General features: G+C 34.2%; 2 protein-coding genes, 1 long non-coding RNA gene and 1 other non-coding gene across 4 annotated transcripts in view; 3 read left to right on the forward strand and 1 right to left on the reverse strand.

The window, feature by feature from the left end:
• Positions 1-12,709: 12,709 nt before the first annotated feature.
• CRK32 (cysteine-rich receptor-like protein kinase) lies at positions 12,710-20,402 on the forward strand. The gene is made up of 14 exons (XM_041006853.1): positions 12,710-13,089; positions 13,899-14,290; positions 14,916-15,023; positions 15,380-15,507; positions 15,912-16,125; positions 16,219-16,447; positions 16,606-16,759; positions 16,875-17,154; positions 17,776-17,886; positions 18,245-18,372; positions 18,777-18,990; positions 19,084-19,312; positions 19,472-19,625; positions 19,721-20,402. Exons 1-14 carry the CDS (start codon positions 12,710-12,712, stop codon positions 20,024-20,026), a joined length of 3,027 nt encoding a protein of 1,008 aa, XP_040862787.1. The 3' UTR covers positions 20,027-20,402.
• Positions 20,403-30,340: 9,938 nt separating this feature from the next.
• On the forward strand, positions 30,341-38,675 carry CRK33 (cysteine-rich receptor-like protein kinase). Its single transcript, XM_041006854.1, is given in 9 exon segments — positions 30,341-30,720; positions 36,109-36,503; positions 36,856-36,978; positions 37,151-37,278; positions 37,410-37,630; positions 37,719-37,943; positions 38,073-38,229; positions 38,317-38,526; positions 38,528-38,675. Coding segments are annotated over 9 exon segments (1,947 nt in total). The 3' UTR covers positions 38,636-38,675.
• Positions 38,676-42,433: 3,758 nt separating this feature from the next.
• LOC112998467 (small nucleolar RNA R71) lies at positions 42,434-42,540 on the reverse strand. The gene has a single exon (XR_003263569.1). It is a non-coding gene; the product is annotated as a small nucleolar RNA R71 (small nucleolar RNA).
• A 28,809-nt stretch (positions 42,541-71,349) lies between these two features.
• Positions 71,350-72,089, forward strand: part of LOC121173051 (uncharacterized) — a 9,071-nt gene continuing 8,331 nt past the window's right edge. The window contains exon 1 of the long non-coding RNA XR_005887182.1: positions 71,350-71,445. This is a non-coding gene — a long non-coding RNA (uncharacterized lncRNA). The remainder of the gene's footprint in view (positions 71,446-72,089) is intronic.

Genomic DNA, 72,089 nt, shown 5'->3' on the forward strand with positions numbered 1-72,089 from the left:
GTAACAACATGCTACAATTAAAAAACTAAATATTATTTTCCAAGCCCTAGCGCCCATTATAAGACCCGTGTTGTGAAGATGAAAACCACAATAGAGCTAATTCAACGAGAAATTTAAAATTCTGAATAGAACAAAAATATTGTAGCAAAAGGGGAACAAAGCAGTTAGAGTAAAGAAGCAATAAGGTGAGTAATTGGGGGACAGAGACTCGCCTTTGATTAGTGGAGATTGGAAATCGGCGGCGATGCGGTGAAAGGTTCAGAAGTTAGGGTTTTTTATTTTAGAGAAGAAGACACAACATGACACGGGAGAGGGAAATTGGATGACAAAAAGCGTGTAATCTTACTAATAAAATTTAAAGAAGGTCATCCCCGCTCTTGCGTTGTGTGCGTCACAGGATTTTCGTAAATTGAAAATATATTGTTTTCGTAAAGAAGGTAATCTTATACATGGGAGAGGGATTCTTGATATTTTAACTAGTAAATTTTTCATAAATTGAAAATATATTGTTTTCAATTTGAATATTTATTTCCGTAAAATGTTAATCATTGCAATTAAAATACTATCCTAATTATTCACAATGTCGAATAGATATGCGGTAAAAATATTTTGTTAATGCGCTGGATGTGCGGTTATGCTATAATCTGGTAAAATAGAATATTCATTACTTTGAAAAGCATATTGTAATTAATTAATGCAATATTGAATAATTGAGCGGTATCCACGTTCTATGTAATCCAACAAGTATTCATTTTTAATTATTTTCAATCAAGTACAATTTTTTTCAAAACAACTGTGAATATTTAAATCACATATTCAATATCTTTTACAACTTAAGATAACTGTATTTTTTATAATTTAAATCATTTTTAAATTTTAAATTTATTTAAAAATATATTTATAAATTTAATTCACTCTAAAAAATAAAAATAAAATATTTTTAGAATATTCTTAGATATTAATTTTGTTATAATTAAATTTACAGTAAGAATTTTTTAATATGTTTTTCAGATATAAATTTATTATTATGAATATATTTATTATTATGAAAATTCATTAATTTCAACAAATAATAATCCAAATTAATTATAAATATTCAAATCAATTAAACATTTACGTCATTGAATATTCATAAATAGTAATTCCAATCAATTATAATTATCCAACTTTAAAATATAATTATTAAATGCTTACCTTTTGAATTTATTATTGTTTATTAATTATTTTATTTTTTAATTAAAATATAATTAATAACGCAATATATGATTTTTTTTAAAATATATAAATAATTAAAAAAAGTTTATATTAACATCGGTTATTTGAAAATCGATGTCGTTAAGCACTTATAACATCGGTTTTTAAATAACTGATGTTAATAGGGCGATGTTAAAACTCATTTTTTTAGTAGTGTTTTGTGATTTTGAGTCACATACCACAAATCTCCACCTTGATTCCAAATCAACAAGTGTCTATATTGTGATTAAGGATGCACTTCTACTAATCTTCTTTAGGCTTCTTCAAAATTGATCAAGTCTAGGCAGTGCTTGAACTTGACACTAGATAGGGACTTTGTGAACATGTCAACAGGGTTTTCTTCTGTTGAAACCTTCTTCACCTTCACCTTCTCAAAATCAATCACATCTATGATGAAGTGTAGTTTCACATCTATATGTTTTGTCCTCTCATGGTAAATTTGGTGATTTGCTAAATGAATAGCACTTTGATTGTCACAGTGAATTGTGACACAGGATTGTGTTATTCCAAGTTCATTTACCATTTCTTTTAGCCAGATTGCTTCCTTAACTCCTTCAGCTAGAGCCATGTATTCTGCTTCAGTTGTTGAAAGAGCAACAACTGATTGTTGATTTGTTTTCCAACTGATTGCAGTTCCAAACAAAGTAAACACATATCCAGTTAAGGACTTCCTTGTGTCTACATTTCCTGCATAGTCTGCATCAACATAGCCTGTAATTGCTGCCTCGTGTGCTGTCTTTTTGTACCTTAATCAAGCTTTCAAAGATCCATTTAGGTACCTCAGTGTCCACTTCAAAGCCTCCCAGTGTGCACTACCAGGATCTCCCATGAACCTACTTATCATACTTACTACATGAGCCAAGTCAGGTCTGCTGCAAATCATTCTATACATTATGCTTCCAACACCACTGGCATAAGGTGTTTGATTCATTTTAGACCTTTCTTCAGTTGTCTCTGGTGCTTGAAGAACAAATAGCTTTGTATGATGGCCAAGTGGTGTGCTGACAGGTTTGCTTTGATGCATCCTAAACTTTTCCACCACTTTCTTGAGGTAATTTCTTTGGGACAAGAGTAGTTCACCCTTTGCTTTATCCCTATGAATATCAATCCCGAGTATCCTTCTAGTTGATCCTAGATCTTTCATCTCAAATTTTGTGTTCAAACTTTCCTTGAGTTGTCTAATCTCTTCCTTGTCAGCACTTGCTATGAGGATGTCATCCACATACAAGAGAAGTTAGAGAACACACACTTTCTTCCTTTTCAGGATATATACACAATTGTCATACATGTTTCTGATGAAACCATACTTGACCAAGAACTCATCAAACTTCAGATACCACATTCGAGGGCTTTGCTTCAGTCCATACAAAGATTTTTTCAACAAACACACCTTGTTCTCCCCTTCTTCAAAACCTTCAGGTTGATTCATGTAAATGATTTCCTTCAGATGTCCATGAAGAAAAGCAGTTTTAACATCTAGTTGTTTGAGTTCCAAATCATACTGATTTACTAGACCTAGTATGATTCTTATTGAACAATGCTTCATAACTAGTCAAAAAATCTCATTGTAATCAATTCCTTCAACCTGTGTAAAGCCTTTTGCTACCAGTCTTGCCTTGAATCTAGGTCTTTCTACTCCTGGAATACTTTTTTTCTTCTTGAAAATCCACTTACATCCAACAACCTTCTACTTCTTGGATTGATCCACAAGTATCCAGGCCTTGTTATTTCTTAAGGATTCCATTTCTTCATTCATTGCCTGAAGCCACAACTAACTGTCTTCACTTTCAATTGCTTCCCTCCAGGTCTTTGGTTCTGAATTTTGAATCTCCTCAACAACATTCAAGGCATAACAGATAATGTCAGCATGGTCATACCTCTTTGTAGGCTTTATCACCCTTTTTGCTCTATCTCTAACCAATTGATAATTGGACAAGTCATGCTGAGTAGACAAGTCTTCATTATCACCAATTACTGCTTGATCAGTGTGATCAATAGTATTTCCATTGCCATGATCTACAATCTCTAAATGCTCCACCTCAAACTTAGTACTATCATTACTTGTGTTGTTGTCCTTTTGATCCTTACTCAGCATTGTCATTCTGCTCCCTTCAAAGGTTACATTCATGCTTATAATACATTTTAACTCACTAGGTTCCAATTCCACAACTTGTACCCTTTAACTCCTTCAGGATTGCCAATGAACATACACTTTACAGCCCTTGCAGCAAGTTTTCCTTGTTTAACATGAGCAAAGGCTAGTAATCCAAACAACTTCAATTTTGAGTAATTAGAGGGTTCACCACTCCAAGCTTCCATTGGTGTCTTGAAGTTTAAAGTTGATGATGGACATCTGTTGATCACATAGGCTGCTGCGTTTGCAGCTTCTCCCAATAAGGTCTTTGGCAGTCCTACACTCAACAACATGCACCTCACTCTTTCCAAAATGGTCCTATTCATTCTTTCTACTGGACCATTCTGTTGTGGTGTGTGAGGGACTATTTTGTGTCTTTTGATGTACCTACTTTCCTGCAAAACTCATTGAATTATTCTGAAACAAACTCCAGGCCATTGTCAGTCCTTAAAAATTTTAGTTTTGTACCATATTGATTTCCAATAAGAATATGCCACTCTCTTAATTTTTGAAAAGCTTCTGACTTATTTTTCAAAACATACAACCATACTTTTCTTGAGAAATCATCTATGATGGTGAGAAAGTATGAGCTTCCACCATGAGTTTTCACTCTAGATGGTCTCCATAAATCAGAATGCACATACTCAAAAGGCCTAGATGAAACATGAATACCAGTACCAGAGCTTATTCTATGTGATTTACCAAGCACACAATGATCACAAAATTCAAGTTTATCTAGCTTATCAGCATCTAACAGATATCGGTCTCAAGTTCATGTAATCCCCTTTCACTAACATGACCTAATCTCAAATGTCAAAGTTTAGTTTTATCAATCAATGTATTACTAGCTACTGATGCATGTCTAATAATAGTGGAACCTTGAAGAATAAACAAGTCGTTACTTTTATTATTACCTTGGCAATGACTAAAGATCCATTTGAAACCTTAAGAACACCATTCAAAGTTCTAGTTGAATATCCTAGATCATCAAACATGTTTATGGAAATAAGATTTCTTTTGAGTTCAGGAATGTACCTTACATCTTGCAGTAGGTACTCTCTATTATCAAACATCTTCAGTCTCATAGTTCCAATGCCTTGTACATGCAAGGATAGTTGTCTCCTAGCAATACAGTTCCTGCTATTTTTAATTCCAAGGTTTCAAAATAGTCCTTCCTCGAGCTGCTGTGATATGAGCATCCAGAATCCATAATCTATTTTGTTTGTGTTTTGGTATTTAATGCTACTAAAACACCTTCACTCTCATAACCTTCAGAGGCTTCAACTATGTTAGCAGAGTCCATAAATCCTTTCTTGATCCTGTCTGGGCAGTCTTTCTTGAAATGACCAGTCTTGTGACAATTAAAGCATTTGAACTTTGCTTTCTGGCCATTCTTTGAATCCTTTGACCTTGATCTGGACTTCTTTCCTCTTGGTCCTTTCTTTTCACTCCTTCCCTTAGAAATATTAAGGCTTTCACCATTATCCTCATATTTGAAGTCTTGCTATTTTTGCATCTCCTTGGTCCTTATTGAGGTCTGGATTTCTTCTAGGGCAATGTCTTGATCTTTTCCATAAATGATTGCATCCTTGAAATGTTCAAAGGATTTTGGTAAGGAATTCAGAAGCAAAAGAGCTTTATCTTCCTCTTCAAGCTTTACTTCAATATTTTCCAAATCATCAAGGATCTTATTGAAGTCAGCAAATTGCTCAGTGACTGTTCTTGATTTTGTCATCTTGAAGGTGTACAGTTGTTGCTTCAAGCATAGCCGATTTGCAAGGGACTTTGTCATATACAAGGACTCCAGTTTCAACCACATTGAGGTTTTTGTCCTTTCTCTTGCAACTTCTCTTAAAGCTTTATCTCCCAGGCATAGAATGATTGCACTTCTGGCTTTATCAATCATTTCTGATTTCTCCTTTGAGCTTAGAGATTCAAACATCTTTTCTTCTCCTTTAAGAGCTTCTGCATAGCCATGTTGAATCAAGATTGTTTCCATCTTGATCCTCCATAACCCGAAGTCATTTTCCCCTGAGAACTTCTCAATATCGTACTTTGTTGTTCCAATCTTTCTTGATCTTTTTTCCCACAGATGGCGCCACTTGTTGGTTCTTTTAGCTGTTGGACTTGCACTAGATCAAAAAAAGAAAAAACAAGAACAAGCACAGCAAACCAAACAAGGACCCACACCAGTTTTACATGGTTCAACAGTGTGCCTACATCCACGAGAAATGGCAACTCATAATCATCACATTCGATCATGAAGATCACAAGTTCAATACAAGCAGCAACTAGCTTTGATCTCTCTCAGTTTCTTTCTAACAAAACCTCTCTCAATCTCCTAGCTCACTATCTCCTTGAACTCTCTCAGTTTCTACAACAACCCTCTGTTTTTCAACATCATGATCAAGCATATATGTACACTAGTTGCTGGCTCTAGGAAACAAGATTTTTCTTTGGCACCAAGTCACCAATTCAGTTATGACAACTGAATTCAGTTATGATAACTGAATTCAATTATGACATCAACAAATGAATTTTTCACATTTGTGGCTTTGGTAATTTTGCAGATACCACAATGTCTTTTTGTTTTTATCGATAAATGTTAGTTATTAATTGTTAGTCAAAAGTCGAGCTCACAACTTTTTTTCTCCCTCCTTTCTCCTTTTACTACCCAGCCAACCAAGGATGCATCCTTGAGTTATCCAGTCAATGCTTAAGTTAGCTAAGTGCTTTGCCACCTGAGGTTTGTTGTGTGCCTCCACATACGTGGTTTCTCCCCTATGCCCATTAGGGTATGGAGTCTGGTCTTGCATTTGTTAATGACCATTCACTTTTACTGAGGCAGATTCTTCTATGTTAGTTAAGGTTTAGACACCTGTTTCGAGTTCTAGAAAGTAATGACATTTTCAATTTGTTTAGGTTAGTGATACAAGTAGTTGATGTTCATTACCAAGAGGTACAGTTCATTTACAATGGAAAGTAAATTAAGAATTAAAATGTTGGGAAAGTCACTACCAAGAAGGAATGTGAGGGAGCCTGAAAGGTAGAGGAGCACTTGAAAGGATCGTGGTTAGGATGCTCACGATGATTTACATAATTATAATCCTACATAATAAATAATTAGATTATAAATGAATATTATAACTATAACTAATTTTTAAAATGAGTATAATTTGATATAACTAGTTATTATTTTTAAAATATGGATATATAACTAATTATGAATAAACAAATTATATCTAAAATCAATTCATAACTAGTCATGCATAAACAAAAAAAAATAAGTTATTTAAAATATTCATTTCAATAAAACAGTTATAGTTTTATAATATAATTATTTTTTAACTAAAAATAAGTTATTTGAAATACTCATACCTATAAAATTCATTATAATAGTTTTATACCTATTTTATATAATTAGTTATATTTAAAACCAATTATATAACTAGTTGTGAATAAATAAAAATAAGTTATTTAAAATATTTATTTCAATAAAATTAGTTATAGTTATTTTTTTAAAACTAGTTTTTTTTTTTTTTTTTTTTTACATCCCTAACGGCGCTCGCGCGAGCAGGTTGTTAAAGAATGGAAATTTCTGAGTGTATTTCTTGACAAGGAAAAATCTAGAATGGTAGTTCAGTGTCAGATTGGAATTGATATTATGAATGGATAATTTAAGAATTGTTTGCAATAGAACAAACTTTTAAACCCTGGCTTAAGTTTTGTCACCAAGGGGTTGGATGCTTTCTCCAAGGAAGAAAATCGGAAATTAATGAGCTTTCGATTGATGGAGTCTTTTGAACCCCATGTCCAAATGCCATCATAAAAAATAAATTAAAAATAAAATTATAAAAAATAAAAATATTATTTTAAATTTAGAAGATCAAAAATAAATTTGTCCCAATTTTAAGGCAATAAAAATATATTTTAAGCTAATATAATTAATCATCAAACAGTGAAGTAAAATTAATATAATAAACTAAATTTAAAATATATATCTAATCATTTACTCAATGAATATAATAATAAAAGATTTTTAATATTAATAATTATTATTTATATAAAATTGCATCACTAATAGAAATTTATTTTCTTGCAGTACTTTAGCATGTTGTACTTAAATTGTTGAAATTTATTTTTTACTAATAAATTCCCGATTAGTTAGTGTATGCATGCATACATTATTATTATTATTATTATTTTAAGAGATTACATAATTTTTCTTAATGCAATTCTGCTCGAATGGGTACATATTTAAGACTTAAATTCCACATTATCAGAGAATATTCAATTTGATGTGAAACAAAATACTTATTACATTTAATTAATGCAGGTAAATTCAAATAATTAATTTTTATAATTCATATACATGTGTGCAATGCCAAGTTGTAATTGTGCGATATGTTTGTATTTACTTGAATTATGGACTTGTTCATAACTTGATAATGACTGATGATGGACTCCATTACCTAATTATTTAACTGTTGATAAATTTTTTTATTCTTCAATTTACGACAACTTGGTAATTAATGAAGGATTTTATTAGTTCTTTAATGGCATTGACACTCCCTCGGCGGCTCGGCCCTCAATAGTAAATAGAATAGAAGCCATTCACAAAAGCACTTTCTACTTCTGTACATATAGCGTAGCTTATTAGTCATTAAACAGATTGTCACATAACATTGACTTTGTATAAAATTCACTAGCTAACAAGAGTTTCCGTTCGTGTGGCTTGTGTTTCTTAAATAAAATCAAAATTTATCTAAATTAATTATAGTTAACACATTATATTCCGTGTTGTTCTGAATTTGTACATGTGATATAACACGCAGTAAGGACAAATTGATAATAAATTTGCTTAAATACGCAAGCCTCCAATCATACATTTAATTTATTGATAAAATATGCATGTTATCAGTTGACTCTACTTAATTCGTTTAAATTAATATTGAAAATTAAATTAATTTAAATGTAAAGAATCAAATTATAAAAAATATATAAATAAATTAATAAACTAAAGGATAAATATTCAATTTTATCATTAAATTTATAGGTCACTCACAATTGTCTCTAAATTTACAAAAGGTGACAAATCTACCTCATCCTTAATTCTCATACGTTACCCAAAAAGACATATTTACGTGTCATGAGGCGACAAGTTTGAGAAGGAGATGGGAGAGTGTCACTGCTACGGCTGCTGTGGAGGTGATAAGAAGAAAGGAGGGGATTAAAATTTAGATAAAATATAGGGGTAGAGATGGAAAATGATAAAGAATAAAAAATAAAGGAAAAAAAATCTAACCGTTAATTAAATAATTAATAAATCTAATAGTTCTCACCACATCAGCAAACATGATAAACTTTCTGATGACAAATAGGCCTAGAGGTGTAAGTAGGCAATTCCCTTTAGGTTAACAAAGGAAATTAACATTAGAATAAATTTATTGCACTTGTTATAAATTTAATGACAGATTTTTAATTTTTTATCGTTTATGTTGTAAATTGTGAAAGTCTTACAAAATACAAATGAAAAGTGAATATTTATCAATTAAATTAAAAATTATAAATAATCCCAAAAAATTGATGGAATAAAACAACACAAGAGGTTTGAGTTTGAACCTCCACCTATCTTTAAATAAGCGTCACACTCTCTTTAAATTTTTCCTAAAAAAATTCTTATATATAAATATATATCAACAAAGATTAATCTAATTAATAAAGAACAAATTCATATTAAGATGAGGATTTAATTCTTGTCACGGATATAAAAATATTATTATGAGTAATTAATAAATATTTTAATAAATATTCTTTGAATCTTAAGGTCTATTATGATTTTTGTAAGCTTTCAAAATTCAACTTACCTAAATTTTCTCATGTAAGAAAAACTTAAGTTTATCTGTTTGCTCAAGCCTCCACTTTTTTCAGTCCATAAGTTATTTAATGAACACCTAAACCTTTGAACCTTTTTGTTAGATTTTTTTTATTTTTATGGATCAACTATTTTCTTGAAGACGTTTACCCGAAGAAACCTAGGTTATGATTGACAATGACGTGCAGCTCAATAGTAAGACTCTAAAGTAGAATATAATAGAGACCATCCACGAGATATACAACGCTACTTCTGTCAATAACATGGTTTAGGCTGTTCAGCCAATTTAATATTCCAGATATTGGCATGGTAATTTAATTTATGCATATCCTAAACTCTATTGCATTTAAAAAGATTATAATACAGCATTGACTTTGTATCCTATTCACTGTCAACATATTTCGCGAGGGTGGCTTGTGATTTTTAAACGAAATGAAATCTCGTCATTATTTTATCTAAATTACTATTTGATTAACGAATTTCATGTTGCATTTATTGTTACTGTTGTTTGCTTCTCATGGCATGGTTTGCCAAAGTACTCGAGAGATTAATATCCCAGCTGGATGGAGACATTTGTACGTTAATATCATGTATTCATGCTAGTCGTAATGCTAATTAAAAAATCATTGTCATCTAGTACTCTTAAATCTAGTTGATATCATAAATAGATCACCTCACAAAGCAAAATACTTTTTTTTTTTTTTCCATTAGTATATGCACGTCTTGCTGATGGCCGGGGGATGGCTTTCACATTATCAATTATGAATTCTCTTTGCCTTTAAAAGAAGACAAAACAAAAGACTTTTTAAAACACCTAAAGAGATGACGTTATTAAATTAGTTTATAATAAGTCAAACCTTAAAAAGGTTAAGCCGCCTATTTTTATTGATACTTTGTTGGAGATGGAACTAATTAAATTAATCACTATATCATGATTGTCACTATATGATCTATCAAGTATTAAAGATCATTTTCACTAATATAATTTTGTTTAATAAAAATTAAACAGTTAATCCTTGAGGTGCCTATAGAAATTATGAGTTCTAAGAAAAAAATTACATTCAAACATTAATTTATTACAAGTTGTCAAATTTTTATTTTTAATTTCTTGAAAGCTACAAATTTTTTTATCAGAGTTTTATAATTAATTATTTCTAACATTACACTTTTATTATATTAAATAATAAATTTATTATATATGTAGTACATTTTTACAAAAATTATTTTAAGATATAAAAATAATATCAAATACTTTCAATAATATATATATATATTGTTTACGTGATACTTTTATGGAATATGAATTTCTTTTGTATGCAGTCCTTGCAAAAAAAAAATATCCAAAAATAAATCAACATTAATATAATATTTTTCAGTTTATCCTTATCTAAAGTTTTCAATTTTTAGAATTAAAAAATACAATAATTGTGCTTTAATATGTCGAAAATTATTCAGATTGACTTTCAATAGATGCAAATTAATCTAATGTGTATGCAAAATAATCAATATGAAAAGAAATTTTAGTGAACTGTATAATCTTATAATCAACATTTTCACTAAAATATCCTTTTTATATATCAATCATAGAATTCTTTAACTTGCAAAAAAATATGAGTCATAGAATCATTTATTAAATTTAAAATTTATATTGATTTCAATAGCCTTTTGTTTAGGGAGAAGAGAAAAAGAGTCCAAAATAGATGCAGCATAGTTTTCTTAATTCTTTTATTTATTTATTTTTCATATCATGTATTAAATTTATATTATTTTCTATTATTTAGTCTATCTTTCTCCTCTAATACATCCATGCATCATTTTTCTATTTAAATAATACTATTGATTAAAATGTATTTATTCAATATATCATTTAAACAAAAAGAGAGATAAAAATGTGGACATATTTTATGTATATATATCCGTATGGGACGAGTGCTGAATCTTTTTATAATTTATACACATCATATCATAGGAAAGTCATTCATCTATTCAAGTATACGCCACATTTTCTAAGCACCCTTATAGCCTATAGGTGTTGACTACGCTTAATTTCTGGACTCATTGCTCATTATTTGGTCGACCGTCCACTCGATATCATCGTATGTTTGTTTCCTAAAATACTGTCTTATATAAAAAAAATACTTTATTAAGAACAAGCAAAATAATTTAAATAATTAATCTTAATTAATATTATCATAAATTTAATTAAATTTTATTTCAAAAATCATTCATAGAATTAATCGGGTTCTTTTTACTTCACGTAAAATTAATCGGTTTAAGTGGTGATCTGATGTAATGACATTATGTATAATGTAAGAAATATATTTTTTCAACAAAGGAATATGATTTTTCTTGTTTTTTGACACAATAAATGCATCCATTGTCACGGGAAATAAATAAGATATCATTTATAAATTTTACAATCGATTAAGATATAAATAAAAATGAGCAATGAATACATTTGACAGTCATTAATATATATTTCTTATAAGTAAAACAAAAAACAATATTACCATTTATTTCCGAGGGTATGTTCCTACAAAAGTTACCTGCAGAAAATTTCTTAGGAAATTATCGACGGGAGTTACCTGCTCAATTTTTCGTCCAAAATTGTTGACAAAATTACCTACGGAAAATTCCATCTGAAATTAGCGGTGGAAAGAAAAATCAGTCAGAAAATGTTACTATGCCTGTTTTACCTATGAATTTTTATTCGTTGGAAATCCATAGGAAAAACTCCATTACCGACATATTTTAACCTCCAGAAAATAATATTTTTCTTGTAGTATTAGAAACCCCATCTCTTGTTGTTCTGTAAAATAACAAAAGACATTGTCTACCATTCTCCACATGTAAATCTTCAGATATCTTTCTTCTGTATTATTAATACAAGCAAGGGTTATTATATTTGTACACTTATATTCCCTTTCATTTTACATTCAGTTCAGTTTTTTTATTTATTTTATCTTTCTGTATTTTTCATCACATTATTAATCATTTATTAATGTATTTTTTCTTTTACTTTTGAGTAGATGATCAATTTAATCCTTAAAAATATTATAATTCACTACACTTTAATCCTTGAATTCGACGAAATTAAAGAAATAAAACTCTCTGAAACTATAATTCGTTTCTCTAAATTCAATCATTTATTACCATTTAGTTTCTAAAAGTATATGTTAATACATCATTAAGTCTATATGTCATATGTAATTTTAGATTAAAGTGAGTAATAATTTACAATTGCAGATATTTTTTTAAAAGTTTCATTAATTCTAAGGAGTAAAGTTAGAGTAAATCTTGAGGAACTAAATTGATAATTTATTCTTTCTTTGTCTCTTCCTTGGACTCATACCCTCAGGCCAACCTCTAGCTTTTTCATATATATAAGTCAAATCCCAGTTCCTGATATACACTTTTCTGTGAGACCAAACACAAAGCTAAAAAAAATGCTGCAACTTAAGCTTCTTGCCCTAACTTTGATATGGTGGAGCTGTATTAACTTGGATTATGCAGCTGCAGCCACACGTGACACACGTCTAATTAATTCTGGGTGTAGCCCATTCAATGCTTCCAACACGCGTAGCTTCTTTGCAAATGTCAATGATTCGATCTCAGAGCTGAGAGGAGAAATCAGCAACCAAAGCCTGCACTTTGGCACATTCAAGAAATCCAGGGGAGATGTCAATACATATACTATGTTTCAATGCAGAAACTATCTCTCCAAAAATGACTGTCTTGCTTGCTTCAATAATGCCTCCATCCAAATCCGGGATATATGCAAAATTGCCAACGGCGCCAGAGTCATCTACAATGACTGCTTCCTAAGGTATGTATATATAAGCACAAGATATATATTTGGATTGCTTAATTTGCACTAACGTTTTTTGTAACTAGATATTTATAACAAAAGAAAGTAAGAAAATAAAATGAATTAATTAAGATGTTTTGATAAATTAAAATTGACTTTTTATTTATTTATGAGTTTTAGTTATTGATGATTAATTTACTTTGAAAATTTTGACTAATCACTTTTAATAAGGTGTTTTATTTTAATTATATTTATTTTCATGAATCCGATATTTTAGTTAAAGAGACAAAGTCTAATTACATCCGGACCAACAATATTGTTGGTAAATAGATAATCTTTTTTTTAAATACTAAAAGTGTTTATGATTTTTCTTCTTCTAAATACTAAGGCTTTACCAAGTTGGTCCAATGCTAAGTGAGATTTAAAGCAAACCTTTTAAAAAATTATTACCTTAAATAAAAATTATATGTTAGGTCTTTTTTGTTGACACATAAGATTTTTTTTTTATAAAAAATAATAACAATTTTTGTTGTTGTTAGACTTAAAACTTGAGCTTTAATTGTTTTATTATTGGGTTAATGTGAGACTTTTGCCTATTTAGTGAGAATGTCAGAAATTAATTTTGATTATATAACCATGTATAAATGGTAAAAATTATTTGACTATTTATTATAATTACACAATCAGTGTTGTTGAGTAATTGAGTTTAATATATTAAGATATACCCCATAGCTTGTGCTTAATATATAACAAATAATTGCATTTTGAGCATTAATTTGAGCATCATGGTCGATATTTATTTGATTTTGATGTTGGGTGTTCTCAAGGTATGAGAGCGAGAGGTTCTACCAACAGACCAATGAACTTGGCGGTGGGGTAACATGTGGGAACATCAGTTCAAATGCCACTAATTTAAAAGTAGTTGGACAACAAGTGCTAAATGATCTCCAACTAGCAACACCCAAAACTAAAGGTTTTTATGCAGCTACTAAGACAAAGGTGGATGGTGATAGAGCAATTTATGCCATTGCACAGTGTGTTGAATCTGCCACACAGACTAAATGTCTGGATTGCATGCAAGTCGGATTCAATAACTTACAAAGTTGCCTTCCCAACACAGATGGTACAGCATATGATGCTGGCTGTTTCATGAGATACTCCATGACACCCTTGTTTGCTGATAATCAAACCATTGACATCAGACCCTATTTAAAAGAAGGTAGGATTATTGCAATAATCCCCTTTACTTTAGTTTTTGTATATTTAAACAAATTAAAATTGGATTGATTATAGTTTTTAAAACATTTCTATTATAATTATAAAAATATGGTTTTAATACGTTTTGACTCTTGGTAAATATTGCATTTTTTATTTTATTCCTTTAAAAATCGTTAATTTTAACCCTCATAAATATATTTTTTTAAATGATCACTAATATCTTTTTGTGATGACTTAGTGATAGTATACATCTAGGGATCTGATAAAAAAAGAAAAAAAAATACATCTTAGAAATATATTAGGTCAATTATCACTCTTGTATAACATGGTTATATGCATATCATGTCATTGATAAATATAAATAATGATTTATTTTTTATAATATTTAAAAATTTAATTCTATCATATGTAGGAACTAATCAATATATTAAATTTAAAAATATAAATATTTTTATTTTGAAAGATTTTACACCATTTTATTGATTTTATCATTTTTAGTATGGATTTTAAAACATAAGAAATAAAATAAAAATAAATGGCCAAATGATTAAAAAACATGTCTTTAATTTTTGTGCGCAAGCTCCTCGTTTGGAACTGATGCCAATTTCTTTACTGTATTGTAGGAGGTTCAAGCAAGAAGTGGGCTATAATAGGTGGAGTTGTTGGAGGTGTTGTTCTCCTCCTATTGTTGTTTGCCCTACAATGGTCTAGAAAAACAAAGAAAGTTCACAGGGGTAAGTAAATGTGGGAAGTCTTCCATTAATGCTTGTTATTAATTAGTTCATGATTAATGCTTTCCCAATCGAAATTATATAATAATGATAAGTAATACGAAAAAGATTTTTCCAAAGCAATTTGTTCTTCAACATCTGCTATTTGCATCTAATAATTAACTCTGCAATCATAACTTCTTCATTTTATTTCCTAATTTCCTTCATGATTGGTTTTGATTATTTTGTAGATATAATATTTTTAAAAAAAAATATTTTTTTATTAAAAATAATTTCAATTGTAAATTATGCATAAGCTAATCTTAAATAAATCCTTCATTTACTTGTTACAAAATTAAAAGTCGAGTGTTCCTTAGCAGGTGACATATTGGGAGCAACTGAGTTGAAAGGTCCAGTTAACTACAAGTTTAAAGATTTGAAAGTTGCAACAAAAAATTTCAGTGCTGAAAATAAACTTGGAGAAGGAGGTTTTGGCGCTGTATATAAGGTAAATTAATGTTATATTTTTCAATATCATAACGGTAGGCATGTTGGAAGACAGGTTTTTTAAGCTGTCAATTATCCTATTTTATTTGAGAATTTTTTTATATTTATAAATAATTACAAAAATATTATCTTATTTTACTTTATTTCCTAATTACATTAAAAATAACAATTTTATTTTCCCAATTATTTTTACTAATTTTTAAGGATGTGAAATGAATTGAAGTTTAAATAAATTAAGATTTTGTAATTATTTTTAAAACAAAATATTAAAAGAAAAACATTTTTTAAAGAAAAAAACAGACCCTAAAATTTCGAAGACCAAAGAATAAATACTTAGAGCTATAGTTATATAAACAGAGAAGAACAAAATTCTTCCATTTATAAAGCATGCATGCTATCAAACAGGGTACTTTGAAGAATGGAAAAATTGTTGCCATCAAGAAACTAGTGTTGGGGAAATCAAGCAAGATGGAGGATGATTTTGAAAGTGAAGTGAAACTTATAAGTAATGTTCATCATCGGAATCTCGTTAGACTTCTTGGTTGTTGTACCAAAGGCCAAGAGAGAATCCTGGTTTACGAATACATGGCAAATAGTAGTCTTGACAAATTCTTGTTTGGTAACTTATCCTAACCTTTAATAGAAATATATTTAATATATTTATCATTTTACCTCTCTTTTCAACAATCTAAGTTTCTAAAATTAACAACAGGTGACAAAGGTGTCCTCAATTGGAAACAACGGTATGATATAATTTTAGGCACAGCAAGAGGACTAGCATATCTACATGAGGAATTTCATGTGTCCATTATACATAGAGATATAAAGACTGCTAATATCCTCTTAGATGATGATCTTCAGCCCAAAATTGCTGATTTTGGGTTGGCTAGGCTTCTTCCACGGGATCGTTCCCATCTTAGTACAAAATTTGCAGGAACATTGTAAGTAAAAAACAATGTCATTCACATTAATTTCTTGACCTTTATTGAGCAACAAGTTGTAGCAAAAGAGATAAATTAATTACTAAAATTAATGGAACATGGTAATATAATAATTGTTGTTTTATTAATATGGACTATACATAATATGCACTTGTCAGGGGATACACAGCACCTGAGTATGCAATGCAAGGTCAATTATCAGAGAAGGCTGATACCTACAGCTATGGAATTGTAGTCCTAGAAATCATAAGTGGTCAAAAGAGTACTGATGTGAAGATTGATGAGGAGGGTCGTGAGTACCTTCTTCAACGAGTAAGTTGCTATATATAACTAAGAATTGCTAGTTTTTCATGATAATATTTTACTATATGAGTATATGAAACATTTGATTTGGACGTACGTAACAGGCATGGAAACTGTATGAGAGAGGCATCTCCAACTAGCAACACCCAAAACTAAAGGTTTTTATGCAGCTACTAAGACAAAGGTGGATGGTGATAGAGCAATTTATGCCATTGCACAGTGTGTTGAATCTGCCACACAGACTAAATGTCTGGATTGCATGCAAGTCGGATTCAATAACTTACAAAGTTGCCTTCCCAACACAGATGGTACAGCATATGATGCTGGCTGTTTCATGAGATACTCCATGACACCCTTGTTTGCTGATAATCAAACCATTGACATCAGACCCTATTTAAAAGAAGGTAGGATTATTGCAATAATCCCCTTTACTTTAGTTTTTGTATATTTAAACAAATTAAAATTGGATTGATTATAGTTTTTAAAACATTTCTATTATAATTATAAAAATATGGTTTTAATACGTTTTGACTCTTGGTAAATATTGCATTTTTTATTTTATTCCTTTAAAAATCGTTAATTTTAACCCTCATAAATATATTTTTTTAAATGATCACTAATATTTTTTTTTGATACTTAGTGATAGTATACATCTAGGGATCTGATAAAAAAAGAAAAAAAAATACATCTTAGAAATATATTAGGTCAATTATCACTCTTGTATAACATGGTTATATGCATATCATGTCATTGATAAATATAAATAATGATTTATTTTTTATAATATTTAAAAATTTAATTCTATCATATGTAGGAACTAATCAATATATTAAATTTAAAAATATAAATATTTTTATTTTGAAAGATTTTACACCATTTTATTGATTTTATCATTTTTAGTATGGATTTTAAAACATAAGAAATAAAATAAAAATAAATGGCCAAATGATTAAAAAACATGTCTTTAATTTTTGTGCGCAAGCTCCTCGTTTGGAACTGATGCCAATTTCTTTACTGTATTGTAGGAGGTTCAAGCAAGAAGTGGGCTATAATAGGTGGAGTTGTTGGAGGTGTTGTTCTCCTCCTATTGTTGTTTGCCCTACAATGGTCTAGAAAAACAAAGAAAGTTCACAGGGGTAAGTAAATGTGGGAAGTCTTCCATTAATGCTTGTTATTAATTAGTTCATGATTAATGCTTTCCCAATCGAAATTATATAATAATGATAAGTAATACGAAAAAGATTTTTCCAAAGCAATTTGTTCTTCAACATCTGCTATTTGCATCTAATAATTAACTCTGCAATCATAACTTCTTCATTTTATTTCCTAATTTCCTTCATGATTGGTTTTGATTATTTTGTAGATATAATATTTTTTAAAAAAAAATATTTTTTTTATTAAAAATAATTTCAATTGTAAATTATGCATAAGCTAATCTTAAATAAATCCTTCATTTACTTGTTACAAAATTAAAAGTCGAGTGTTCCTTAGCAGGTGACATATTGGGAGCAACTGAGTTGAAAGGTCCAGTTAACTACAAGTTTAAAGATTTGAAAGTTGCAACAAAAAATTTCAGTGCTGAAAATAAACTTGGAGAAGGAGGTTTTGGCGCTGTATATAAGGTAAATTAATGTTATATTTTTCAATATCATAACGGTAGGCATGTTGGAAGACAGGTTTTTTAAGCTGTCAATTATCCTATTTTATTTGAGAATTTTTTTATATTTATAAATAATTACAAAAATATTATCTTATTTTACTTTATTTCCTAATTACATTAAAAATAACAATTTTATTTTCCCAATTATTTTTACTAATTTTTAAGGATGTGAAATGAATTGAAGTTTAAATAAATTAAGATTTTGTAATTATTTTTAAAACAAAATATTAAAAGAAAAACATTTTTTAAAGAAAAAAACAGACCCTAAAATTTCGAAGACCAAAGAATAAATACTTAGAGCTATAGTTATATAAACAGAGAAGAACAAAATTCTTCCATTTATAAAGCATGCATGCTATCAAACAGGGTACTTTGAAGAATGGAAAAATTGTTGCCATCAAGAAACTAGTGTTGGGGAAATCAAGCAAGATGGAGGATGATTTTGAAAGTGAAGTGAAACTTATAAGTAATGTTCATCATCGGAATCTCGTTAGACTTCTTGGTTGTTGTACCAAAGGCCAAGAGAGAATCCTGGTTTACGAATACATGGCAAATAGTAGTCTTGACAAATTCTTGTTTGGTAACTTATCCTAACCTTTAATAGAAATATATTTAATATATTTATCATTTTACCTCTCTTTTCAACAATCTAAGTTTCTAAAATTAACAACAGGTGACAAAGGTGTCCTCAATTGGAAACAACGGTATGATATAATTTTAGGCACAGCAAGAGGACTAGCATATCTACATGAGGAATTTCATGTGTCCATTATACATAGAGATATAAAGACTGCTAATATCCTCTTAGATGATGATCTTCAGCCCAAAATTGCTGATTTTGGGTTGGCTAGGCTTCTTCCACGGGATCGTTCCCATCTTAGTACAAAATTTGCAGGAACATTGTAAGTAAAAAACAATGTCATTCACATTAATTTCTTGACCTTTATTGAGCAACAAGTTGTAGCAAAAGAGATAAATTAATTACTAAAATTAATGGAACATGGTAATATAATAATTGTTGTTTTATTAACTATGGACTATACATAATATGCACTTGTCAGGGGATACACAGCACCTGAGTATGCAATGCAAGGTCAATTATCAGAGAAGGCTGATACCTACAGCTATGGAATTGTAGTCCTAGAAATCATAAGTGGTCAAAAGAGTACTGATGTGAAGATTGATGAGGAGGGTCGTGAGTACCTTCTTCAACGAGTAAGTTGCTATATATAACTAAGAATTGCTAGTTTTTCATGATAATATTTTACTATATGAGTATATGAAACATTTGATTTGGACGTACGTAACAGGCATGGAAACTGTATGAGAGAGGCATGCAGTTATCACTTGTCGACAAGGAAATAGACCCTAATGAATATGATGCAGAAGAAATGAAAAAAATCATAGAAATTGCATTATTATGCACTCAAGCAACAGCTGCAATGAGGCCAACAATGTCTGAATTAATAGTGCTGCTCAAAAGCAAGAGCTTAGTGGAGCACCTGCGACCAACTATGCCTGTGTTTGTTGAAACGAATATGATGAATCGGGAAGGCATGTCTGCTGGTGGTTCATCTAATGCTACTGCCTCCATTTCTGTTTTATCAGCTCGATGATTATGGGATAGCAAAGGGTCTTGAATTCTTCATCACTTCATCCAATAAGTGAACAGAATAAACTTTTCAATATGCACTTGCACAGAACAATAAGAGTAAAATGAATTATGTTTTTCTCGCTAATTAAAATTAATTTATATATAAGTTAATTGACTTATATATAAATTAATTTTGATTTTTGAAAAAACTTAATACATTTTATTTTTTTATAAGCATTTATTGGAAAATTGATTCAAATAGGACTTATATATAGATTGCTTTTCACTTCAGTTGTTTATCAATGATACCGTCCATGTGTGATGCTATAAATATTCTCTAGTTTCCTTGGTTCATTCTGTAAAAAAAAAAAAAAAAAACAAGTTTCCTCGGTTCAATATCTCCCAAGTGTTTTAGTTTAATTTGATTCCTCTATATATTAGTTGATTTTGTATTATTCTCAACGAATAAGATTTCTTATTTACTTCTTTTATTTAGTTTAAAAGAGTTAAATCCATTGTGTATGGTTGAAAAGTGTATAGGTTTAGATTATTATTAGACTACTAACAAATTATTGATCCGATTAATATCATACTTGATTTTCTTAATAAGTAAAATTTTAAATTTAAATTTTGTGAATGAAATAATATGATTAAAAAAATCTCACTAAAAATAATTAGTCAATAATAATCGATAAAGATTAATCATATATTAATAAAATTGATAAATACTCTACTTCATATCACCGTGAAAGAAACTACATGTCATGGTGAAAGAAAATACTAGTAAACTTGAAAGTTTCAACTTAATTATTACATTTCTATTCTAGAAGACTTTATATAGAACTCCTGTCTAAAACTCTAAAGTAATTGTGTTTGTCATCAGGGACAGACCTAGAAGAAGTTAATGAGAGGGGAGCTGGAATTTTTTTTCTTGTTTTATAATATATATTCATCTGATTTTTAGCAAATAATTGTTTATTAGATAATCACTTTAATACAAATATTTATTAGTTTTGGTTAAGTTTCACTAATCCCCATTAATAGCATATAAACAGTCCACATAAAAGAATAAAAATCCAATATAGGATGCAAGCCATTGCTCATTCAATAAAAAAAATATATTAAATGTTGGCAATGCATAAACCAGATCAACCACTCCTGTCTCCATCTAAAGTTGTCCCTGCTTGCACATGTCTCCCCCCTTGGCATGTGATATATTTTGTAATACCACATAATATATTACACTAAGATGAGTGTTACATGTCCATATTTTTATTCACCCTTATTATATAATGTTTTTTAATTTTTATGATATTCTAAAATTATCATATTTTAAGATTTAAAATTAAAAAATTATTTATTCTCACTGAAAATAATCTGATCCTAAAACTCGTTTACTATGCACAAGGATTACTCATCTCTAATTAAGTTACTTTTCTTGTATATATTTTCATATACTGGTTTATCTTTTCCAAAAGAATTACTAGCAATGCCTTTTTAACAAGAAATTGCTACATAGTAAAGAACTTAATTTAATCATCACATGGTCATGGTTCAAACCAATTTTTAAGGATATACTTTTAATTTAAGAAAATGAATATTAACAACACTCAAATATTATATGTATATATAATATATTGAGATTAGTTGAGACCATAGTAATTCTATACTATGTAATAATTTTTATTTTTTAACACATTTTTTATATTATTGATTATGTGCGGTTTCACTCTTTATTATTAATTTAAGGAATTTTACTCATAATTTTATTGTTATCATAAAATTTTAATTAATAAGAAAGAGAGTGTAATGAATAGTATGTTATTAATCCTTGTTTTTACAAAACTGATCATCAATTTCTTTTCAAATAAAGTAAAATAAAAACTCAAAAATAACACAACATGTTTTAATATATTTTTAAAATAGTTTTTATTGAAAAAACTAAGTTACCAGTGATTGTTTTTCTTTAAAAATGGTAATTATTTTATTTTTATAATATTTTAAGTAATTTGAAAAATAAAAAAATATTTAATATTTATATAGATCAAATAATAAAATGGCATTCCTCTAAAAATGATATGTTGAATGGTCGTCCATCTCAACCGTGCTCGATCCGGGACATCGTTGGGATTTGTTCCTTTTCATATCACAACCATTTAGAATTATATATATATATATATATATATATATATATATGAAGAACATTAACGTATTACAGAGGGGATGAAATGAAATGGTAGCAGTGGTAACATGTTAGTAAGGCATTGAAGCAGTTTGTAAGCACTTTCCACTAATTATATGTCCATAACGTGCCTTAGGTGACTATTACAAAAAGTAGTTTTAACATCGACTTATTAACATCGGTTTTGATAAAATTGATGTTAAATTAAACACGGTGACATATTTATAAATAAAATATCCTTCTTAACATTGGTTTTTCAAAAAATCGATGTTAATTCATACACATTAACATCGGTTTTTGAAAAACCGATGTTAACTAATGATGTTAACATCGGTTTTTGGAAAACCGACACGTTAACATCGATTTTTTAGAAAACCAATGTTAACATATCACACGTTAACATTAATTTTTGAAAAACTGATGTTAACATCGATTTTTGAAAAATCAATGTTAACGTGTGATATGTTAACATCGATTTTTCAAAAAATCGATGTTAATGCATACACCTTAACATCGGTATTTGAAATACCGATGTTAATATAAACTTTTTTTTAATTATTTATATATTTTTTAAAAAATCATATATATTGCGTTATTAATTAAATTTTAATTAAAAAATATAATAATTAATAAACAATAATAAATTCAAAAAGTAAACATTTAAAAATTAAATTAAATTTTTAAAATGAATTTCGTAATTTCAATTTTATTATTTCATGACTATCATTTAAATATGACACACATTTATATAAATTATTTGATATTATTTAATTTGAAAATTAAAAAAAAACTATTTTTAATAATAGAGTTTAACTTTTATAGAATTTTTATAGAATGTTGGTAAAAATAATTATATCGTTAAAAAATTAAAATTTATTATTAATATATTTTTATTTAATTATTATAAAAATAAAAAATTAGTTTTTTTCTTCTTAAAAAGGTAAATGGAGAATATTGTTTAAAAATTCTATGAAATCTTACTATATTTATATTATCGTATTATCTTTAAATTTAAAGTAAATTAAAATATTTGTATATATTAATTTGATTTATTGAAAATATATGTTACAGTGATTTAATTTAAATAATTATAGTTATTTCATATATTTGTAGGATTTAAAAAAAATAATATTTTTATCATTTTTAAACAAATTTTTCAGAAAATAAAAATATTTTCATGAGACACAAAAATTATGTTTTAAGTCTTTAAATTTAGAATTAATTATAATCCACATGTAATTTATTTTTATTTCATTTATCAATTTTTTTTATTAATTTTAACCTCATTTGTTAATTTATTTTTATTACGTTGTTCAAATGTTAGTCCAAATATGTAGTCTTTTTTTAGTATAGTCGAAATATGCTAGTATGTCGCTCCAAACACTACTAATCAAAATACTCAGTTTTCCTAATTTCTTTCTAGTATTAATTTTTTTTTTCTAATTTTCCTTAGGTGTGAAATGTTCTGGAAATTATTATTCTATGGTAGGTTTTTTTTTTAATATATATCTCGTTGTCGTGTGTGGTTAGTAGTAGGTTTTTTTTTTTTTCAGTCTTCTAGACTTTCATTTGAAAGAGTTTTTTTCTTTTTTTTTGTTTTCGTTTTTTTTATAATTTGTTTTGGTTTCCGTGGAACTGCACATATTAGCATTTTAGTTTAGTTTATTCTCCAGTAAAAGTTGTCTATTGGATAATTTATTCATTATTAGATTAGATGACAGAGTAATAAAATTTGTTATTTATTTACTATTTATTGGATACTTCAAGGGTACTATGTAATAATTTTTCACTATGTTCGGAGGCCTAGGAGAGAAACTAGCAAAAGTAAGCTAGTAGCAACAATTGTTACGGAGGAATAAAAAACATGAATATTTTAATAAGCTTGATATTTATTGCCTAAATTAATTACATTATAAAAATATTGTTTATTTTTTAAAATGAGAAATGTCATGTGAAATGGGAGAAGGCCCATTTAATAGCTGGGTCCAGAGCCCCAAACTTTTAGTTTGAAAGAGGGAATTGGAAACGGTGGTAGAAGCAAAGTGAGGTTTAGGGTTTCTCCTTCCATTCTTTAGTGTTTACAGAGAGAGAGAGAGAGTAAGAGAGAGCAATGAGAGAGAAAAGTCTTTTATTGATCATAAATAAAAACTTGCAAACAAAGCAGTGATATGTATAAACGTGTAAGCTACATTAATTCTCTTAAGAAATGATAACTGGGGTTGCTGATTAAAGTTAATAGTACCTAAATATTTAGGTACATTTTGGCTTATTTGGTGTTAGTGATCCATTGCCACTCTCTCAAGTATTATTTTTAATTTTTAATTATATATAAAATGATTATAACTTACTTTTAATAAATTTCTCTTTCATAAGAACAATTCTCATTTTAAAAATGTATAAACTCTAACTTTACGTCATACAATCATATATAAATATTTAAGATTAATTAAAAGTTACATGACTACTTATAATTACAGTACATTTATCAATTAAAACAAGAGTATTGAGGGAAAATGAAAAAATTGTTGTAAAATGTATGAATGAAACTGATAGTAAATTAAATTGTGGAAATATTAATTGGGAAAAAAAATGAAATTTACGGGATTGAAAAAAATTTAAGCATGTACCTTGAAGGAAATTTTGAGAGAGTAGTGGGATAGTGGTTATGGGATTTTTACTTGTGAAGAGGTATTTATATCTCATGGAAATAATTTTTCTGCAAAAATATTGATAGAATGTGAACTTATATCTTTTCCAAGAATAGAATATATTTAGTATTTATTTTTTTTATGAAAATATTTATTTTTTTATGACATCATAACAAATGTGAGATAATTTTGTTTGGTCTTATATTTTTTAGAATAATTAAATAATTCGCGAAACAAACATGTATTTTGAAAAGGATTTTTCCCTCATGCTTCTTGAATTTCACTCCAAAAATTTTAATTTTCTTAATAAAAAAAGGTCAATTATGTTTTTTGTTTTTCACCTGGATGTTCTTACGTGCGTTAAAAAAAAAAAACATTTGACCAGAAGGTTGCTTAGTCCATCACCACAAGTATAATTCTCATTTACTACTTTTGGGACTCTAATGACGTGTCTTAATATTATATTATAGTAACATTTTTAATTGAAAATGGAAATAGATTAGTTTTGATAACCTGAGTCCAAGATGCCAATGATGACGTCTGACGAGGGAGCAGAGTTGTAGACCGTGTTTGGGTGGTGGATTTTGACAGGGGTATTTTGGTCCTTAAGGAAATCCCAAGACCGGATTGTGTGGAGGAGCTTCAAATCTAATCAGAATTATTCAAACTCTTATTATTAGGCCCTGAACTTGATGGATTTTAGTATATATAATGTAATGTCATAATGAAATAGAAAACATAAAATTCCTCCATGAATAACGAAAACGAAAATTGAACTTGATGTAATACTTCCTTTAGAGGTTTATCTTAATTAATGTAATACTTCCTTTAGTCCTTTATTTTAGAGGTTTATTTTAACTAGTGTAATATTTTAATGTTCCTCATATTCAACACTAGTGCTTTGAAAGGACTTGATGATACTTTACAATCTAAATCCAAGGCTGCTGCTAGGTGGATTGTTGTTAAGGTACGTGATTTAAATAAAACTTCTACTTATATATATTTTATGTGTGTGTATACTAATTATAGTTAACGTTTAATTAATATCCAAATTTCATTATGTATTTAGTGTAATAGATAAAAAAGAATCACTGAATGTGGCTACTATGTGATGCACTGGATGTCCACGATAATCTTAGGATCTTTCAGGAATAATTGGGAGACGGTAATTGTTTATTTCAAACAAAGTTGGTTTTCTTATAATTGTTATTACATTATTAATTTATTTTTTTATTTGATCAAGCAATATTTTAATGAAGTTAGACCATTGGAAGCAGAGAGATTCAAGGCACTTCGCATCCAGTGGGTACAGTATTATCTAAAAGTTAGAAATCAAGCATAGGATGTTAGGCAACTATGTAACTTTAGGTTACTTAATTAGTTTACATACTTTGCATTACATTTTTTATAATTGTTGTTTCATTTTAACATTGAATAACCTTTGTTAATAGTTAGTTTTTTGCTAAAACCTATTTGAAAGCAGAATGCAAATAATATATGTTGTGTGCTATGTGGTTTGATTTTAAATTTACAGGTTAAATTTTGATTTTTTTGTAAAAACAAAGATATTATTTTAAAAAAAAATTTCTGAAAACAACATCAGTTTTCTGTTAACATCGATTTTTTTAAAAAACCGATGTTAACTGTCAACATTAACACATTCGTTAACATCGATTTTTTTTTTTTTACAGAAAATCAATGTTAACTTTCAACATTAATATATATTTTTTGGGTGTAATTCATATTAGCAACATCGGTTATTTATATAACCGATGTTGATAATTTTACGTTAACATCGATTTTTTAGAAACCGGTATTAACGATAATACTATCAACGTCGGTACTTTCAACATCGATTCAAAAATCGATGTAGAAAACATATTTTCTAATAGTGGGTATTCAACCGATCTAATTAATCAACATATTTGCATGTAAACAGAATATCATACAGCATTGACTTTGCATGATATGATATTCACTACACCAAGACTTTTCGTTTGGGTTGTTTGTAAGTTTTTTTTTTTTTTAAATATCATGATTGTCTCAATTATACGTGGTACTATTGATTAACATATTTTCATGTTATTCTAAATTTGTACACATGGTATGAACGACACGCAGTAAGGATAAATTAATCATAAACTTGCTTAAAACACATACGTTTAATGTATTGATAAAATATACTATCACATGATTTTGAACTTAATGCATTTCAATTTATATTGGAAATTAAATATTTTAAATTCTAAATATTAAAATTAAATTTTTAAAATTTATATGCATAAAGTAATTATTAATAATAATAATAATAATAATAATAATAATAATAATAATAATAATAATAATAATAATAAATATATTATAAATAATAATACAATTTAAAAATATTAATTTTATCTCTAATCAAATTTAATTTAAAATTAAATAATTTAGTTGATAATAATTAATCCAATAATAATATGTATAAAGTACGGTTTTTATCTACAAGTACCATGCATGGCATGTTTTTTTTCCCTGCAAAATATTTTCATATTTTATTATCTTTTCAATTATTTTAAGAAAAAAAACTAACGAACTCAAAAAAAAAAAAAAAATAGTGCAATCGTAATTGTTGTCATTTAATTATCTCAAAACATAAACCATGTGAAAACATATACAATAATTGAGTTATATCGTCACAATATTTATCAATTTAGTACATTGATTAAGAGGGTCATAAGCTTTATATACCTATATGTTGTAGATTTACCATATATACTCTATTAGTTATTTAATCAGCCCCTGGACCTTTTGCTTAGAATTTTTTTTATGGATCAACAATTTTCTTCATGACGTTTAACCCCCCCCGCCCCCCCTCAAAAAAAAAAAAAAAAAAAACTAGGTTATGACATTGACGTGCCCCTCATTAATATAGTAATATTCTAAAGTAGAATTGAGATCATTCACGAGGCAATTTCTACTTCTGTCCATAACGTGCGTGGCTTAGGCTGTTCGCCAACCTAATTAATCAAGATATGTTTGCATTGTAGTTTAATCTGTAAATAACCTAAATTCTTTAATGTAAACATACAACATTGACTTCATATCATATTGACTTCCAACAATTCCGCTTGCGTGGCTTAAGTTTTTATAAAACAAAATATCATAATTTATCTAAATTATTTTTGAGCAACATTTATCTAAATTTTATTTAACACATTTCATGTTATTCTAAAGTTGTGCACATCGTATAACCGGTGCCGCCGGCTCGCAGAAAGGAAAAAGTATATACTTGCTTATATCGCATAAGTAATAGCCTCCAAATTTGACATACATATACAAAGTCCTCAATTTATGAATTTGGGTGACACAGCATATAAATAATTTAATTAATTATCTAACAAAATTTAAAACAGTTAGATGAAAAAGATTTCTAAAATAATCTATTTTATTTTCCTTTGATCAAAGGTAAGATTAAAATACCGATCATATTACATTTATTGTTACTGCATGCGCCGTAATTTGTTTCTCATGGCTAGCTAGCCAAAGTACTCGAGCATTCTCTGGATGGAAACATCCATGCATTTTGTTTCTTGTTCTCCAGCTAATGCTGAAATCATACTTCAGGTACTAAGATGATTATTACAATATTAAAGAGATTTAATTCAATTAATTGAATAAAATATGTGAGTGTTATAAATTTCTTAGTGTCATTTTTTATTTTTATAAATAAAAAATTATTACAATATAAAATGCTACGCCACCCGGCCGGTACAATTAAAAACTAGCTAGTTGATACCATAAACAGATCAGCTCAAAAAGCAAATGACTTTTTCAAAATGTCTGACGTTATTGAATACTTTTTTATTCTTAAATTAATTTCAGTATTTTTGTTCAATTTAGTATTATAAATTAAAATTTACACTCTTTAGTCTATCAAATTCGGAAAATAAATTTTTTGAGTCCCTCCCGCAGTAAAAGTGATCGTCACAAATTATGTATCTAAACAGTCAAAAATAGTTAGAATGAAAAGATTAAAATAAATATTTTAAAAATTTTGAAGAACTAAATAATATAAATTTTAATTTGATCGATTAAAAACGATATATTTTAAATTTGAGGGACTAAAAATATATTTTAGTCTAAATAATATTATTGATTAAAATGTTTGTTTAACATGTCATTTATAAAAGAAAGTGACATAATTAAAAATGATGTAAACGTATATTTTACGTATAAATACAAGTATGAGAAGCCTTCAGGTTTTAGACATAATAGGATAATCATTCCCATAATGAAGTAAGTAAACGATAATGGCGGCTCTTACACTGTATTATTTTTCTATAAAATAATAATATTATTGATAAAAATGTTTATTTAACATATCATTTAAAAGAAAGTGACATAAAAATTGTGTACAAATATTGTATGTATAAATGCAAGTATGAAGCTAAGCGTGCAGCTTTTAGATATCATAGAATAATCCCCATGAAGAAGTAGTACGTAAATGATAATGGTGGCTCTAACACTGTGTATTATTTTTTTTTTATAAATAAAATTATTGATTAAAATTTTTATTTAACATATCATTTAAAGGAAAACGACATGTATTAAATTAAATTAAGGTGACATAAAAATGGTGCAAACCTTAAACATATTTTATGTACAAATACAAGTATGAGAAGCGTGCAGTTTTTAGACATTACAGGATAATCATTAGGTACGATAATAATTAATCCTCAAATTTTCTAATCATCTTTGTGGGTGTCACACAAAAAACAAATGTTGTTGACTACGCTTAGTTTCTAGAGTCATTGCTCATTAATTGGTCCACTCAAAATTACTGGTTAATGTAACTTCTATTCTTTTTTTAACTGCATTGTATAATAAATTTCATTGACAAAATAGTTATTGTGTAAAAATTGGTAAAACATTTTTCTCAAATTTTTTTTGATAAAACATTGATATATGAACAGTTTAAAAAGAAGAGTAATACTATCATTTATCTTTAATAATAATTTTTTTCCTAAAAAAATCTACAACTACGCTGTTGTTAGTACTATGAAGGTGGATACCAGCCAATTAATCCGTGTGATGACTGTTGACTACGCCTCATAGGTGCAGGATGATTCGATGTCATCATAATTAAATCCTTCGTGAAAATTGGAAGTTTATAACCAGATATTTGTTTGGGAGTTAGTAAAACATTGAATTAGTTGTATTTTTGTCTTCTAATTTAGTCATTTCATGACAGGTAAAAGAAAAGTATAGTCATTTCATGATTTTGGTTTCACATTTTTAATTTCACAACTTAGTCCATTATTTTTAAAATTGAAGAAATTTAGTTCTTTTGTATATTTATCATCTATTAAACTTCTTCCTTCTTATATATAGCTAACACAAATTTATCCTTAGTCGTCCATGGTCCACCCATGCATGGACATCATCAAAAACTACTTTTTTTTCATTAAGACCTATATGAAACTCATCTTTTGAACCCTAGTTTGAGAATCACAAGAGTAATATAATGCAATTCAAGTTCGTAGCCTTAACCTTTTTGGTGTTTTGGTCACGCTGGAGCTTTGAGGGTGCAGTAGGAGACCCTCAACTCTTTTTACTAGTATCAGAGTGCAGTGGATTCGGGGTACCCAACTTGTCCAACTTCTACCAAAATCTAAACGCAAGTTTTGCAGACCTGAGAGCACAGGTGAGCAACAATAGCAAGCACTTTGCCACGGCTCAATCAGTCACCGGAACAAGCCCCGTCTATGCTATGTTTCAATGCGTCAACTACCTCTCCATCACTGATTGCGCCACCTGCTTAGCTGCCGCCGCCGCCGAAATCCGCAACTGCTATACTGGAACCAACAACGGTGCCCGTGTCGTTTATGACGGCTGCTTCCTCAGGTACACATCCATCTAATTAATGTTTGTTAAATAACCCATCATTGGAAAAAGAGTTTTCACAACAGATTTTAACACATTCAAAAAGACGATTTTGAATTGTCTTAGTCAATGTCGTGGAAAGTTAAAATTTTTCAGGATGAATCTTTAAAAATTATTTTAGAAAAATTATCATTTTAAGAAAATTTTTATGTTATTTAGAAAAGTGATATTCTAAGATGGTTTTCACCCAAAACTGTTTTAGACTTTTTTTTTTAAAATTAAAAAAATTGAAAATTCTAGGATGATTATCCCAAAAATCATAATTTTTCAAAAAACCATTTTAAAATGTCTTTTTAAAAAAAAAAATGAACTAAAGATTTTAAGACAATTTTTCCTTAAATTGTCTTAAAATATAAATATTTTAAGACATTTTTTTAAATAACCATCTTAGAATGTTTTTTTTTTTAATTTTTGTTATCATATACACAAACTCTAAATAAAAAAATGAGATTTAGTTAGATAACGTTCTCAAGCAGAAATAGTTATTCATAATTTTCATAAATAATTAAAAAATATATGAGATACCATGCCATATAATGTTCACAAGCATAAATAGTTCTTCATAATTTTCACAATATGATTCAATACCAAATTTACATACTTTTTCTATCAGATGCTAAAATTAAACTTGAGGTTAGAATCCTATAGGTGTTAACGCATTTGTAGTGTACTGTATCTATTCACCATTAAGTTATAAAGTAACAGAAATTTTGGATCCACTTTTCCAGGAAAAGGTGAAGGAAGCAAATAATTAGAAGAATGAAAACTAACAACACATATATCATTAGATACTTCTTATTCTAAATTTAACATTTACATTCATTTTAGTATTCAGTAAGACACTACCGAAAAAAATTATCTGAAGTTATTTTTTTTTGGCTAAATGATTAACGTTACAATGAATATATTCATAACAACAAAAGAAAGAAAAAAAATCTCCAGGAGGCCATTCCCAAACTCCAAGCATGTTGCAAACCGAATAATGGGAGTGTTAAACTGCACAAAGATGGGGATAATACAACAACAATGACTTAATTACAAAATGTTGGATTTCAAAGTATTAACAAAGAATGAACAACTGGCCCTATTATTTAGGTGAAACAAGTGAAATTAAAAATAAATAAATTGATCTTCAACTTCATCTAATTTGAACATTTAACCTGTTGATTTAAAATTCATTGACAAAGTACTAACTAGATTTAAATTTAAATTCATGCTTTGGCATTTGTCTGTACCAAGCTAGGAATACCGTTTTGGGCTATGTAAGGATAATGAGCTTTTGTGTCAATGCCACCATTGTCTATAGCATAACCAAATGCATTGAAGTAAAAGCCTCCAGCACAACCATTAATTGCTAGCAGGGTCACAATCCACGACTTGTTGTGCAGATAGGGAAACAAGATTCCTAGACCTAGTAACTATTTTGTTTATTCCTTCGATGGCCACTGAAAGCGCATTGGCTTTCTAATAAAATAACATGTTAAATCAGTCCAACAAAAACATATATTTGGTTAATGTGGTAAAATGAAACTATTTTTCTGGTCGCATCTTATTGAAAAAGTAAGCAATTTTTTTTTTTATGAAACTCAATGACTTTGCTTTTAGCTGTTTCACAAAATATTTATTGTGTTTGGATTAATACATTTTGAGAATAAAAAAATTATATATTTTTTTGAAAAATGATTTTTAATTCTAAGAGTTAGAACATCATATCATATGTAGCCGGCTACAGTGAATAACACAACTCATTTTGTCACTTAATTGAAAATAAAAGGAATATTTTTTAACAGAAATTTAAGACATCAAAAAGTTATTTCTTTAATTTTATAGCATATTGTTGAGATGCACCTATATGAAAAAATATATATACATGTAATCATATATAATATCACATACAGTATAATATCACATGTGGGGTTAACAACAACCACAATTTTTTTTTAACCATCATATTAATTTTTTTTTCAAGTTTTCGCAAAAACTTACTACACTATCATGTTTAATATTTTAAAAAAAATAAATAAATGCATGATTTTAATAAATTATAACAAATTTAACAATAATAACATTTCATTAAATAGGTCGGTCCGTTAAATTTAAAAAGCTTTTTGGATCATCTAAAGCTAGATCTTTTTAATTAAATAAATTTAAATAAAAATCTTGATTTAATTATACTAAATTTTACACCCTAGTGAGTGTTGTGTGCTCTATTTTTAGTCTTAAACTATAAATATGCTATATGCATGGAGTGAAATGAAGAATCTCACCTTTTGAGCCGTGAGATGAAGAAATGACTACTGGAGTGACTCCAAAATTTTGTGTACCACAACCTGGCTATGTCTTCAAGTACCAGAACCTCTGCAGTATTGGCATCATGCAAAATGTAGATATATTATGCTTTACAAAGTCATGCAGAAAATGATGATTGGAAAATCACAGCTTCATATATTAGGATAATAAGCCACAATGAATAGGATAATGATGCAAAGAAATAAAAATGAATCCAAAAACATTAGATCATGTTTTTGAGAGTAATGAATCTCACGTCAGGTCACTTAAGCGGTAAACTAATCTCTCCGCTTCGAAACTGTAAGCGGAGAAATAAAAATGAATCCAAAAAGAAATAGTTTTAGCTAGTCACCCATGTGTAACCAAACTGTTTCAAAAATGAATCCAAACAGCCATAGAAATTGAAGCAGGTTCTTGGAATATTACAATCAAATAAAAATCGGCATAATTTCAGAACATTCAACTAACCTTCTCCTGAACTTCCCACATCATTCCATTCTAAATTTCATTATAACGAAAGGAGTCAGAGAGAAAACAGAAACCAAAAAAAAAAAAAAAAGCAAAGAATGTCACAAAGCAAAATTCCTTCATAAATAATATTTTATACACCACACCACACCTAAATATGTAAAGCAGAGAATTAGCCTAGCTCAAAATTATCACTCATTTTACTCGAATCATAGGCAATACTATTCAAAACAATATAACCAATAAAAACCAGCAACTCACAATCACTGACTAAAGGCTTCCCATAACTATTGAAAATCAAAGCATTTTGCGTTAATCAAATCAAACAACATCAGCAAAAATCAATAACCTAGCTATAATTAACGAAAAGAAATAAAATAATAAAATAATTAGATACGCGTGAAACACACGCTTGTCCACAATCAATAATTGAATTGAGAAGAAAAAAAGCCAGATCCAAACATCAATAAAAGTTCAATACTCTACAATCAAAAAATCAGAAGCGCAATCTAAGCAGATCTAAATAAAATAGTAAAGTCAAAACCATTGGCAATAGATCGACAAGGAAAAGCTGCAATAGGAAAAAAAAGAAGAAAAGATTAGTTTACCTCTAAGGAGGTACTGTAAGCCGCAAACATTAGTTTTGAGAGCAATATCCAAATCGAAACTGTAAATTCCCACTTCGAAGAACACAAGCTTGTTCCTCTCTGCCTCCACTGAACCCCAGTGATATCCTCCTTCGATAACGACATCCCCGCCTCCGCTGGGACATTATGGTCCTTCACCACCACCTTTGGTGGCTTCGTAGGCTGTCTTCACCGCCGCCGGAGATACAGCAACGGCAGCAGCAACAACAACGCCAAGCCAAGAACGGACCCCACAATGATTGCGACAATGGGGCCAGTGGAGAAAAGTTTCATTTTTGGTCTCAGTCTCGGTCTTGTGGCGAGTGTTTTGAGAAGATGTGCTGTTGATTTGGAGCTCTTTGGAGAGAGCGGTGGCGAGAGGTTGCTGGAACTTATCGAGCTTGTCGATGAGGTCGAGGACGGAGGGTTTGGAGCGAAGAACCTCTTCCTGCTCCTTGTTCAAGGGCTTGCCCTGGGTGACGGTGCTCCTCTTCCATGACGAGGATGCAATTCAGCTTCTTCCTTGGGTGATAGGGTTTGTGTTGGCTCGGAAGTGAGAACGATTGAATAATGTGTAAGGGCGTTGTTGAGAGAGAGGCATGCCTTATGAAAAAGTGAAATGCATCTTCTAAGATGGTTCTTGAAGAAACCGGCCTAGTAATGCGTTTTGCATCTTCCAAGACGGTTCTTGAAGAAATCGGCCTAGTAATGCAATACGGCTTTAAGAAAATCATCTCTAAAAAATTATAATTATTTATAAAAATGTCACCACCTTTTTTTTAAGACCGTTTTTGTATAACTGTCGTGAATCTGCCATAGTCCAAAATGTTTTTTTAGTAGTGCATTCTTATGGCTCCTAATTCAAATATGATTATTTGACACTCATATGGTGTGTATACACTATGATATGGCTAAAATGAGTAAGACTAGCTGCATCACTGGTCCTATAAAATGTAGGATGGAGTTTTAAACATGTAAAAACAAAAAGCAGTACACCAAAGAGTGTGTAGATCAAATGTAATTGCTTATTTCAACTTAACTTGATAGGATGGGCCTTTCTAGGTCGAAATAGATGGTTTTTAACATTAAATAACTTTGATTTTAATTAATATTAGATTTATTTAATATTTCTTAAAATATTAGATGATAACAAATCCATGAATGTCATTCACTAGAGTCATTATACATTATAAAGTTTGCAGTCTATCGAGGTATTAATAATGAAATATCAAGTTTATGTTTTTCTTCTTTATATAACTTTTAGTATATTCTTAGGAGTAGAAATAGCTTTGTAACATAACTAGCTAGTGGTGTTGAGTTCAAGTTTAAGATATACAAATGTCTTAAATATAAAAAAAAAATTGTCACTTATAATAATTTTACCTCAAACATAGATTATTTCTCTTTATAAATGTTACCTTCTTCCAGTAAAAAATACATGTTGTTTATAAAAAAAAAAAAACCAAAACTTAGACTTCTCTATATATATTGTTCTCGTTTTAAGCATAGATAGACATTTCTCTTAATTTTTCTTGTTTTCTTTTTTTTTTCTCCTTTTTATTGTCCAAATAAGTTAAAGGTTAAATTTAACATAAATTATCAACAAGCTAGGTGTTTATAGATTATTGAGGCCGTGTGAATTATGGATTTTAGATGTTTTCGTCACAAGAACATGTGGGTTGGCAGTTCATGAAACTAAGTTAGAATTGACTTTGATGTTATTGCTTTCAAATGTATTTTACTGTTGAGGTACGAGACCAGTGACTTCTTCGATCGAAGAGAACATCTTAGAAGCCACATGCACACTTTGTGGAAATCAGACTGCAGATGACAACACTGCTTTTTGTTTACATGAACACAAATAACCAATAAGATGTTTATATATAGATGATTGAGAATGTGGATTAGTTTTTCTTATGTCTTCATCACAAGTTTATTATTTGATACTTTCAAACGTGTTGTTAAGGTATGAGAGCGATGACTTCTTTCGCGAGACCACTCTTGCTGGCAACAGTATGAGTTGTGGAAATCAGACAGCAGTTGAAGCCACTGCTTTTAGTACATCTACACAACAATTGCTAATGAACCTCCAAATTGCAACACCGAAAATTACTGGTTTCTTTGCAGCTACCAAGACACAAGTGATTGGCGGTGCAATCTATGCCATTGCACAATGTGCTGAAACTTTCACACGAGACACTTGTTTGAATTGTTTGTCAATTGAACAGAGCGACATACAAGGTTGTCTTCCCAATACAAATGGTAGGGCATTTGATCCTCCTGGCTGCTTTATGAGATACTCGGACACACCCTTCTTTGCTGATAACCAAACCATTGATATCAGTCCCTTCTTAAAACAAGGTACAAATGCCATAACTCCATTTAATAGATGTTGACTTGAATGAACAAAAATGGGTTAGTGGTGTGCCATCTCTTATTGTATAATGAGAAAGGCTAGTAGCACATATCTAATTCACTTTTTAATTTTGGAAGAAATATATCAAAATCACTTTAAATTTTTTTGAGACGTACTGAATTAATGTAGCTCAGTCATGATTTTGATATTTCTAACAAATTTTAATCAATAGCAGAGAATGCATTAGAAAGAGTCTGTTAGAAAAACTTGTTTCTAGTACTTTTCGGGCCAACATCTTGAACGGACACATCATTTGGAATATTTGAGGTCAACTTCTTTTCTGTCTTGCAGGACGAGGAGGTTCAATGAGGAAGTGGGTCGTTATTGGTGGTAGTGTTGCAGGTGCACTCCTTGCTGGGATCCTTCTTATATTATTACCCTGGCATAAAAGATTCCAAAGTCCCACGAGAGTTCCTAGAGGTATATAATAAGACCATTTGGATTTTGGAAAGTCTTTATGTGATGCTTTGCATCCGACTATTACCAAAGTATCATGTCTAAAAATATCATTGTTCTCCTAAACATAGATGAATTCATTTCTTTATTTATATTTATATATAAAGTAAAATCAAACTTATATTTCACTTAGCAGGTATCATATTGGGAGCAACTGAGTTGAAAGATGCAACCAAGTACAGGTACAGTGACTTGAAAGCTGCAACAAAAAATTTTAGTGAGAAAAATAAACTAGGAGAAGGAGGCTTTGGAACTGTATACAAGGTAAACTTGAGTTGTTCCTCCTCACATTTCAATCCTGCTTAAGAAGGAAATACTACTTATAAGCTAAACATCTAATGATAAAGATAAATCACTTTCAAGAAGAATTTTTTATTTCTAATGCTATTGAATAGGGGACGATGAAAAACGGGAAAGTTGTTGCTGTAAAAAAGTTACTTTCAGGAAAAGGCAACAACATAGACGACAATTTTGAAAGTGAAGTAACGCTCATCAGTAATGTTCATCACAAAAATTTGGTTCGGCTACTTGGTTATTGCAGCAAAGGCCAAGACAGAATTCTTGTTTATGAGTACATGGCAAACAACAGCCTTGACAAATTCTTATCTGGTAAAATGTTAATTTGCAATAGAAGCAACTTGTGTAAGTTTTCTTTTCTTTACCTCTAAAGTGTTGAACATATAAACATGGGAATCAGATAAAAGAAAAGGTTCACTCAACTGGAGACAACGCTATGATATAATTTTGGGCACAGCACGGGGATTGGCTTATCTACATGAGGATTTTCATATTCCTATCATACATAGAGATATTAAGAGTGGCAATATCCTCTTGGACGAAGAATTTCAACCCAAAATTTCTGATTTTGGATTGGTGAAACTCCTACCAGGGGACCAATCTCATCTTAGCACAAGATTTGCTGGGACATTGTAAGTTAAAATAAATTACCAATGCTTCACCTTGAAAATTTTAAAAAGTAAAATATACTGGCCCCACATGCAGAATAGTCTAATAATTTCTTAACTTTATATGTGACATAAATGTTATGCACTTGTCAGGGGATACACAGCACCTGAATATGCACTCCAAGGTCAATTATCAGAAAAGGCTGATACATACAGCTATGGAATTGTAGTATTAGAAATCATAAGTGGTCAAAAGAGTACTGATGTCGAAGTTGATGATGATGGTTATGAAGAATATCTTCTTCGACGAGTAAGGAATTTCCCATTAATATATACTGAAAATTGGTTGTTTTGTTATAATATTTTACTATATGACTCATGGTTTTGTTTACAACAGGCATGGAAGTTGTATGAGAAAGGCATGCACTTGGAGTTAGTGGACAAAAGCTTAGACCCAAATAACTATGACGCGGAAGAGGTTAAGAAAGTTATAGACATTGCTTTGTTGTGTACTCAAGCATCGGCAACAATGAGGCCAGCCATGTCTGAAGTAGTAGTCCAACTCAGTAGCAATGACTTACTTGAGCATCTGAGACCTTTGATGCCTATATATCTTTATTGAGATGAAATTAAGGCCCCAAAAAGAAATTTGTGCTTCTATTGGTTCCTCTATGACTAATGATACTGCCTCCAATTATATAGCACTTGCTCGATGATTTAGTATATGATGTAAAAAAAAATTTGTTCAGTTCATTATTAAAGGTGGTTATTATAGTTATTTGGAAATCTTATTTTAAAGAGAAAATTTTTGTACATTGCCATTCATTCCTAAGGTTTTGTTGATTAGTGTATATATAGAGTACTCTTAATATCTCTATAAGTACAATACCTACTGTTAAAGCCTATAAATACAAGTTAATGGTTTATGCCTACAATTTTTCAAAGGTAAGCATAAATTAAGGATTTTTACCTACGGCTGGAGGTTATAGGTATAATTAAGTTAAAGTTTTTACCTATAGTTGGAATTTGTAGATATAAGTTGACTTTTACCTACCCACATTGTGAATTGTAGGAATTGCATATAGTGACAATCAAATATAATTGTAGATGAAAGTAAATCCATAGGTAAAATCTATACTTATAGATTATAATCTGTCATTGTATGTCCCTCAAAGTTGACGACCAAAATATTCATAGGTCAATGTCTTTAATACATTCACCTACATATTTTTAACATCTAGTGATGGGTTTTGTCCGTAGACATAGATCATTTTTCTTATTGTGAGTGCTTGAGTAGGAAGGAAACAAGGAGGAAATTGAGACTACGGAAGACTTATTTTATTCAACAATAAAACAAGTGCTAATAGAAGGACAAATTAACAAGTGAACAACTAATTTACAAATTTCTTTTAAAAAAAAAACAATTTACAGATGGTGCCTACAGAAGATAAAATAGCTTTATGTCCAATTAATCAACACGACTTTTATTTCCTAAAAGTTAGCATAAAAATCTGATCTACCGTGGTTTGTTAAGACAAGACTTGTAGCCTAACTTGTTTGAAAATTGCAAAATGTAAAACCATTTTAAAAAAAGCTGAAAAAGTTGAGGTGTACCAATAAGGTGTTTCCATGGTTGTCGTCCATCCCCTTTATCCTTGGGGTTTTCTTGGCTCTTCCCCTTTGTCTGCCAAGCTAATATCAACCTCCCCACCCTCTTCTTTGAAATCTTTTGCGCAGATCATCTCTAAACTCCTAGTTATTCCTCTTCACCTCCTTCCAAAGCCTTGCTTCAAAGGTGATGTGCTAGCTATCAAAATCTCAGAAATAAGATACTAGTTTCCATGGCAGGTATTGCAGATTGTAGCAATGTGTTTCATGGTAGGCTTTTTCTTTCAAAGTGCTCCTCACCCATCAAGATTGCATATCTTCGGTCAAAGCTCTTGGAAATCGATTGGGTCATGGTCTAGGGTCCCTCTTGGAAAGGGATATTATGAGCTTGTCTTCTCCTCTGCCGAAGACCTCAACATTATCAAATTGATGTATTACATTGGCCTTCACATAGGCTTTTTGCGCTTGCTAGCATGGACTCCAGATTTCAACCCGAATCTCATCAAGCAGACCCATGCTCAATGTTGGGTTAGATTCCATGGGTTGCTGATGTGTCATTATTTTCTCCTATTTCTTAACCCTTTTTGTCACAATTTTAATTACTGATTAGTCTTAATTGTCAAATTAATTATGCAGTTTTATCATTTGGGACTACTTGACTAATTTTGTGTTTTTAATTTAATTTCAGGAGAATTATAAGCAATTGGGCTTGGACTTGAAGAGAGCAGACAATTTTATTTTATCAAATCTTATCTTATCCAGATTTTATTTCATCTAGATTTTATTTTGTCCAGATTTTATTTCATCCAATCTTATCTTATCTTGTCTAGATTTTCTTTTATTTCATTTATGGGCTTGGACTTAAAACATATTTGTAAGCTTTGGGGCTGAGGACTTATATAACAGCACCAGGGTTTTAGTTTAGAGAGTTTTGGGGAGAGGAGAATAATTTTAAGGTTTTGCAATTCCAGTTTTTATTGTTCACGCACACTATTCACGTTGCAATAAAATTCTTTTTTTTGCAATTTCATTTTCTGCTGATTAATGGAAGGCTAAGTCTCTAGCGTTATTTTCTCTTGAGGATCAAGCACAACTCTCTTTGAGGTTTTGTTATCATTATTGAATTCTGATCAATTTTTCCTCTTCACCAATTGCTCTGTAATTGTTGCTATTAATCCATGCATGCTTAGTGCTTGATTAATTGTCTCTGCGCTTAATTTACGTTCATGCTTAATGATAAGTTTCGTTCATCATTAATTGGTGTATGTGTTGCTTAATCACATAATGATAGCCTTATGTTAATTTTTGCTTAATAAGTTAATTTAGGGTTGGATTAAGTGGTTGAACTGATTAGGGATAAATCCTCGTAACCTAGGATAAGAGACTTGCTTGTGAATCAAGGGGAAACAACATGTTTTAATTCTGTTATTTCTTTAATTCAAATTTGCTTGCAGTTTAATTTACACAAACAAACAAACTCCCCAATTCGTTACTGTTTTATTACTATCTGTTATGAACGTTTGGTTGACCATTGCTCGTTGGGAGACGACCTAGGATCACTTCCTAGATACTGCATTTTTAATGTTTATTTGATTTGGGTACGGTCTCGATCAAATTTGGCGCCATTGCCGAGGAGCAGTGGGCCAAAGGTTCATAATAGTGTTTAGTTGTTTTGTGTGTAGCTCTGTCGTTTAGGTTGTGAGTGTGAGTTGTTTTATTTTGTGTAGCATTCTGTTTTGCATTTCATTCGTGTCCCCTGTTTAGCGACTGTTTTAGCAACTGTTTCAGTTTATGTTTTGCTGTGAACAGTGATTAACGACTGGGAACTAGCGACTGATTTTGCAATTTAATTAGCAATTTTTGTTTTGATAGTTAGAGTTGTTATTTTGGCTGATTTTTTGTGTGATAGTTTCTTTTGATCCATATTTTGTGGGAAAAATATCAAGAGGACTTGGTGTGGCAGTATTTGAGAGAGACAAAAAATTTGGGAACTTGTTTTTAGCAAAACTTAAAACGGCCATAACTTTTGCTCCGGGTATCAGAATGACTATTATTATATATGCATTTGGGGTAGAAAACAATTTCCCATATTATGGCAACCTGCTTTAGCCAATTGGGGTCTCCCAAACTCAAAAAATCAACTGTTTACTAACTTTGCTTAGGTAGTTTTTATAGTTAGCCTTTGAATTTATATTTGAAATTTTTTGTGCTATCTTTTCATGGTTTTAAGGTGTTGCTCACAAAATTTCAGCTCATTTGGATATCATTTGACTATAGTTGTAGTTTTAACCCTCCCTTAGTACTTATTTGAGAGATACATGATTTGCTGCACATAGTGCATGACTAGGGGCAATCTAGGTGATTTATAACTCTTTGATCCTAAAATAGATAGAACCTTTCATAGATTAGTTAGGCATAGTGTGCATCCTGATCATTCTATGCATTTTGAGCATTTTGAGTATTTTGTTGCTGGTGATTCTAAATATTCTGATTTTGAGCATTCGACTACTAATTTTCATACTGAGAACATGGCTCAACCTCCACCTCGTGAGAGGACTCTTAGGGAGATGGCTGCACCTGATTTCACTTATGAAAGCTTGTGCATTCAATATCCTGATGAGGGTGTTCCATATGTTCTCAAGACTAGACTAATACATTTGCTGCCCAAGTTTCATGGTCTTGCAGGTGAAGATCCTCATAAGCATCTTAAGGAGTTCCATATTGTCTGTTCCACCATGAAGCCCCCTGATGTCCAGGAAGATCATATCTTTCGAAAGGCTTTTCCTCATTCTTTGGAGGGAATGGCAAAAGATTGGCTGTACTATCTTGCTTCCAGATCCATCTCCAGCTGGGATGACCTTAAGAGAGTGTTCTTGGAGAAATTCTTCCCTGCATCTAGGACCACTGCCATCAGAAAAGACATTTCAGGCATTAGGCAACTTAGTGGAGAGAGCTTGTATGAGTACTGGGAAAGATTCAAGAAATTGTGTACAAGCTGTCCTCACTACCAGATTTCTGAGCAACTCCTTCTGCAATATTTCTATGAGGGACTTAGCAACATGGAGAGAAGTATGAATGATGCTGCCAGTGGTGGAGCTCTTGGTGATATGACTCCTGCTGAGGCTAGGAATTTGATTGAGAAGATGGCTTCCAACTCCCAACAATTCAGTGCAAGAAATGATGCTATTGTCCTTAGAGGAGTCTATGAGGTGGCCACAGATTCATCTTCATCTGCTGAAAATGAAAAGCTTGAGGGAAAACTTGATGCCTTGGTCAACCTAGTGACTCAGCTTGCCATGAATAAGAAATCTGCATCTGCACCTATTGCAAGAGTCTGTGGCCTATGTTCTTCTGTAGATCACCATATAGATCTCTATCCTTCTTTGCAGCAATCTGGAGTCAATGAGCAACCTAAAGCTTATGCTGCAAACATTTATAATAGAGCCCCTCAGCAGCAAAACCAACAACAACAAAATAATTATGATCTTTCAAGCAACAAATACAATTTAGGTTGGAGGAATCATCCAAATTTGAGATGGACAAGTCCTCCACATCAACAACAGCCTGTCCCTCCTTTCCAAAATGCTGCTGGTCCAAGCAAGCCATATGTTCCTCCTTCAATGCAACAACAATAGCAGCAACAACAAAGACAACAAGCAACTAAGGCCCCTCCTCAACCTTCCTTAGAAGAGTTAGTGAGGCAAATGACCATCCAGAATATGCAATTTCAGCAAGAGACAAAAGCCTCCATTCAGAGTCTGACAAATTAGATGGGGCAGATGGCTACTCAGTTGAACCAAGCTCAGTCCCAAAATTTTGACAAATTGCCTTCACAAACTGTGCAGAATCCGAAAAATGTGAGTGCCATTACCTTAAGGTCTGGTTAGCAAATTCAAGTGCCTCCACCAATAGCAGCACCTGCACCTGAACCTGTCAAGCTTCATTCTGCACCTGAAAAAGAGGATGAGATAGTTGCACAAAAGAAAAAGCTTCCTGATCATGAGGGAGCTAACAAAAATTTTCATGCAGGTGGACCTTCTTCTAGTAGTTATGAGTTGCAACAGCCTCTTATCCTTCTTCCATTTCCACCTAGAGCAATTCCAAACAAAAAAATGGAAGAAGTGGAAAAGGAGATCTTGGAGACCTTTAGGAAAATAGAGGTGAACATACCTCTGCTAGATGCCATCAAGCAGATTCCAAGATATGCCAAGTTTCTAAAGGAGCTGTGCACCCACAAAAGGAAGCTCAAAGGAAATGAAAGGATTAGCATGACCAAAAATGTGTCAGCATTGATAGGTAAATCTGTTCCTCACATTCCTGAGAAATGTAAGGACCCAAGTACTTTCTGTATACCTTGCATTATTGGGAACAATAAATTTGAGAATGCCATGCTAGATCTAGGAGCATCAGTTAGTGTCATGCCTCTTTCCATTTTCAATTCTTTATCTCTTGGACCTTTGCAATCTACAGATGTGGTGATTCATTTGGCAAATAGAAGTGTTGCTTACCCCGCAGGTTTCATAGAGGATGTGCTGGTTCGGGTTGGTGAACTTATTTTTCCTGTTGATTTTTATGTTCTTAATATGGAAGAGGGATTTTTCATGGCTCAGTTCCAATTATTTTAGGTAGGCCATTTATGAAAATAGCCTGAACCAAGATAGATGTTTATGCTGGCACATTGTCTATGGAATTTGGTGATATTGTTGTTCATTTTAACATTCTTGATGCCATGAAACATCCATCTGAGGATCATTCTATTTTTCGTGCTAAGATAATTGATCAGATTGTTGATGATTATATGTTTGATTTTGTTTCTGTTCTTCATGGTAGGAAACATCCATTTTTATCTGATCTACATACTTGTCATTCCTTATGCATTGAATCTGAATCTGAGTTTGAATTTGATCCTGTATCTGATTTTTATGCTGATAGAGAATTTGAATTTGAGTCTAGTTCTGATTTTCTGGGTGTTGTACCTCTTGATGTTGATTTTTTAGAGTCAGAATGCACTAACCATGTTGCAAGAAGTACATACACTTCTGACTTGCTTTATGAGGTATAGGCTGAGGAACCTTCTTCTTCTCCTACCCCGGTTCCTCCCACTGTTCAGCCACCACCCACACCAGAGTTGAAGCCCTTGCCAGCAACCCTCAAGTATACTTACTTGGAGGACAAAGAAAAATTTCCATTGATCATATCTGCCTCCCTTGCTGCTGAGCAAGAGGAGAAGTTGTTGCTAGTGCTCAAGAAGCACAAGAAAGCCATTGGATGGACTTTAACAGACATTCCTGGTATTAGCCCATCTATCTGCATGCATAGGATACTTTTAGAGGATGGAGCTAAGCCAGTGAGGCAGCCACAACGGTGACTCAACCCCGTCATTTTAGATGTGGTGAAAAAGGAAGTGACCAAGCTCTTACAAGTTGGAATCATCTACCTTATTTCTGACAGCCAGTGGGTGAGTCTAGTCCAAGTGGTTCCTAAGTAGACAGGCCTCACAGTGATTAAGAATGAAAGGGATGAGCTTATCCCCACAAGAGTGCAGAACAATTGGCGAGTCATCATTGATTATAGAAGGCTAAACCAGGTAACCAGAAAAGATCATTTTCCCCTGCCATTCATTAATCAAATGCTTGAGCGCTTGGTAGGTAAGTCTCATTACTGTTTTCTTGATGGTTTTTCTGGTTATTTACAAATTCATATTGCTCTTGAGGATCAAGAAAAGACCACATTCACCTATCCCTTTGACACTTTTGCCTATAGGAGGATGCCCTTTGGCCTATGCAACGCCCCTGGTACCTTCCAGCGGTGTATGCTTAGCATTTTCAGTGATTTTTTAGAGAGTTGCATAGAGGTGTTTATGGATGACTTTACTATTTATGGATCCTCTTTTGATGCATGTTTGGATAGTCTGGATAGAGTTCTTAATAGGTGCATTGAAACTAACCTTGTGCTGAATTTTGAAAAATGTCACTTCATGGTAGAACAAGGTATAGTTTTAGGGCATATTATTTCCAGTAGGGGCATAGAGGTAGATCCTGCCAAAATAGTTGTTATTTCACAATTGCCTTACCCCTCTTGCGTGCGAGAGGTTCATTCTTTTCTTGGTCATGCAGGGTTTTATAGGCACTTTATCAAGGACTTTAGCAAAGTGGCCCTTCCATTATCCAATCTGCTGTAAAAGAAGGTGGAGTTTGATTTTTATGACCGATGCAAAGAGGCTTTTGATTGCCTCAAGCGTGCGGTGACTACCACCCCTATCATTCAGGCACCTGATTGGATAGCCCCATTTGAGCTAATGTGGGATGCATCCAATTACGCATTGGGGGGTTGTCCTTGCTCAAAAGATTGACAAACTGCCTCGGGTGATCTACTACGCTTCCAAAACTTTGGATGCTGCTCAAGCAAATTACACTACCACAGAGAAGGAGCTATTAGCGATAGTTTTTGCTCTTGAGAAATTTCGTTCATATTTGCTTGGTACTCGTGTTATTGTTTATACTGACCATGCAGCTCTGAAGTACCTGTTGAAGAAGGCTGAATCAAAGCCTAGATTGATCAGGTGGATGCTTTGGCTCTAAGAGTTTGATTTGGAGATCCGTGATTGGAGCGGTGCACAGAACCTCATGGTTGACCACCTGAGTAGGATTGAGCGTGCGTCTGAGGACTCACCCATTCAGGATGATTTTCCAGATGACCATTTGTACATTCTGTATAACATTTTTTATTCCTTCCCCATTCCTTGGTTTTCTAATATTGTGAATTATTTGGTTGCTTCTGTTTTTCCTCCCTTGGCATCTAAAGCTCAAAATGATAAAATTAAGAGCGATGATAAGCATTATATTTGGGATGATCCCTATTTGTGGAAGTTGTGCAGTGACCAGGTTATTAGGAGATGCATTCCAGACCATGAGATCGACTCGGTCCTGCAATTCTGTCATTGTTCCGCACCAAGTGGCCATCTTGGCATATAGAGGACAGCTCGTAAGGTGCTTGACTGCGGTTTCTATTGGCCCACCATCTTCAAGGATGCGTGGAGAATCTGTAGCACTTGTGAGGCTTGTTAGAGAGCAGGCGGCTCACTTTCATGGAGACAACAAATGCCTCAACAAACCATGTTGTTCTGTGAGGTGTTTGATGTCTGGGGTATAGATTTTATGGGGCCTTTCCCTGTCTCTTTTGGTTTTGTTTATATTCTCCTTGCTGTTGATTATGTTTCAAAATGGGTGGAAGCCAAACCCACCAGAACTAACGATGCTAAGGTTGTTGTGGATTTTGTTAGATCTAATCTATTTTGCAGGTTTGGAGTCCCTAGAGCCATCGTCAGTTATCAAGGCACCTATTTTTGTAACAGATCCATGTATTCCTTGCTCAAAAAGTATGGGGTCGTGCACAGAATTTCCACACCTTACCACCCCCAAACTAATGGGCAGGCTGAGATTTCAAACAGGGAGATAAAAAGGATCTTGGAGAAGATTGTGCAGCCAAACAGAAAGGATTGAAGCACCAGGATGGATGATGCTCTTTGGGCGCATAGGACTGCCTACAAAACACCCATAGGAATGTCTCCTTATCGGGTTGTCTTTGGCAAGGCATGTCATCTTCTTGTAGAGATAGAGCACAAAGCCTATTGGGCTGTAAAGACCTGCAACTTCTCTATTGATCAGGCTGGAGAGGAAAGGAAGTTGCAACTAAGTGAGCTAGATGAAATCCGTTTAGAAGCCTATGAGAATTCCAAATTCTACAAGGAGAAGACCAAGAAGTTCCATGATAGCTAAGAAGGACTTCGTGGTTGGATAGAAAGTTTTATTGTATAACTCTAGGCTCAGACTCATGAGTGGTAAGTTGAGGTCAAAGTGGATTGGTCCTTTTGTGGTGACTAATGTTTTTCCTTATGGTACAATTGAGATCAAAAGTGAATCCATAGATAAGAGCTTCAAGGTCAATGGATACCGGCTGAAACCATTCCTCATAAATTTCTCCTTGGTGGATGTAGTGGTGGAGGAGACCTCCTTACTTCACCCTACTTATCTTCTGTCATGACTTAGGGAGTTTTCTTTTTCTATCTCCTTCTTTACTTTTATTGCACTTGTCCAAATTTATTGATTGTTTTGATTGCTCTTGATCTTATGATTGTGCTACATTGAGGACAATGTGTTATTTAAGTATGGGGGGGAGATTGTTCTTTATTTGGGGTTTTCTAGTTTAATTTTGTTAGGTTTTCTAGGTTAATTTTGTTATTTTAGTTTTATGTTATGTGTACAACATTGCATGTTTCTCTTTGAATTTTGGGTTATGTACAGGTAATGGGTAATTGTTTTTGAAATAAGAGTTTCTTGGCATTTTGTGAATTGAAATCCTTGTTTTTCTGTACATGCCAAGTTAGTTTTGAAAGTTTGAATTGAAAGTGATAGATTTACCCTTTGTGAGAATTTGAGCCATCATCATCTATTTTATTCGGTGTGTTTTGCACCATTGATTGCTTGCACAATAGCCTTGGCTTGACTCTTGTTGATACTTCTTGCTTCACATGCATGTTGGGAGATGATTTATGCATTTTGTTCTTATAAGCCTCTAGCCAAATAAGCCTACCTTGAATTAATTCCTTTGATAGCCCCTTTGAGCCTATGTTCCCCTTTCTTTGTTTTGAAGCTCATTACAAGCCTTAAGTGAAAAACCATGATCTCACCCTACCCTTAAGGAATTTTGGAGCTTTGGAATTGTTTTGGGAATAAGTGTGGGGGGGTATGTTTCATTGGATGATATGTTGGCCATGCTTGATGATGTATTTTGGCCATGCTTGATGTATATATATATATTGCCTAATTGTTGCTTTATTGTTCAATTATTCAAAATGCTTTCAAATGCTACTGCTACTGTTCACGTCAAAAAAAAAAAAAGAAAAAAAAAGAAAAAAATAGAAAAAGAATGAAGTTGAATAAATGAGGTCTTGGTTTGAAGACTTGGATTGATTTGAGGACTTGGTTGATTTTGATTTGGTTTTGGGGTTTACTACTCTTTCTTAGTTCCCACTTATTCCCCATTGCTCCTCTATTTGTTTGGGTTTTAGCTACTTATCCCATATTTTCCTCTACCTTATCCTTGGCCCCATTACAACCTTAAAAGACCTTTTGATCCTTATGTGCATGTGTTTATGGTGTGGTTGTCAATTTTAGAGTCTTGCCAAGTCTATGTGGTGTTTGTTTTCATGGGTGCTTTGAGGGTAAATAGTAGCCTAGACACTTGAGAGATAGAGTGCATATCTTGTGAGGCTTTATCACTTTTCATGCTTGAGCTGGTTGACTATCTTGCCATGTTTGAGATGCTTGGATGATTTTCATTACTGTCTTGATTCTTTAACTCTTTACGTGTTGGATGTTGCCCATTCCTTTCATTCTTGAGATTTATTGAGAATTATGCAAATGTTTTTGTGTTTGTTTGTTTTTGTTTAATGTCTCTGGATTTGTTCCTTGCTTTGCTTTTTGATTTTGCCCAGGAGTGCAAAAGGCTAAGTGTTGGGGGATTTGATGTGTCATTATTTTCTCCTATTTCTTAACCCTTTTTGTCACCATTTTAATTACTGATTAGCCTTAATTGTCAAATTAATTATGCAGTTTTATCATTTGGGCCTACTTGACTAATTTTGTGTTTTTAATTTAATTTCAGGAGAATTATAAGCAATTGGACTTGAATCCGGAATTGGGTTTGGACTTGAAGAGAGCAGACAATTTTATTTTATCAAATCTTATCTTATCCAGATTTTATTTCATCTAGATTTTATTTCGTCCAGATTTTATTTCATCCAATCTTATCTTATCTTGTCCAGATTTTATTTTATTTCGTTTATGGGATTAGACTTAAAACAGATTTGTAAGCTTTGAGGCTGAGGACCTATATAATAGCACCAGGGTTTTAGTTTAGAGAGTTTTGGGGAGAGGAGAATAATTTTAGGGTTTTGCAATTCGAGTTTTTACTGTTCACGCACACTGTTCACATAGCAATAAAATTTGTTTTTTTACAATTTCGTTTTCTGCTAATTAATGGAAGGCTAAGTCTCCAGCGTTGTTTTCTCTTGAGGATCAAACACAACTCTCTTTGAGGTTTTGTTATTATTATTGAATTCTGATCAGTTTTTCCTCTTCACCAATTGCTCTGTAATTGTTGCTATTAATCCATGCATGCTTAGTGCTTGATTAATTGTCTCTGCGCTTAATTTATGTTCATTCTTAATGATCAGTTTCATTCATGATTAATTGGTGTATGTGTTGCTTAATCACATAATGACAACCTTATGTTGATTTTTGCTTAATAAGTTAATTTAGGGTTGGATTAAGTGGTTGAACTGATTAGGGATAAATCCTTGTAACCTAGGATAAGAGACTTGCTTGTGAATCAAGGGGGAACAACATGTTTTAATTATGTTATTTCTTTAATTCGAATTTGCTTGCGGTTTAATTTACACAAACAAACACTCCCCCCGCAATTCGTTACTGTTTTATTACTATCTGTTATGAACGTTTGGTTGACCATTGCTCGTTGGGAGACGACCTAGGATCCCTTCCTTGATACTGCATTTTTAATGTTTATTTGTTTCGGGTATGGTCTCGATCAGTTGCCTCATGAGTACTGACGACCAACCACACTGTTTGAAATAGGATGGCCATTGGAGTTCCCATCTCTATCAATGATGTTACTCTGAAGTACACTTTTGGTCACTTTGCTCGTCTATTGATTGTCATTAACCTCTCCAAGAACCTCCACCAGCAAATACTTGTGCAAAGGGAGGGTTATGCTTTTTCCATTAAGGTTGAATATGAAAAACGTCCTTTTTTCGTTCCTCTTGTCAAACTATTGGTCACTTAGTCACCAACTATAAGAAATCCAAGGCTAAATTTGTTTCAAAGAAGGTCGTTGGTAATGTTATGTAAATCCATAAAACAGGGACTCGTCATGTTCCCAAAGATTTAAGTGCAGAACCAACTCTTAATTGTCCCCCTCACAATTTACCCCAAGCAATGCTTAGGAACCCTCTTATGAAGCCTTAGGGGTGCCTTATGTTCCTTCGCAAGCCCCTCCTACACAAGAACAAATTATTGTAGGAGAAATTCAGAATAACTCAATCTATATGAAGGTAAATGACATCGCTCTTGAACATCAAAATTTATCTCTTGATTTTAACCCTCTTCTGAGTTTTATTCAGCGTATTATAGCCTCCCCTTTTGTCTTAAGTCTGGTTGCTCCTTCTAGGCACGACTCCCCCTATTTTGTGGCTAACTCTCAACCATCTCAAATTTCAAATGGGCCAGCTTCCAACATCAACCCCTCGAGCCCTCTCTAGTGAACTTTATCAATCATGTAGTGGCCTGATAGTTGTTATTCATGAGTTAGTTTGATATTGAATATTTGCAAGGAATTAGCGCTTTACCTCCAATTTATGGTTCTATTTGTAGGAATTGTACATATTTTTCTTTGTAGTGTGATTTTATAGAGTAGATACTCCAATTTTTGTTGGACAAGTGGCCTCAGAAATATTAAGAAGGGGGGTTGAATTAATTATGAACATGTCTTGACTAATTAAAAATTTATCCTTCTTAATGTTACTAAATTCAATTAGGCTTTACTACTAAGTTATGAGAAAGTAAAGAACAAAAACAGTAACTTAGACAAAAGTAAAGCGGAAATAAAAAGTGCACAGCGGAAAAGTAAAGAGCGTAGGGAAGAAGAAAGCAAACACAAGTTTTATATTGGTTCGACAACGACCCGTGCCTACATCCAGTCCTCAAGCAACCTCTTGAGATTTCCTTTCCTTGTAAAAATCCTTTACAAGCAAAGAGCCACAAAGGATGTAGCCCCCCTTGTTCTCTTTGAACAACCAAGTAGATGTACCCTCTACTTGAAGCGAACCATAAAGGATGTACCCTCCCTTGTGTTCACTATTACAACCAAGAAGCTACCCGCTTCTTACACAGAATTCTCAGACGGTTAGTTCTTTGAATTCAGTGTTTGGGCAAAGAATTCTCAGACAGTTAGTTCTTTGAATTCTTTGTTTGGGGAATCAAAAGAATTCTCAGACGGTTAGTTCTTTGAATTCTTTTGGCAAGAGGGAGAAGGAAAGAAGAAGAAGAGAAAAACAGAAGGATAGCACAATTTTTGTTTTTGGAGAATTTTCCTTTCTTCAAGGAAAGATTGAACAAAAACTTAGAATGAATTTGGCTAAGGTTTTGCAAGAGAAAAGCAGTGGAAAGTTCTATGTAATTAGATGTGTTTTTTTGTGTTATTGTATATTTAAAAAGCGTGCCAAGGTCTTATATTTATAGAACCTTGATACCTTTTGAGAAAACCATGTTAAGAGTTGTAACTCTTAACACTTTCTTCAAAAACATTCACTAGTAATCGATTACCATAATGGTGTAATCGATTACACAATGTATTTTATGAATAGTTGTGACTCTTCACAATTGGATTTGAATTCCAACATTCAGATTCACTTGTAATCGATTACTAATATAGTGTAATCGATTACACTATTTGAAAATCATTTTGGAACGTTGCAAAGCACTGAAACCAGTTTGAAAACCATCTTGGTCACTGGTAATCGATTACTACCAAACGGTAATCGATTACCAGAGAGTAAAAACTCTGGTAACTTAGAAGATTTCAGAAAATCCTTTTTAAAACAAAAGTGTGCTATTTGATGTTTTTTTGAAAAATACTTTTTACTACCTTCTTTGACTTGGCTTGATGCTTCTTGATTTCTTCATTTGATTCTTGAATCTTTGAGTGAAATCTTGAATGCTTGATTCTTTAATCTTGAAACAACTCTTTGTAGCTTTGCTTCCACAATTTTGTGAATTAATGTTGAATCCAAATCAGTTTTAGGCCAAAGAAGAAAAGGTTCCAGTAGTTGATGACTCGCTTAGCGAGGCAGATCCGCTCAGCGAGTGGGATCTGCTTAGCGAGGCATACAACTCGCTTAGCAGATGGGGAAACCCTAGAAGAGGATAAGCTAGAGATGTGCTCGTTTAGCGCGCAACCAGCCTGCCCAGCAAGGATGTTGTCTCTTCTTATGCTCAGCGCGCCCAGTCTCGCTAAACCAAAATTCACTTGCTCTCGCTTAGTGAGCCAGTCTCACTAAGTAAGCCTTCGGAAGCTGAAAGGTCCAAGAGCCTTTAAAACATTGAAGTTGGCAGAAATCAAAGAGAGAACAGAGAGTTCGCACTAGAGGAAGTAGAAGAGACACAAGGAGAACAACAAAGAGAGCTTAGGCCAGAAAAGAGAGAAATTTAGGGTTTAGAGGTTGTAGGAGACATCCTCAACCATCTTCTTCCATTTCTTTCACCAAAACCAGTTCCTTTCTTGTATTTTGAGTTTTAGCTTGTAATGGAAGGCTAAGCCTCTTTGTTGGGGAGCTTTGTTAAACAACCTTGATGTAACACTCTTTCTATCTATTTAATGTTGTTTTTATGTGTTCATTGCTTCTATCTATGCTTATTTTACATGCTTATGGCTCGATCACCCATTTGTATATGTATTTAGGATTTTTAGCATTGGGAAATGCTTTAAACCCTTAGAACTTGGTAGAGCAAGCTAGAAATTTGATGTCTAGGAATGGAGTGCACTGATCTAGTCCATATTATGCTGTAGGCTTAATGCAACTCTTTTAGACTAAGTTTGTTAAGGGATCAAGGATGAAGTTTAAAGAGAGTTAGGCTCATTCACTAGAGGGATCTTGGTTTGAGTAGTTTCTCAGCATAAGAACACTAGGATAACGTTAAATAGAGAAAAATACTTATTAAACATCAAGAGAAATTCAGTAGAACGACCCAACACTTTTAACTTGATAAGTCTCATCTTCGTAGCTTTAGATATTTTGTTTATGTTCAAATAGGTTTTCTAGTACAGAACTCAATATTTACCTTGCTTTTAATCCATACAAATGTTTGGATACTGAATGTACATGGTCTGAGTGAAACAAATTCCCTAAGGATACGATACTCGGTCTTACCGTTTTATACTACTTGTGCGTGAAATTCTGATGCTGGGGACAGATGTCGTACAGGATGTCACGACATCACGCTTCTGAACATGCAGATTGTATGTGTCCGTATGAACAGATTTAAACAAGTAAATAACACAAGAGAATTGTTAACCCAGTTCGGTGCAACCTCACCTACATCTGGGGGCTACCAAGCCAGGGAGGAAATCCACTCTCAATAGTGTTAGTTCAAGGTCTAACAGCCCCTGTTTACAACCTTCTCACCTAACCACTACCCGTGCGATCTCTACCTAAGACCCAATCTTAGATATGAGAACCTCCGCTCACTCCCTCTCACTCACACTCCCGTGTTTACAATTAAGTCAAAGACACACCAGAGATCAACTCTGAACAAAAGAGATCAACTCTACACACTAGAGATCAACTCTAGACACAAGGGATCAACCCTACACACTAGGTCCAACACTTGATGTTAGTGTAACATCAAGGTGGCTCACAAAACACTCAAGTCCTAAACTCACACAATAACTCTTCAATCCCGGACTTGGTACAGAACTCGTGCAGCCTCCATGATTATATAGCAATTTGCGTTTCTGGGCTGCAACGGCTTGTGCTGGAGGAGATCTATCTTCTTCTGAAAAAATCTGCAGTTAAAGAACTAAAAGATAACTTTTGATCTTTTAGTTTGAATCTTTAATCTTTAATCTTTAATCCCTGAACGAACTCTTCCACTTTGAAATTTGAACTTTAATTATCTTTTTAATTCGTTCCAGAAGATAGATCATCTAATCTCTTGCTAACTGCACAATAATCTGTTAAAGATATAACAGATTTATATGTCCAGTATTTTCGGGCAAGATGTCAGGACATCGTGTCCGACATCGTGGATCCTGCAGCTTCACTTCTGCACTTGACTTTTATCTTGCATTGTACAGCAACTCCAGTATTCTCGGGCAGGATGTCAGGACATTGTATCCGACATCGTGGATCCTGCAGCTTCACTTTTGCACTTGACTTTTATCTTGCATTGTACAGCAACTTCAGTATTCTCGGGCAGGATGTCAGGACATTGTATCCGACATCGTGGATCCTGCAACTTCAATTCTTCATTTGACATTTTATCTTGCCTTGTGCATTGTGCAGCCCGATCTTATTCCTTGACATAGCGTTGGACATCATGTGCAGCAACTCCAGCTTTCCTTCATTGTCTAAGTGTTTATGTTTTAACAAAATCTTAGCCAATCTTTTAAAGCTCAGTAGAGCTAAACACTAACAATCTCCCCCTTTGGCAAATTTTGTCTAAAACATACTTAGACACTTCCTGAGCAGGTACGAGCAGTTATGCAAGTGGGATCAGCAACTTCCATTATCAGAGTAATCAAGCACAGCGGAAATTCTTCAAGTTGCAAATCTACAAGTCTTCTCCAGGATGTCAAGACATCTCGCGTGACATCAGCTTTCTGCTTCTGCTCCCCCTGTCTTCATGCTTACTGCAACATCTTCTATCAGCTACTAGTCTTTTCCAGGATGTCGAGACATCTCATGTAACATCCGCTATCTGCTCCCCCTGTCTTCATGCTCTTACTGCAGCATCTTCTAGCAGCTTCTAGTAGCTTACATCAGTCATCATCAGCAGCAGTCTCCCCCTCAAAATCGTGTACATACAACTCCCCCTCAAGGTCATGAATCATGCATACATCGTATCCTACTGCCATACATCTACTATTGCATACATAGTATCCTATTACTCAAAATCATGCATAATAGCAAGCATAATACTATTACTCCCCCTTTTTAGACATAAATTTGGCAAAAGTAGGATGCATGAAATTAATGTGCGAATATTACAGACCAATAACAATCAATTGTTCAAAGGGACATGCCCCTTTAGCTAGTAAAAGTAAAAATAAAGGTCTGATGATCATGGGGTGGCTTCAGAATCTTCATCATCGGATTCTGTTTCCTCTGCTGCATCTTCCTCTTCCTCAGCAGCTTCTTCTTCTTCTTCAGCTGCTTCTCCTTCTTCCTCAGCTGCTTCACCATCATCAATGCCACTTTCTGAGAGCCTTTTGATCAGCCGTTCCAGCTCCATCTTCTTCTCTGTGGAGGCTTTGATGGTTGCTTCCAGCACCTTGCATGTGTCCTTGAGTTCAGCAATCAGAGCATCCTTGGACACAGCACCTGAAGCAGCAGCTTTCCCTGATGTCGAGACAATGTCTGGGACATGTGTCCCCTCAAACAGTTTGTAATGCAGGGATAGATGAGATTCTCTTTTCATCACAGAGTCAGTGTAGTTTAACATATTGGGATGCTGACTCAACATAATGCCACACAATACAGTAGGGAAGGCAATGGGTAATTTGACAGCAAATGATTCTGAATGCTTAACAGTTTGATCAAAAATATAGTTTCCAAAATTAAATTTGGACTTGGTTCCAACAGCATACAGAAATTTACCCAAACCTGTGGCAATGGTGGAAGTATGATTGGTGGGTACCCAGTTTGCAGCACCAATCCTGTGTAGAATTGCATACTTCACACTTAGCTTCCCTGCTGAAAGCTTCCCTTTCTTTGGCCAATGCTGGACTCGTTTGGCGGTGATTTCCTTGGCAATTTGATGCTCAGAAATAGCAATATCTATCACTCCATCAGTAGGTCTGCCCAGGTACTTGTTAATCACAGCAGGGGAGAATTTAACACACTTTCCACTGACAAACACCTTTTGATACTCATCACTCTTTCTGTTAGTTATGTCAGAGGGAATGTTGACAATGAATTCCCTGACTAAGCCTTCATAGCAATCTCCCAACTTGCTGACAGTCTTCAGCAGTCCAGCAGCCTTGATGAGGTCCATGATCTCCTTGCAATCCATGGCAGCTCTTCCCAGTTCTCTTTCCAAGGCAAGTCTGCGTTGATACACGAATTTCCACCTTTCAGCATTGCCAATGGAGTGGAATGAGATGTTGTCCAATGGTGCATCAGGAATATTTCCAGGCACCTTTCTTCCAGATTTCTTGGCCCTCTTAGATGTCAAGACATCTAGTTCGACATCCTCATCAGAATCGGATGAGGAAATTTCTTTCCTTTTCTTGGAGGGGATAGCAACCTTGCTTCTTCTGGATGTGGCAGGAGTGATTGGAGTACTCTTCTTTTGTGCCATAGTCTTGATTCGTCCAGACCTCTTAAGGGGGGTTTTTCCCTTTCTGCTTTGAAGTCTTTCCGCAATGCCAGGTGCCAACCTGTTGGCAATGGGTTCTTCATCAGATTCGACTTCTTCCAGGTCAATGAGGTCACCTGGAGCAGGTTCTGGTGCCCGTGGTGCAGGAGTCTCCTCTGAGGCTTGATCCTCTTCTTCTGTTGATTCCTCTTCACTGGGTGAAGGGAGGGCTTCAGCATTTGGAGCGGAGGATGTTGGAACATCTTTATTGACATCAGGCACAGAAACATTTGGGGTGGACGATGTTGGGACATCTTCATCAGCTTCAGGCACAGAAGCATCTTTCAGAATGCTACTCACAATACTGCGGATTTTCTTGTCCATCTCCGTGTCTACTTCCCTAGGAATTGTTGCAGGGCTAGGGTTTTCAGCAATCTTCACTCCCTGTTGTCTTCTGGGAACCAGTTTCTCAGGGACTGAAGCTTGACCAGGAATTATTTGTATGGGTTGGATGTTGAACTCTGGTTGTTCCTGGTGCGGAGATGATGGTACAGCGGGTGAACCAGAAGCTGCAGTTTCTTTTGGTGAGGTAGCCATGGAAGAACAGAGCGTTTGGAATGATTTCGTAAATCTCAGAAAACTATTGGGAAATGCTGGAGGAAACACGAATGCCAAGCAGATATAAATTTGAATGAAGAATGTAGAGGGGCGTGTGAAGCAACGGTCGAATTCGTTTTGGCTTAATAGTGAACGTGCTATTAATGTTAAGTGATTCGTTTGGGCACGTTCAGATTGCTGTAGTTGCTATAATTCCTCTAGCAAACAAATGCCCAGCTTGCCCCTCAGTTTTTCAAACTGATTTGCATCCAAAGCCTTTGTGAAAATATCTACTATTTGTTCCTCAGTGTCAACATGCTTCAGTGTGATCACTTTATCATCAACAAGATCTCTGATATAGTGATGTCTAATGTCAATGTGCTTGGTTCTGCTGTGTTGAACAGGATTTTTAGAAATATTAATAGCACTCATGTTGTCACAGTACAATGTCATGACATCTTGTTCGACATTGTACTCCTTCAGCATCTGCTTCATCCAAACTAGTTGTGAACAGCTGCTTCCTGCTGCAATATACTCGGCTTCTGCAGTAGATAGGGACACACAGTTCTGCTTCTTGCTGAACCATGAAATAAGGTTGTTTCCCAAATAGAAGCATCCACCAGAAGTGCTTTTTCTGTCATCTGCACTTCCAGCCCAATCAGCATCACAATACCCAACCAGCATTGAATCTGAACAATGACAGTACATAATCCCATAGTCACTGGTGCCATTTACATATTTCAGAATTCTCTTTACTTGAGTCAAGTGACTTATCTTAGGATTGGCTTGATATCTTGCACAAACACCTACTGCATAGGTGATGTCGGGTCTGCTAGCTGTTAAATATAGTAAGCTCCCTATCATGCTTCTGTACAGACTTTGATCAACACTGGTGCCTGCTTCATCCTTTGACAGCTTCAAGTGAGTAGGTGCAGGTGTCCTTTTATGACTGGCATTCTCCATCCCAAACTTCTTGACAATGTTCTTTGCATACTTGCTTTGTGAGAGGAATATGGAGTCTTCCATCTGCTTCACTTGGAGTCCCAGAAAATAAGTCAGCTCTCCAACAAGACTCATCTCAAATTCAGATTGCACCTGTTGGACAAAATGTCGAAGCATCTCATTCGACATCCCTCCAAACACAATGTCATCAACATATATCTGTGCAATCATCAAGTTTTCAGCATCTTGTTTGACAAAGAGAGTCTTGTCAATTCCTCCCTTCCTATACCCTTGCTGAGTGAGGAACTCTGTTAGCCTTTCATACCAAGCTCTTGGAGCTTGCTTCAATCCATAGAGAGCCTTCTTGAGCCTGTATACATGATCTGGATGAGTCGGGTCTACAAATCCCTTTGGCTGCTCCACATAGACTTCTTCATTCAGGTATCCATTCAGAAATGCGCTCTTCACATCCATCTGGTACAGCTTGAATTTGAGGATGCAAGCTACACCAAGTAATAATCTGATGGACTCAAGTCTAGCAACTGGGGCAAAAGTCTCATCAAAGTCTACACCTTCAATCTGAGTGTAGCCTTGAGCAACCAGTCTGGCCTTGTTTCTGGTTATGACACCTTCTTCATTGGTTTTGTTCTTGAAGATCCACTTGGTGCCAATCACATTAGTTCCCTCGGGCCTAGGAACTAGCTCCCATACTTCATTCCTTTTGAATTGCTCCAATTCTTCTTGCATAGCATTGATCCAGAACTCATCTGTCAGTGCCTCTTTCACATTCTTGGGCTCAATTTTGGAGACAAAACATGAGTTTGAGACGATCTCAACCTCCCTTGATCTTGTAGTGACCCCTCTGTTTGGATCTCCTATAATTAGCTCCTTGGGGTGCATCTTCTGGATCTAATGGAGGGTCTCTTGTCAGGTTGGTTGATGTTTGAATCATCTGTAGCAGAATCAGAGTTTTCTGCATTTTCTCCACTTTTAGCTGCATCTGCTACATTGTCTCCAGATGTTCTGACATCTTCTTCGACATCCTTCTTTCTTGCTGGAGTTAGATCATCAACAACCACATTGATGGATTCCATCACAGTTCTGGTTCTGGGTTGAATACTCTATATGCTTGCTGTTTGTAGAGTATCCCAGGAATATTCCTGCATCACTCTTGGGATCCATCTTTCTCCTTTGCTCTCTATCTGCCAAAATGTAACATGGACTTCCAAAGATGTGGAAGTGCTTGACAGTTGGCTTCCTCCCTTTCCAGATTTCATACAGGTGGTTGGAGTCCCTCTTCTAAGTGTGACTCTGTTGTGGATGTAGCATGCTGTGTTCATGGCTTCAGCCCAGAGATTATAGGGAAGTTCTTTGGCATGAAGCATGACCCTAGCAGCCTCTTGCAAAGTCCTGTTTTTCCTCTCAACTATCCATTCTGTTGTGGTGTAATGGCTGCAGAGAACTCATGAGTGATGCCTTCAGATGTGCAGAATTCAGTGAACCTGCTGTTTTCAAATTCTCTGCCATGGTCACTCCTGATTCTCTTGATGACACAGTCTTTTTCTCTTTGAAGTCTTAGACTCAACTCTTTGAATACTTCAAAGGTTTCTGATTTCTCTCTGATAAAGTTGACCCAGGTAAATCTGGAGAAATCATCCACAACAACATAGGCATACCTCTTTCCTCCAAGGCTTTCAACTTGCATAGGCCCCATCAAATCCATGTGAAGTAGTTCCAGCACCCTGGAAGTGGTCTGATGTTGAAGCTTCTGGTGGGACATCTTGACTTGCTTTCCAATCTGACATTCACCACAGATTCTGCCTTCTTCTATTTTCAGATTGGGGATGCCTCTAACAGCACCTTTGTCAATGATTTTCTTCATGCCTCTTAAGTGCAGATGTCCAAATCTTTGATGCCATATTCTGACTTCATCTTCTTTGGAGGATAGACATGTGGAGGAGTAGCTGGTTTCTTGAGGTGTCCATAGGTAACAATTGTCCTTTGATCTGCTGCCCTTCATTAGAACTTCACTCTTCTCATTTGTCACCAAGCATTCTGACTTTGTGAAGTTTACATTGAATCCTTCATCACACAGCTGACTGATGCTGATCAAGTTTGCAGTCAGTCCCTTCACCAGCAGTACTTTGTCCAGACTAGGAAGTCCATCATGAACTAGCTTCCCATTCCAATGATCTTTCCTTTAGAGCCATCTCCAAATGTCACATAGCTAGTGGAGCAGGGCTCAATGTTCACCAGGAATTCTTTAACTCCTGTCATGTGTCTGGAACAGCCGCTATCTAGGTACCAATCTTCCTTAGCTGATGCTCTAAGTGAAGTATGAACAACAAGACTGACAGTCTTGTGTTTTGGAACCCACATCATCTTCTTTCTGCTGTTGCTACTTTGAGTTCCATGATGTGGATGGCCATGTAGATGATAGCAAAAGGGCTTTATGTGACCATACTTGCCACAGTAGTGACACCTCCACTTCTTTCTTTTGCTCTTTTTCTGCTGCGTTCCATGATGTCGAGACCGATGTTGTGACATCGTGGCTCCAGTCCTGTTTTTGGCAGGAACAAATTCTGTCATGGTTGTTCTGCCAGCAGACTTAGGATTAAATCCAAGTCCTCTCTGGTTTCCAGCATTCTTTCCAAGCAGCAGCACCTCATCAAGCGTATCTGAGCCTTTATTCAGCATCTTTATTGATTTGGTCATGTTTTCCAGTTTAGAGTTCAGAAAACCGACTTCTCCTTTAAGCTCAGAGATCTCCTCTTTATGTGCCTCCTTCTCAGCCTCCAGATCTGCAATGACCTTCTTCAGTTGTGCTTCTTGCTGAAGAATCTTCTCACTTTTGATGCATAGTTCTCTATAGGATGTAGCAAGCTCATCAAAAGTGATTTCACTGTCTGTATCACTTGAATCTTCAGCAGATTCAAATCTCCCAGTGAGTGCATTCACATCTCTGTCAGAGTCACTTTCTTGTTCACTCTCTGTATCAGATCGACATACAGAAAGTCCTTTCCTCTGCTTCTTGAGATGAGTGGGACATTCAGCTATGATGTGTCCATAGCCTTCACACCCATGGCATTGAATTCCTTTGCTGTGACTGGGCTTTACATCTGACTTTTCTGGTATTTACTGCCTTTCCTGATGTCGAAAGGGATGTTCTGGACATGTGGCTTCTGCCTCCTGTCCATTCTGTTCAGCACTTTGTTGAACTGCTTTCCAAGGAGCACAACTGCATTAGTCAGACCTTCATCAGTATCCAGGTCATACTCATCTTCTTCTCCTTCATCATTGGACACGAAGCCAGATTCTTGCTCTTCTTTTCAGCCCTATCCGAGAGTCCTAGCTCAAAGGTTTGAAGGGAACCAATGAGTTCATCCACTCTCATGTTGCAAATGTCTTGGGCCTCCTCTATTGCAGTGACTTTCATGTCAAATCTCTTAGGCAAGGATCTGAGGATCTTTCTCACCAGCTTTTCATCTGTCATCTTCTCTCCCAAGGCAGTGCAAGCATTGGCAATTTCAAGAATGTTCATGTGGAAGTCATGAATACATTCTTCCTCCTTCATCTTCAGATTTTCGAATTTTGTAGCCAATAGTTGCAATCTGGACATCTTCACTTTGGAGGTTCCTTCATGAGTGGTTTTCAGGATCTCCCATGCATCCTTGGCCACTGTGCATGTGTTGATCAGTCTGAAGATATTCTTGTCAACTCCATTGAATAGAGCATTCAAAGCTTTGGAGTTTCCAAGTGCCAATTCGTCTTCTTCTTTAGTCCAGTCTTCTTCTGGCTTCAATTCATCAGTGGGCTTTCCTTCTGTGTCCAGCATCTTGGGATGTTCCCAGCCTTTGATGACAGCTTTCCAGGTTCTGCTATCCAGTGATTTGAGGAAGGCCACCATTCTTGCTTTCCAGTATTCATAGTTGTTCCATCAGAATTGGTGGTCTGTTCACTGGTCCTCCTTCTTTCTCCATGTTCATCAGAATTTATCTCCCTAGATCTCACTCTGTGATTTCGAGTGTTGCTCTGATACCAATTGAAATTCTGATACTGGGGACAGATGTCGTACAGGATGTCACGACATCACGCTTCAGAACATGCAGATTGTATGTGTCGTATGAACAGATTAAACAAGTAAATAACACAAGAGAATTGTTAACCCAGTTCGGTGCAACCTCACCTACATCTGGGGGCTACCAAGCCAGGGAGGAAATCCACTCTCAATAGTGTTAGTTCAAGGTCTAACAGCCCCTGTTTACAACCTTCTCACCTAACCACTACCCGTGCGATCTCTACCTAAGAGCCACTCTTAGATATGAGAACCTCTGCTCACTCCCTCTCACTCACACTCCCGTGTTTACAATTAATCAAAGACACACCAGAGATCAACTCTGAACAAAAGAGATCAACTCTACACACTAGAGATCAACTCTACACACAAGGATCAACTCTACACACTAGGTCCAACACTTGATGTTAGGTAACATCAAGGTGGCTCACAAAACACTCAAGTCCCAAAACTCACAAATAACTCTTCAATCCCGGACTTGGTACAGAACTCGTGCAGCCTCCATGATTATATAGCAATTTGCGTTTCTGGGCTGCAACGGCTTGTGCTGGAGGAGATCTATCTTCTTCTGAAAAAATCTGCAGTTAAAGAACTAAAAGATAACTTTTGATCTTTTAGTTTGAATCTTTAATCTTTAATCTTTAATCCCTGAACGAACTCTTCTACTTTGAAATTCGAACTTTAATTATCTTTTAATTCGTTCCTAAAGATAGATCATCTAATCTCTTGCTAACTGCACAATAATCTGTTAAAGATATAACAGATTTATATGTCCAGTATTTTCGGGCAAGATGTCAGGACATCGTGTCCGACATCGTGGATCCTGCAGCTTCACTTCTGCACTTGACTTTTATCTTGCATTGTACAGCAACTCCAGTATTCTCGGGCAGGATGTCAGGACATTGTATCCGACATCGTGGATCCTGCAGCTTCACTTCTGCACTTGACTTTTATCTTGCATTGTACAGCAACTTCAGTATTCTCGGGCAGGATGTCAGGACATTGTATCCGACATCGTGGATCCTGCAACTTCAATTCTTCATTTGACATTTTATCTTGCCTTGTGCATTGTGCAGCCCGATCTTATTCCTTGACATAGCGTTGGACATCATGTGCAGCAACTCCAGCTTTCCTTCATTGTCTAAGTGTTTATGTTTTAACAAAATCTTAGCCAATCTTTTAAAGCTCAGTAGAGCTAAACACTAACAGTGCGAATCGGTACACTTGCCGATCGTCCCAACAAGTTTTTGGCGCCGTTGCTGGGGAATTTCTTTCCACTTAGATAGTATAATTCAGTTTGGAAACATTTGTTCATTATTCTTTGATTGATTTTGTGAATAGATAGTTAGAATTCAACTTTTTTCTCTTGACTTGGTTAACTGCTACTTTGTTTAGTTGCTTCTTGTATGCGAGGTAATTCTTTAGCAGGGGATTTAGCTCCACTGGATTTGGATATTGAAGGTACTTGCAGGAGAAACAATGTAGAAAGGAGGAGAAAAGCTTTATAAGAAAGGACAACACAACCAAGTTCCAAGGGAAATCGTTCATCCGAATCATCTTCAGCATTTCTAGCAGACTTGAGGAAATTCGACGTTGGTGCATCTGAAGCACATATCATGGCAGACGAGCAACCACAAAGGGTTACTCTTTGAAGACTACTCCAGCTCTACCGTGCCGCAATTTTTCACAAGCATTGTGTGGCCGGAAGTCCAAGCTCACAATATCACATATCCACATTCCTTGATCCAGCTGATTCAAGGAAATCTGTTTCATGGTTTGCCCAATGAAGACCCTTATGCACACCTTGTGACATACATAGAAATCTACAATATAGTGAAAATTGCAGGGGTGCCGGAAGATGCAATGAGGCTCAGCTTGTTGTCATTCTTTTTGGCTGAAGAAGCAAAGAGGTGGCTGCATTCTTTCAAAGGGAACAACTTAAAGACATGGGAAGAAGTAGTAGAGAAATTTTTGAAGAAATACTTCCCTGAATCAAAGACAGCTGAAGGCAAGGCAGCAATTTCTTCATTCCATCAGTTTCCAGATGAATCCTTGAGTGAAGCACTTGAAAGATTCCATGGCTTGCTGCGGAAGACACCTACTCATGGATTCTCCGAGCCTATTCAGCTGAGTATTTTCATTGATGGTTTGAGACCGCAGTCCAAGCAATTGTTAGACACTTCTGTTGGGGGAAAAATTAAGTTGAAGACTCCTGAAGAAGCAATGGAGCTCATTGAAAATATGGCTACTAGTGATCATGCTATTTTGCGTGATAGAACTCATGTACCCACTAAGAGAATCCTATTAGAGCTTTCTTCATAAGGTGCATTGTTGGCACAGAACAAGCTGCTAGCTAAGCAGTTTGAATTGCTCACTAAGACACTTAGCAAGCTGCCAACACAGTTACAAGCGGCTTAGCCTTCCCATTCAGCAGTTATGCATGAATCTGGCTGTTGCATACTCGTAGATGATGCGGTAAAAGAAGTAAATTACATGGGGAATCAACGCAGACAAGGATTCCATTTAGGCGGTTTTTTTAGGTTACTAGCAAGGAGGAAACTTCAATCAAAATCAAGGGCAAGGATGAAGGTCACAACCAAGGAATCAGTTCAATAAAGACCAAGGAGGACCATCCAACAGACCTCAGAATCAAGGGCCTAGCTTGTATGAGAGGACCACCAAGCTGGAAGAAACTTTGGCTCAATTCATGCAAGTTTCAATGTCTAACCATAAGAGCAATGATTCAGCTATCAAGAACTTGGAGATCCAAGTGGGACAGCTAGCTAAGCAAATAGCTGAGAATTTTTTTGGAGGTTTTGGAGCTAATACAGAGAAAAATCCCAAAGAAGAATGTAAGGCTGTCATGACTAGAAGCTAGAGGGAGATCATGATGGAGAATGAGAGTAGGACTAGTGAAGAGAAGGAGTTAGAAGCTAAGGGAGTAAAAGAAAATGAGGGAGATCAGATGAAGGAGAAAAAAATAAACGAAGAAGAGGAAGAAAAAAATGAAGAAAAGAGAGAGTGAGGAAGAGAAAAAGACTAAGAGTGAGTTGGCAAGAGAATAGAAGAAGGAGGATGTCCCATGTATAGGAAAGGAAGCACCATATCCCTTGGTGCCATCTAAAAAGGACAAGGAAAGACACTTTGCTCGTTTCCTTGATATCTTCAAGAAATTGGAGATCACTATTCCATTCGGAGAAGCCTTGCAACAGATGCGACTCTACTCCAAGTTTCTCAAAGATTTGCTAACCAAGAAGGGTAAGTATATCCATAGTGATAATATTGTGGTGGAGGGAAATTGTAGTGCTGTTATCCAGAGGATCCTTCCACCAAAATATAAAGATCCAGGGAGTGTACAATCCCTTGCTCAATTGGTGTTGTGTCAGTTGGGAAAACTCTTATTGATCTAGGGGCTAGCATTAATTTGATGCCTTTATCCATGTGCAGAAGGATTGGAGAGCTAGAAATCCTACCAACAAGAATGACATTGCAGCTAGTGGATCACTCAATCACAAGGCCATATGGTGTAGTAAAAGATGTGTTGGTCAAAGTGCGTCAATTCACTTTCCCTGCAGATTTTGTGATAATGCACATTGAAGAGGGTGCTGAAATCCCATTGATTTTAGGCCGTCCATTCATGTTGACAGCCAATTATGTGGTTGATATGGGGAAACGTAATCTTGAAATGAGTGTAGATGACCAGAAGGTTGCCTTCAATTTGTTTGATGCAGTGAAGTACTCAAATGATTGAAATGTCTGTTCCAAGATGGATGAGATTGAGAATGAGATAGCTCAGATTGCAAGAGCTAAGGTTTCACAGGACCCTTAGAGGTAACATACGTCAAGCTAGTGACGTTAAAGAAGCGCTTACTGGGAGGCAACCCAGCTTTTTCTTTATTTTCTCCATCAATTTTCTGTTCATCATTGCATATAGTTAGGTTTTAACTTATTTGAGATTGCTATAATGAGATTTACACACGTTTTGAATGATAGAGGGGTTGGCCAAAAGCTTTTCTGAAGCATTGGATGAGGAAAGAACTTAGAAAATTTTTCAGTCATCCACTCGCTCAGTGCATCCTATGTGCTAAGCGAGACATACCCCATGCGCTGAGCGAGTAGTATCTTTTGCTAAGCGCACCAACCCCCACCCATTGGCTGATGGGGTCTCGCTAAGCGAGACAGTTGCGCTAAGCCCAAAAAATCTCTTTGGAATTGCATTTAATGGAATAAGGGTAAGCAAGCTAGCTTGTTGAGTGCGACATATTCTCTCGCTAAGCACGTCTGTGCGCTAAGCGCAAAAGATTCTCTGCTTGGACCTCCATGTCAATTAGACTAAGCGGGTCATACCCGCTAAGCCCAAAACCTTCTCTAGAATGGCATAGCGCTAAGTGAGACCATCTCGCTACGTGTGACCCCACTACTGTATCTTGAGGCATTTAATCCACTAAGCTAGCCATGTCCCGTTTAGCAGAAGTTACAGACCAATCAAAGCTACATAACTCGCTAAGCGCGCACCTATGCGCTGAGCTCAAAACCTTCTCGGGTTTTCTAATTTCTGAATTGGGCTAAGCGAGCCTGTCCCGCTAAGCGCATGAGTTTAAATCCTAAAAAATTCAAACATCACTGAGTGCTCGCTTAACGAGTGACGTGCGCTTAGCGAGTTAATCGAAACTGCCAAAAATAAAAAGTAACTGCCTTAGGTAGTTACCATTTGCACAATCATATAACCTCTCTCTCACTCATTGGCAATTATTTGCATTTTGGACTGCACGTTTCTTGCTTCTCTACTTCTAGCCTCATATTCACTTCAAATTCTCTACAATCCAAGTAAGTACTCTTTGCTTTCCTGTTATTTAAATTTTGAACCCTAGGGTAGAAGACAACTTTACTTTCTTTGTAATTTTGATTCTGTGTTACTGTTGCTTATTTGTTAGTAGTTGTTTGATTGTATGTTGTTAGGGCTTTAATTTAGCGTATAATGTAGGTTCATTGCAAGGGCTTTGCTTAGATTTCCTATGCCTGAAAGTGGCTAGGGAGTTGTGGCCTCGAAGCCCTAATTATTTCTGGAAATTTTGATGTACTCTTTAAGCGAGTGTGCTCGCTAAGTGAGTTCATGCATTTTGGATGAATTTCTGAGTTTTTTGATGAACACGCTAAGCAGGCCCTGTCCTGCTAAGCGATTTCATCATTTCTATTTGAATGTTTGCATCTTCGTATGAACTCGCTAAGCCATTGCACTACGGCTTAGCGAGCATTTAAATTTCAAGTTTTTAATTTCAGAATTCGTATGAACTCGCTAAGCCGGCTTTCCGCGCTTAGCGAGTTAGTTTAGTTAGGTCTAAGCAAAGAGGCTTTTGGCATTCTAGTGGCGACTAAGCGAGCCATGCTCGCTATGCCACCATGCCTCTGAAGTTTGAATAAGCCTGGGCTAAGTGAGTCTGTCTCGCTAAGTCCAAGGCAATTTAGTTTTGGAGAATTTTGTTCATGCGCTAAGCGAGTCATGCTCGTTAAGCTCAATTTCTTCTCTATTTTTGAATAAGTCTTAGCGAGCCTGTTCGCTAAGCCATTTATGTTCCAGTAGTCTAGTCACGCTAAGCGCCCACTGGCGCTAAGCCTGTGTAGTGTGTCGCGCCAAGCGAGCCATGCTCGCTAATCGCAATTAGCTCTCTATTAGAGAATAAGGCTTAGGGAGCCATGCTCGCTTAGCCACTATGTTGTTTCATCTAAGCGAGGGTGTCTCGCTTAGCCAGAGTCTTCATTTTTCAGCAGTCACACTAAGTGAATGATGTTATTTTCTGAAGGCACGCTAAGCGAGTCTGTCTCGCTAAGCGCCCAGTCCCTTTTTCTATTATCGGTCTTCAATAAAACTTGTCAAACTTTCTTCTTGTGATTCTTTTGATGCAGATGGCCTCCAGAAAGAGAAAAACATCTACCTCCAGACCTCAAGAACCATATGACACGACGAGATTCGTATCAGAGGTCGCCTGGGAGCGATATGAATAGAACGTGCACTCTAGAAAATCCTCCCAGAGAGAAATGTTGATTTGTACGTGACCCAATACAATGAGTTCCGCAAGGAGCTCGAGAGGCAAAGATGGCATAAGGCCTTGACTAGGCAGCTTGATAACTGCATAGATGTGGCCCTGGTCATGGAGTTTTATCCAAATTTGTATGATCTAGAGGATAAGTCCCCTCGACAGTGCAGAGTGAGGGGCAAATTGATTAAGTTTGATGCTGAGACGCTTAACACCTTTCTGGAGACCCCCGTGGTTTTGGAGCCAGGGGAGAGGTACTCAGCTTACTCCAGGTTCTGCCGCACGCTGAGGGAGCGCCCTAGAAGCTCCTGAGGAAGGATCTCACGACATTAGCTCAGACCTGGAGCGTCTTGTCTTATTCTAACCTCGCCCCCATCTCTCATACGTTCGATCTTAGCATGGACAGGGCTAGGTTAGTGTACGAGTTGGTGATGAAGATGGACATGGACTTGGGCTCCATCATCTCAGGCCAAATCTCACAGATGGACCAGTCCAACTCCTCTCGGCTAGGATTCCGTGCACTTATTATAGCACTATGCATCGCCAGAGGAGTGGTCCCTGACTCACTTACTTTCGAGTCTTTAAGCCCTGCCATTAATTTGGCGTATATCCAGAAGAACTGCTAGAACCCGGACGATCCCACGATCACTTTTTTGAGGACCCATAAGACTAGGGATCAGGGACCTTCTGATGCCTCTACTTCTACCTCAGCACTAGCACTAGCACCAGCTCCTCTCCGGCCCCTCCAGTAACTACAACGCCCTCCAGCCCCTTTGCTCAGAGCACAAACATTCTTGTGTCGATGCTGTAGAGCCTTCACCGCAGCTTATGCCTAGTGATGTAGAGCATTCATGACCAGGCTCAGCATTGGTCCATCCTTAGCATAGAGGATTTCATGGTCTAGGGGGCCTGGCCAGGGGTCTAGCCTTTTCCTGCAAGGAGAGGTGAGGCTCCTACAACCCAAGAGCCGGAGGCGACACCGGAAGAAAGTCCCGAGGTCACGCCTACCGCCACATCAATGGACGCCACTAAGGAGGGAGACGGTGCTATAGACGCTGATTATGTTGCAGACATGACAGCAGTGTAGAGCACCTGGGATCCCTGGCCCTAGCCCACTCCAGCACAGGACGACACATCTTTGCCAGCCTAGGATGCCCCCTCATCACCTCAGGATGACCCGACACCAGCACAGGAGGATTGACGACAGGATTTTATTTATATTTCCGCTATTTAGATTTAGTTTCAGTTTTAGTTTTAGTTTATTTACTTAGCACATTTTACAGCTTTTTGGAACAGTTTATGGTTTTGAACTATGCACAGTGGTTTGGTTTTTGAAACATTTTTTTGGTTTAAATCCTTGGTGTTTGTTGATTGGTTTGAATTTGATTGATTGCATGAATTGCGTTGCTAGATCACATGCCTTGAATAAGTATGCTGTAGTTAGAAGAGAAAGAATATGAATTAGGGGCATGAGTGAAAATGTTAGTTTGTTTGACAGGTAAATAGTGAAGGTAATCATTGGCTATAACCCGGTGAGATGTGTGAATCTAAAATATGAGATAACGACTAGCATCAAATATCAATTTTTGCATGAATCTCTGAATACTGAATGAATGCATGATTTGGAAATGATGAAGGCCATGATTGATTGATTTAGCCACTTAGCCAAATAGCCTTACCCTATTCATGAATGATGAAACCCTTGCACCCATATTGAGCTTGAATTTGATTGAATGAGTTGAACCCCAAGCCTAATTGAAATTATAATTTCTGTCTACCTTTCCTTACGTTGTAGGTGAGCATTACGGTTCAAGACAAGTCCCAAATTTGGGGGAGTGTATTGGGTGAGTTTGATTGGAGGAAGGAAAGCACAACACTACAAAAAAAATATTAAATAATGGAGGTTATTTTGTGGAGGTTTTAGAAACCTCCTTAATTTATTAAAAACTACAATTTTTTGTACTTAATTTGCGGAGGTGTTATAACCTCTGCTAATTAAATATTATTTTTTCACTCTTTTCTCTTTAAAATAAAATAAAAATCATATTTTTTCCCGGCAAAAAAAAAAATTCCCTCTAAAAAATTTACAAAATCCCAATATGTACTGGCTGTCCCCAACCTTCAATCCCTAATTCCACCCCTCACTTCCGCTCTCAACTCAGGTACAAGATTCTCTCTTCACTTTTCTTCTTCTCCTTTATCCACTCTTCAATTGTTTCGTTTTCTTCTTCGATTTTTCCTTTCGATAAGAGTATCTGTTTTTTTTTTCTTTTCCCTTTTCCGATTCCCTGAACAACCATCCTACGCTAGGGTTGCAACTATTCCTTGTTTTTTTTTTCTTTCTCGGTACTGCACATTTATACTCACATGTTCTGTTCTTTTCCCACTGGGTCTGTTGTTGCTGTCTCATTCTGTTCCTACGACTCAGATGCCGATCTTTGACACAAATGGGGTTGTGAGTTTTATGGGAAAGTTTCTACCTTGATTTTTGTTTTCTCTGTGGGGTTAAGGTAACCATGATGGGTATGATGAAAGTTAGCATCTTTGTGTTTTTAACCCTGATGATCACAATGGGTTGTTATGGTGTCACAAACCCGAATGATCTCAGAATTCTGAATGATTTCAGAAAAGGGTTGTTATGGTGTCACAAACCCTTGTGGCCCTCCTTCATGGTCTTATGTTTACTGTTCTGGAGGGAGAGTCACTCAGATTCAGACCAAGAATCTAGGTCTTGAAGGATCGCTGCATACTTTTTTCTAGGTTGGAGTTTTATCAAATATTAATGGCAAAATGTTTTTTTTCATTAATGCAGATTACAACTGCAATTCCACAATCTGTATGCACGGTTGTTTCCAGGGGAAATAAGTGTTACTTAATCACCTCCAGGTTAGGCTGAACATTTAATGCCTCCTTTTTCTGGACCTTTTTTTTTCAGTCCATCCTCCTTTTGCTAATTGAGTGCTAAAAATTAGATCATCTCGATACTCTCTTTTCCTAACTTCTTTTATTTGTATTGTGTTCAGTGTCACTAACGTTTTTCCTCAAGTCTGAACTTTGCTGGCGGTGCATGTATGATTTTAAGGCCACAGGACTACCTGATACAACAGAGTTCTATTGTAAGTATTCAAACTTCAATCTAGTCGTCCTAATAAAGCTTGGACAGAACTCAAATTACAAAATTTTAAGGGATAGAGTTAGGACCTAAGGCAATACACTAATAAGGGGTAGTGCTTTATGATTTGTATCACCTTGTAACCCATCACAATATACATAATCTATATTCTCTCATTTTTCTCCTTCAATACCTAAAATCCTATAATTTGATTAATTTCAACATTCCTAATTGCCTTTTAAATATAGGATTAATAGAAATATTGCCTTTTAAATTGTGGTTCATTGAAATATTGCTTTTTAAATCGGGGTTCATAGAAATTCTTCCAACGCAACAAAAAGAAAACCATTCAAAACATCTCTCATTCTCTTCCATTAAAAATTTGAGCGATAAACATACTCTAGAATTGCACACGGAGATGGTAAGAATTTTGAAGCTAAACGAGGAAGTGGTGATGAATGTGAGAAATTTCTATACTTATGCAGAAAAAAAATCAGGAGTTGTTTCTTGTTCTTTGTATTGTGTGCAGGCTGTACATTGTCATTTGGTAGGAATAAAATTTTGATTCAACCAAAAAAAAGTAATCAAATTTAACTTGCCTTGTTTTGTGCTGCTCGTATTTCAATGTACTTTGCCCGGTGAGCAAAC

Source organism: Glycine max, chromosome 11, assembly GCF_000004515.6.
Source record: "Glycine max cultivar Williams 82 chromosome 11, Glycine_max_v4.0, whole genome shotgun sequence".
Classification (NCBI taxonomy): domain Eukaryota; kingdom Viridiplantae; phylum Streptophyta; class Magnoliopsida; order Fabales; family Fabaceae; genus Glycine; species Glycine max.

Excerpts from the sequence above, each read along its gene's own strand:
- CRK32 (XM_041006853.1), top strand. The coding sequence starts at position 12,710 with ATGCTGCAACTTAAGCTTCTTGCCCTAACTTTGATATGGTGGAGCTGT. Across the intron at positions 17,155-17,775 it reads CAGACCCTATTTAAAAGAAG|GAGGTTCAAGCAAGAAGTGG; the intron begins GTAGGATTATTG and ends ACTGTATTGTAG. Across the intron at positions 18,373-18,776 it reads GTTTTGGCGCTGTATATAAG|GGTACTTTGAAGAATGGAAA; the intron begins GTAAATTAATGT and ends GCTATCAAACAG.